General features: G+C 39.9%; 2 protein-coding genes and 1 pseudogene across 2 annotated transcripts; all 3 read right to left on the minus strand.

Moving 5' to 3' along the window:
- Positions 1-11,211: 11,211 nt before the first annotated feature.
- On the minus strand, positions 11,212-19,080 carry LOC122411368 (uncharacterized). Its single transcript, XM_043420116.1, has 2 exons — positions 19,005-19,080; positions 11,212-12,689 (listed from the first exon to the last, which is right to left on the minus strand). The coding sequence occupies exon 2, from the start codon at positions 12,682-12,684 to the stop codon at positions 11,212-11,214; it is 1,473 nt and encodes a 490-aa protein (XP_043276051.1). The 5' UTR covers positions 12,685-12,689; positions 19,005-19,080.
- A 20,751-nt stretch (positions 19,081-39,831) lies between these two features.
- Positions 39,832-40,590, minus strand: LOC122411369 (uncharacterized). Its single transcript, XM_043420117.1, has one exon. It carries the CDS (start codon positions 40,588-40,590, stop codon positions 39,832-39,834), a length of 759 nt encoding a protein of 252 aa, XP_043276052.1.
- A 28,061-nt stretch (positions 40,591-68,651) lies between these two features.
- LOC122411370 (protein ALP1-like) lies at positions 68,652-69,766 on the minus strand (annotated as a pseudogene).
- Between the last annotated feature and the right edge of the window lie 2,323 nt (positions 69,767-72,089).

The following is a 72,089-nucleotide window of genomic DNA, read 5'->3' on the forward strand; positions in this document are numbered from 1 at the left end:
CATCGAAGTACCATCGAGTGTCATTTATCTACCAATCACAAATCGGCGAATTGACAATATACAACTTCGTATTGTTGATCAGGACGGAGATTTAATAAATTTTCGAGGCGAAGTAATTACCATACGACTTCATATAAAATCTCGATGGGGATAATTTACAATCACCGTATTGGCAATATTAATAAGCCAACATGGGATTACGAAACCACCAGTCGTCGAACGACGCTGAAAGCGTTAACACCTCAAAACCGTCTACTATTAAAGAGTTTGGGTCTCAAAATTCGTGGAGTTGCCGTGTGAGAAATTATATGTTGTGCATTTGCTGCTTGCGATGGAGGAAGAAATCATAAACATCCAAACACCCGTCATGTTTGACGAATCCATCATACATTATGAGGTTCATGCTCATCAACCATACGCATCGTCAACATACAACAATAGTGATGAAATACGTATTTCAATCCAACATCAAGATTTTTATCAATTTTACCGAGCAAAAGTTCAATTCACATTTGCGGTAAACTGACAAAGGCGGATGGTACAGCGTTAGCTGCAACGAGCCTCGTCAACAATGCCATTTGTCATTTATTCGAGGAGGTGCGTTATGAACTTAACGCAGTTGAAATCGATCGTAATAAAAATGTGGGAATCCTATCTCTCATCAAAGGATATACATCTCATTCGTCGGCGAGAAGTGCAATGCTTGAGAACACCGGTTGGCTCGATGTTGAGGAGACTCAACAAATTGTAGACGTAGCAGGCAACTTTGACGTATGCATACCACTGAGCATGGTGCTGGGATTTGCTGAAGATTATCGAAAAGTGGTGGTGAATGCAAAACACGAATTCATCTTGACTAGATCACGTTCCGATGATAATGCAATAGTTCAAGCAGCCGCTGAAGATTATAAAATTACACTACGAAAAATTGAATGGCTCGTTCCATACGTCACCGTGGCAGATTAACGGAAAATTCAACTATTGAAATTCATCGCCAAAGATACTCCAATTCCAATGAGTTTTCGTACGTGGGAATTGTATGAATATCCAATGTTACCAGCGACATCGAAACACGTGTGGTCTGTCAAGACATCCACACAGCTGGAAAAACCTCGATATGTGATCCTGGCGTTCCAAACAGGACGAAAGAGCGTTAAAAGGCAAAATGCGAGCAATTTTGATCATTGCAATGTTACCGATGTAAAATTATACTTAAATTCAAAATGTTATCCCTATGGTAACATGAATTTGAATATACCGCAAAATCAGTATGCAGTACTATACGATATGTATACAAACTTTCAACCGATGTACTACAATAAGGAGGCCGAACCGTGGCTTACAAAAACGGATTTTCTCAAATATGCTCCTCTCATTGTGGATGACTGCTCGAAGCAGAACGATTCTCTCAAGTCTGGGCCTGTTGATGTACGCCTTGAATTTGAAACAAGCACAAATATTGCTGCTCAAACATGCGCATACTGTCTCATTCTACACGATCGCATCGTTGAATACAATCCTGTGAGTGGTGGGGTGAAAAAATTGGTATAAAGTCATGGTGATGATTTTACTAATCGTCAGTCGAGATGGACTTTATCGTTGATCTCCAGGGTTTTAAGGGCTCACGCAATGAATTTATCCCGAAAGAAATATCAATTATTCGAGCCAACGACAAAATTTATAAACCTCTAACGCTGTTCTTCAAATCACCATGTACTTGGGACGCGCTACCCGGTCGATATAAAATAACAAACAAATGGTTGGAACGAAATGTTCACGGGATTTCATGGGACTATGAGGGTCTACCATACAAAACAGCGAAAATAATCATTCAAACAATCTTACAACGAGCTCGTGCTATATACGTGAAAGGGAGCGAAAAGTCTTTGTGGCTGAAGAATTTCTTGGATCTGTCATCGGAAATTATCGATATGGAGACTCTGGACTGCCCATCGTTGCAGAAGTTGCCGAAAAGTCGCCTCGATTGTCCTCACCATCACCATAACAATCCAAAATACAATTGTGCGAATGCGAATGTGAAATCGCTCAGAAGTTGGTTATATGTATATCTAGCATTGTGTGAACGAGGGATTTTCAAATAAACAAAACATTTCTACGATGAGACTTTTTCCATATTTTTATTGCAAGCCCTCCTCCTCCTCCTCCTCCTCCTCCTCCTCCAATTAGTCTACAATATTTCATATTATTATTACTATTATTAGTATGATTTTTCAATGATGATCACAAATATACATTTTTTTCTCTTCACGAAGATTTTGGAATATGTTTGAACAAAATTTTACTCTACTTGTCGGCAAACGTTTCCATGTAGAGTTCTCTCGCTTGAGCCGCCTCCAACAGCTTTTTGAATTCATCCTCGTCTTGGTCGAAAGCCTCGGAAAGTCTCCCCGGTAGAAAAACCATGAATTGACCTCCGATGTTGGCGATGTATCGTTTTCCAAATTTCGTTTTCACCGATCAAATATGATGAATTGGATGATCAGTCCCGACCTCAAGTTCAATCAGCTTCTTCGTTGGTATGTTGTTTTCCAGCGTGGCAACTTTGTTCAAAGATGTAAACTCCATTTTTGAAGAGTGATTTTTTTTCTCGTCTGCTCTCGAACTAATGCAGCAGCTGACTGACGACGACGTTGCTCTCGATTTCTCTTGAATTTTTAGGGTTATTCCCCCTCTACCTCATGCATGTCCTCCCTCTCCCGACATTTTCTACAATTTTTCCGTAGAGGGGCCGGAGCATCAATGTGATCTTCCATCGAAGACGTATTCCAATGATCATGGCATCGACGCAACGATTGAACTTCAACGTCGGATTTGTAGTAATATGGAAAACGCTCCCACAAAACATCCGTAAAGTCACTGAAATATTTCTTGAACGTTGATGGTGATATAATGAGGAGTTCTTCCGCCGTCATTTCACGAGGGCTCCGTATACAATAAATTGCATAAATATTCACTAGTTGTTCCATGATCCAACATTTTTCACACTCTCGACGTATTGGTCCTAGAGCATCAATATGAGTCGACATCCACGGTGGATTAAAATGATCGTGACAATATTGATAAGACTGAACTTCACTATCACTCTTCAAATGTTCAGGTAATCGATCCCATAGCGATGGAATGAATTTACCATAATATTTTATGAGCAGAATCTTAGGAATTGATTCGAGTTCATTTTTAGTCAGCATCCAATGTTCTTTCAACGGATGGATCGCATACATACTCGCACATCTATCCATCTTGAGATTACTTTTCAAACTGAAGTCAGGAAAAACAATTTCACCAATGTTGAAAAAGCGGATAGTTTTCTTATAGAATTATTGTAGAATATTTGGTAAAGTTCATTTTGCTCTCCAACTGCAGACCCTTCTCCCTTCCTTATCTACGTCCGGCCGTGCATTCTTCAGGCGGTGATGAACCAATGTTTTCGTCTCGACACACTTCCAGAGTTCAAAATCTAGAGCGGACAGACCACTTATATTTTTTCTTGTAGAATATATGGTAAAGTTCATCCCGTCCTTCTCATGCTCTCTCCTAGACTTATGATTTTTTCTTACGTTCATTCCATCTCTCTCACCTCTCTCTCTCTCGAGCTGCATACCCTTCCCCCTTTTTTATCGAAATCCGGCCGTGCACGACGACAAATCCGAGAATCACTGGTATTCCAAATAAACTAAACGTCACACACATTTTCTTACGTTTATTCAATCTCTCTCATACTCACCATCGGCTCTATCTCTCCTTCTTTTTTCAAAGGACACAATAATTCCATCACTCTCATCAATTGCTCTCTCTCCCTCTTCTGACCCTTCGCTGCCCCCTCCCTCCCGCACACCCGGCCCTTCCACGCTCCCCCCTCACCGCGGTAGTAGGCCCTAAAACATAGCGAGCGGCTCCCTCGCACACCGCTCCCCCTGAGAGCCCGCGTGGCTTCCCCGCACACCGCTCCCCCCTGAGAGCCCCGTGGGTTAGAACTGTATCAAAAGACTCGGTAGAGTCTCGGGACAAGTACATTGACAGCCCTGTCGTCTGCTGGCCTGAGGCTCTCGCCGAGACTATACTTTCTCTTAATAAAACGATTCGCGGTGGTGGGGGTAAAATTCCCTTGTGATTTTCTTAAATTACGAAACTCATGATTTACGTATGGCTTTGAAAATTGAACTTTTAGCTAATTAAGAAGTTCTCTGTCGAATGAGCCCAAAATCAGCATGATCAGTGTCGTAATTTCTGAGAAAAAACTTTGCACGTGCTTAAGATTATGCAAAAAGTTACTAACACAATCAGGATTTGACGCATCTGTATACGCCTACTCCAACCGCTACAAACATAGGCCCCTTGGCCCCCATGATCACCAATCCCTGGTGAAAGAAATTTTGCTGCAACCAATGAAGGGTGAAAGAATTTTTTGTCCAATGACATTCAATAAAAAGAGCAAGGAAGTTTGGCGGAAAGCTGAGGAGCTCGAGAGCCGAGAGCTCGAAATCACTCGAAAGTCACCAGCCGAAGTTTCATGCCGTGTTGATGTTTGTCGTTATGATGTTAGGAAGTGCGTGCGGGAAAATAAAAATAATTTTCGCGTCATCTAAGAAAGTGTATACTAATATTTATTTTGTTAAAACTTGTGGTATACTAAACCGGTATAAAAGCGGCCGCGTAAATGTAGACTGTGATTTGTGTGTGAAAATGAAAAATATAAAAAAATGCGCGATGCTTATGTCAACGAAACTTTTCAATATTTCATTATTTTGTTCGAATGGAAATAAGTGTCAACTGAGATAATCTTTCAATTAAACCAGAGTGCGCGGAATATTTTCAAGTGTAAATGTATCGTCGGTTGCGTGATTATACATCTTGTGTAATAATGTAGGTTATATATGCGAGTTCCCTTTGATAACTGTGTCGTAACGAACCGGCCGGGGTTTGACGTTACGAAGTGCGGGACAAATGTAACAAACGTTCGCACAGTTAGTGAATAATAATATAAATAAGGCAAATCAGTTTATCAAAAATAGGTCTGGAAGTTGTAAGGACAAATGTTCGTCAATCTATAATGTGTCAAGATTTCTTTTTGCGATCTGAAATATTATGGTTGATAATTAATAAAACAAGAACACACGGAACTGTTAGTATATATAATGTGAGAAACTCCAACCGAATAAATGTTTTCTAATTTATTTCTTGTGTCATCATTATTTTTAACCCCTAGGAAAAAAAAGGTTGGGACAAGTACATAGATGGTCCCTCGTTTGCTGATAATTCCATCCATAAAAAAAATTAAAATTTTTTTTTTTTTAATTGTAAAAAAAATTATTTTATAAAAAAAATACAGAACAATCGAAAAAAATTTCACAAATCTTGAAAAAACATTATATTAAAACAAAAACTAATCTGTATCTATTTTTTAAAGTATCAAAAGAATCAAATAACAAGTAAAAAATAAAAAACCGAAAAATCGGTCTTGAAATCATTTTGGAAACCGATGCCTCATTCTTCTTATTAGATTCGAACAGCTAAATCAACTGGAAAAAAATTCCATCTAATTTACGTGCGGCATTAAAATTTATTATATTAATTCAAGGCCAAGTATTTTCTAATGAATTGAAAAAAGTTACCACTTGAATTACGTACAGCATTAAAATTTATGATATCAATCGAAGGACAAGTCATTTATGAGTAACTCCATATTTCAACATTATGGAATTGTTCTTAGAAGCTTTTAAATAAAAAAAAATCACATGCAAACTAGCCATTTCTTACTCTATGGTGGCAGAGACTTATAAGAAAATCGATTCTCTTCAGGCTTTAAGGCGCTTCTGATATTATTCACAATATTCGACGTCGATTGGATCGATACAAATTATGTTTAAATATGAGTTAAAAGTACTTGTCCGGCCCATCACTTTCCATTAAAATTTTTTATTTAAATAAAAATCAGGGCTTGCCTAGAACTGATGGAGCACAAATATTCATGCAGAGGGAATTTAGAGACTTATCGTCAAGTAATTTTCCCTCAAGAGGATGGATCAGTCGGTATATCGCAACCGTGAGTGCGAGAGAGATAGCTGCAAATTTCGAAATCGAAATTCTCTGAGACAGTTTGACCGATTAAAAAAAGGCTCTGTCAGTAGATTTTTGCCATCGTTCTGCGTAGGCTGACAGAGCCTTTTTTTAATCGATCAAATTGTGTCAAAGAATTTCGATTTCGAAAATTTCAAGTGAGTTTCGTCGACTGATCCATGCTCTTAATGGCACTAATTTAATAAGAATGGAAACGAATTGTCCTGCCATATATAAGGGATGTTTATGTGCATCGATAAATAAAAAACATTTTGCCCATTAAATATGTTCAAGCTTCCAAAATAACTCCTCAGTTTGTACTCCAATGACGGCAATTTTTATTTCTCACTTCTTCCAGCGAACGAATTTCATTCAACATAACTAACCTATACTATTATTAAGAACATTAAACTAATACTAAGTCGCATATCAATAAATTTTTAACCGGTTTCGGCCGTTCAATTTCGTTATTTTATGATTGATTTTTATATGTATGAATAGTGATGGGCCGGACAAGTACTTTTAACTCATATTTAAACATAATTTGTATCGATCCAATCGACGTCGAATATTGTGAATAATATCAGAAGCTCCTGAAGGCCTGAAGAGAATCGATTTTCTTATAAGTCTCTGCCACCATAGAGTAAGAAATGGCTAGCTTGCATGCGATTTTTTTTTTTATTTAAAAGCTTCTAAAAACAATTCCATAATGTTGAAATTTGGAGTTACTAATAAAATACTTGTCCACCGATTGATATCACAAATTTTAGTGCTGCATGTAATTCAAGTGGTAACTTTATTCAATTCATTAGAAAATACTTGCCCTCGAATTGATATGATAAATTTTAATGCTGCACGTAAATTAGATGGAATTTTTTTCAATTGATTTAGCTGTTCGAATCAAATAAGAAGAAAGAGGCATCGGTTTCTAAGTTTTTTTTATGGATGGAATTATTAGCAAACACGACACCATCAATGTACTTGTCCCAACCTTTCTTTCCCTAGGGGAAGTTTATGGTTTGATATCACGTCTTTTTTCTCGAAAGTTCCTTATTTATGTTTTGACGACTATATAATTTTAATTTTAATTTCTATGAATTATTTACGATTTAATGCTTATAACATTGGTTTCCACGAAAAAAGACCTATTTTTCGTCAAAATTGTACTGGAAATATTTCGTCACAGGTCTATCCTTGGACTTTGGCGATTTTTTTCCTTGTACTCTATTATGTTTTATCAATTAGGAACCCAAGAGCATAGTGGAAAGCAGATTGGAGGCCGAAATATGATTTTGGCTTGTAACATCTGATTCGTCGAAAAAAGACTGATACCGCACAATCAGTATACTAGTGAAGAGTATTATACACGCATGCTGTAGAATTGTAATATATTTGATATTTTCTTACGGTTCGAAATCATTTTCGTTGTGTGACTTAAGAAGTTTTGTTTACATTTTTTGTGGTGTAATAAGAAAACGGGCGATCATCAATGTAATTGTCCAAATTTTTTTTCTCCGAGTGAGGATTTTTACGGCTTGATATCAAATATTTTTTCTATGGCAGTTCTAAACGACAAAAAATATTCTTAAATAAGATTTTCTAAAGTTCTCCAATGTTTCTATTGTGATATTTAAAAATAAGTTCTCCAATGATTTTCTTTAAGTTTTGTACAATTTATAATAGTTTGATATTCTTCGAATGTTTGAAGTGATACCCTCAATTTTGCAACCATTTCGAACGTGTCCATAATTTTGTCGGATTAAAATCATATTCCGTAAGGTTTTTCAATATTTTGTATCATTGTGGAATTTTCCCTCGTCATTTATAAATTTTATTTCCAATAGTTTTGATGAAATCATTGTGAATAAAGAAAATATGAATATTTTTCAATGAACCGAATTTTTTGATTGATTTTCCTTAAAATTTGACAGAAGGAGAAAGAAAGAAATATATACAATGTTCACCAAGTCCACCAGAATTCGCAATTTTCACATATGTTTATTGAATTCTAATGCTAGCAATTTTCATTTCATTAAAAAACGTGCTTCCAAGGACTTTTTGAAGCAATCTTTTTCATTTGTATTATCATACCCAGAGGTAAAAGTTGACACACCCACGTCGATGCATAAAATTTTTAAACTCTGCATGTAGCCACCAAGGTTCAACCGGACAAAAGATAAACTATGAAGTGTGTCAAGACCAACAGAATTGCTTATTTATTAATATGTCCATTGCATTTTGAAAACATAACTTCTTATGTAATTCATAAATAGGCCATCGCTGACTTCTTGTATCATTTATCATTATTTTGAGTTATTTATTACTAGTAATCCATATCATCATTCATAATAGTAATCCATATTGTATCATTTATCATTATTTTGAGTTATTTATTACTAGTAATCCATATCGTAATTCTATAATTCTTCTACAATTTTTATTAATTGTAAGTATCCATATTTCATAATGAAAAATAGGAAGTGCTTATACCTAGCGTGCATGTCAATACACAGAATTTTCAAAGTCTGCAAGTATCCGCTGCGATTTATTCATCTACATTTTGATACAGAAAGAAAAAATTACCACCGATTCATAAAATTCATTATGCCAAAACTAAAAGAAAAAAAGACAGCGCACTTCAAAGTGAACAGAACTCAAAATTGTTTCATGTATCTTCGTTTATATATTGCAGTCGGAACCAAAAAGTGAAAAGATTGGCACACCTACGCTTCACAGAAATATCAAAGTTCATAGGTATTCGCTGCATGCCAGTAATACAAACTTTGGTGCTATGGGGCAAACCACTTCAAAATTCCATGAACCAGATTCTTGAAACTTATTATGTCACATTCAAGAAAAAAAGTGACAGATACGCTGCATGTTCAAGCAAGCGAAATGCTGTATTTTTGTATGTCTCCATGGTTATCCGCAGACAAAATATTTGATCACATCCAAAAATGATCAGGTGTAGACTTACAGACATGAATTTTTCAACCCACAATGCCAATCGCAAACATGGTCTGGAAATATTCAATATACATGTCGCTTCATTACTTTGTCGAACTTTAGAGGTGTTCATTGCATTTCGAAGATACAAATTTTGATATCATGAAAATTAAGCACCCAATGACTTATTGAAATAAATTTCCAAATTTATCATGTAACAACTCAAGTGAATATATCTGTGCATTTACATGGCCCAAAGATTTTTCTAAAACTCGGGTGTATAAACAAGGAATCATGAAAACTTTTTGTTATGAATTTTCCAATTTATTGAAATCAATATGAGGAAATAGATACGGAAGTCACTCGAATTGTCTAGAGAATGAATAGAAATTGGTATGGATATACTGTAAGCTAAGGAGGTGGGAAAAAGGGCCCGGTGAACACAGCCAAACGAAATGAAAGAAAATATGACAACAATACATTGAATTAGACACTTTTACTTGACCAAAGTTTTTCAAAATTTATTAGCATTCATTTACATACAACCACGCATATTTTTTCTATAATGTAATAACACAACATAAAATTTATGTTTGGAAAGAACATTTGAGAGGTTATAATGAGCGAAAGTTTTTTTTTCTCACATAACTGCTGTTGAAAATTTGTAATGAACCAGAACCACGATTGCAACAAAATTATGTCATGAATAAACGTAAAATCAAAGAATTTGTACAAGGAGAAATTTCCCAATACTAATATATGTCCTATATAACAAATACTCGCGAACCGATTGCGATGAGGGTAAACTAACCCCATGGTTTTCACAAAACTTACATAACATTTTTTTTTATAGTCATATAAGAATTTTGAATCGAATTCATACAGCTCGCACTGTTTCTTCAAAATTTTATCATTTTGATCGCTGTTACTATTAATTTGATCATGCCATCAAAAACTGACAGATGGTTGAACAATATATCACGCCAAAGTCACTATATATTGAGACGGGTCTTTCTCCTCTCGTTTTATTTGACGAATTTACCCTCACCTGACGCGGCCTGGGTCAAGGGCTGTCAGGGCTCTAGTTTAAATAATATTACTTTTACAATATGTTGGGCGCCAGCTAATTCCGTCAGGAGTTAGCAATCAATAAATAATTAATTTCAATAATTTGACTCTATTCTCAAGGTGGGAGGTTGAGGACCCGAAATGAGAAAATAGGAGAAAGGACAGACCTCAAAGAGAGAAAAGAAGAAACTTAGACAAGTACTTACAATATCTCCGTATAATATATGAGATCTCCAGTTATTTCTCTTTGACAAAATATATAACGTAGACGATACAATACTTCGACGTATACTTCGCAAATACAATTTAATAAATTTAATTGACAGATTTGGGCCGGTACGTTCGCCGTTTGAACTAGAAGAAGTTCCCAAATTTGACAATGATAATTTCTCTATTTCAATGAATTCTAAAATGTTTCCTTTCGGACTGCCGATCGTACAGTGTCCTGTGTGTCGCTTTTCGGGAATATTCGGGCCAACATCCCCTCCAATAATCGATTCGTTCGACCACTGATCGACGCGCAGGCGCTCGTGAGATTGACGAAATATGTACTGTTCTAGGGCGACATCTTTTAGGCCCTTGCAAGTAATTTACGCTTTGTAGCGCAACCGCGTAGTTTGAAACGACCGTGCAGGGATACACTGGTCGAACGACGGAGGACGGAGAAGGTTCAACTCTAGCTTCCTGTCACAATCTCCCCCTTCGAACTCGACGTCATCCAGGAGACCATTGTCCCACTGAATCCGGGAGCCTGTACTAGTAAAGTCCGTTCTGCTCTCTCACCTGAAATCAGTCCTTGAAACATCCCACTTTCTCGTTTCGGGAGTAGGAGAGGGTCAAAACGTAACTTCCACTGGAACACACAGGGTTTCGTGTTATAAATGGATATAATTCGTAAACTTCATGAAAGTATGAACAAAACTAACATCTCAAAACAGTGTACTAGAATAGACAACATAAATTTTACATGGGTTTCGTAAATAAGTGATTAACCAAGACGCGAGTAGACATAATACGTGTAAGTAAAACAAAAATGAAAAATAAAAAGAACGGAAAGTATTTTGTCAAAGTTATGTAGAGGAGTTGTTCCCTCGTTGTTCGTGTAGTCGGCGTACTTCATTACTGCTTACGGGAGTCTCGCTGCTGCTTATATTTCGAGGGGATAATGACCTTGATTTCCTCTCCATCCGATAGTTCGGGCCGTTCTTCCATTATTTCGTCAAGAGATTTCATGACGAACGGTTTTTGCAACGCTTGGATGGCCAACAACCTCTTTGTTTTTGACAATTCCTCGGCGGTTGCGGCTGCGGGATTTGCCAATTTCTTTGCTCCGACGAGGGCCTTCTCTCTGATCAGGAAAGACCGAATTTGGTTAGCGGTATCTCCCGGGTCAGAGAATCGAACCATGTGCCTTTTAAGCGTTCCTTTAGCTTCATTGACGATGTAACGGTGGTCTTCTGGGATCCGTTCAGTTGGCCAGGTTGCATAGTTCAGTCTGAGCCAATCAACCAATCCGGCATAACGAATGTTACAATCTGGACATTCCGGACAGTAAAGACTTAAATCCCTTGAGCATCCCAGGCACCTCCCCAGGGCCATTTCATGTTCGATCCCATGAGGATAAATGCAGTCCTGAGCCTCGAAGCCATCCGCTCCACATACTTGACAAAAGCCTGGGCGATACGGAAGCTCGCAGTTCTTGAAGTGGTGTCCCCGGGAACGACAATTTACGCAACCAGCCACATGTTGTTTGCCGACTTGTGTGATGAAGGTTTGGGTGCCACGATCGACCCGTTTTGACTCCATGCGGCTTACCAGGTGTTCAGCGCGTTTATTAATCAATTTTTTGAGTAAATCCTGACTCAAAATGCGACAATCGGCTACGTACAGTGGTGGGCGGTGTCCCTGCGCTATGAGTAATTCCGGGATTCCCAATTCCCTTACGACTTCGTCGAAAGACGGGAGTTTGCCTAACGGCAATGGTTCCACCATCACGGACGGGGCAACTACCGCGTTTCGTATGTCGGTTGATCTTTTTGGTTCTCCTGAGGCATTGGTGCTTAACGGATGCGGTTTCGTCTCGATCCTTTTCCTCTTCAGGTTTTCGGCCTGGATATCTGCCGGTGTGGCCTTTTGATATCGTGCCAGTTTCAGTTTCGGTGGCGGGAGGTTTTTAATTTTCTGGAGCAATTCCTCGACCTCTGCGGAAATCCGTGTAGACGAGGTCGTTGGGAACGGTCCCGCGGCACCAGGGTCTTCATCCGAAGACTCATCATCGGGAGATTCCTCGGACAACTCAGCCTCGGGATCTACGTTTTGAGTGGACGTGACAGTTTTTTTCTGGTTAACCTTTCTTGATTTGGCAACCTCCTCGTCAGATGATGGAGAGAGACCCAGATTTTCTTGTCTGCGTCGAATTTCCTTCCTGAGGGCCAAGGATCTCGCTTCCACCTCTACTTGCTCTCGATATAACTGGCACAAGAGGGCCCCTTCCTCATTGATTGACTTCATATAGCTGGAGACCCCGTCGTTTTTTCCCTCGTTGTCCAGCGGAGGTTGTCCAGGGTTCTTCGCTTCCGCTTCATCAGCCATTTTGTCTAAATACAGATTTACAAATTTCGTAAACTCCGCCTCGGTATTTTGAGATCCGTAACGTAATATTTACCTACGCTTTTATCATTTTTATCCGCTAATTCGACTACCATCGGTCCAACTACTCGCTTTATTATAGCTGGCCCAACGTATCTATGGCCTAATTTGGCAGCGTAGCCTTCACTTTTGTTACTGAGCTTTTTATTCGGGTAGTAGACTTCCATACCCTCTCTTAATTTAACTGTTTGGACATGACTTGAATTTGCTTTGTCAAGGCGTTTCTCTTTATAGGATTTCATTTGTTGTTCTATTTTGTGACGAAATTCATCAAAAATTTTCATTTTCTGTACCCATCCCAAGATCGACTCGCTCGTTATCGACTGGGGATTCTCGACTACTTGTTCCCTGAGATTTAGTTGAGCTTCGCGAGCATGATTAAGGTAGAACGGAGTGATTCTACTACCGGCATGTGGTACTGTGTTGTAGGCGAGTTGAAGTTTAGACAAAGCTTCATCCCATTCATTCTGTTTATTTTTCAAACACGCTACAATCATCGGTTTTATCGTCCTATTCACACGCTCTACTGGATTTGCTTGAGGATGAGCAATTGGAGTTGTTAGGTGTTTTATTCGTTTCGCCACAAGTAAAGCCTCTACGTCTTTATTTATATATTCAGTTCCATTGTCGGTTATTATGGACTCAGGAATCGCCCCCCAACGATCAAAAACTACCTCCAAAACCTTGACGACAGTTTTTCCGGTTTGTTTCCTTACCGGGAATAATTCAATATATTTTGTATACAAATCTTGTATAACAATTATATATGAATTACCCTTTTTTGATCGTGTCAATGGGCCTACTGTATCTACCGATAATTGAGCCCAAGGTTTTAGCAGAGGTCTTGTAGTTAAGGGACCTTTCAACGGATTCTGATTAAATTTTACTTTCAGGCACGTTTCACAATCTTCCACAAATGCTTTTACGTCTTGTGACATCCCGGGCCAATAATAGTTTTGTCGAACTCTTTGATACGTACAGTCCCTGCCTAGATGACCGGCGTGCGGACTCTCATGATTGTCTTGCAAAATTTTCGGAACGTCAGAGGGTTTGACGACTAATTTCCAAGGATTTTCGTCGTCTATGAGCATTTTGTCAAAATCCGGTCGGTAATAATATAATTCGTTGTTTTCAATCTTCCATTCGTGGAAACGGTTGGGGCTTTTCTCAACGAGTTCCCACTTTGAATTATACCAATCCGCATCACAGATTGTCGATAAGAGAATTTTATCTTTGACTTGTCCGATTACTTTCTCCCATCCACAAGGGTCAACATCTAAATCGAACATACGCGACAACGCGTCCGGCGCTTCGTTAGTCGTATCCCTTCTATATTCGACGGTCATTGAATGTTGAAGAAGGTAAATAGCCCATCTTGCTAACCGGCCTACGGGATTTTTCAAACCATAAAGCCATTGCAAGGCCTGATGATCTGTGACTACTTTAAAAGGCATTCCTTCGAGGTAGCATCTTAATTTTTTAACAGACCAAACCACTGCCAGAAACTCTTTCTCTGTGGTGGTGTAATGCATTTCTGCTCCTCTTAGCGGTCGACTAAGGGCCTCTGTTAAGTTCTCTTTTTCGCTGTTCGGATCTTTTTGAACTAATATTGCTCCTAACCCGAAATCGCTGGAGTCTGTATAGAGGACGAACGGTTGACCAGGTGTTGGTGTATATAATCTCGGTGCATTAATCAGGGCGGCTTTTACTTCGTCAAATGCCTTTTGTTCAATTTCGGTCCACTGCCATTGAACTCTGGGACTAGTCAATTTGTTGAGCGGTCCCTGGATTCTAGCAATGCCCTTTAAATGACGGTGGTACCAATTTACGAGGCCATTAAATTGTCGAAGTTGCGTTCTATCTTTGGGGACTGGAAAATCTATTATTGGTTGAATTTTCTCCGGATTAGGACGCACACCGTATTTGTCAACAATATAACCTAGGAATTTCACTTCTTTACATGCGAAGCTGCTTTTCTCACGGTTTATTATTAACTTAGCCTCTCGGAGAACTTCAAAAACTAACGCTAAGAGCCGAAGATGTTCATCAAACTCTTGACTAACGATAATCCAGTCGTCTAAATACGCGAAAACCTGTTCTGACCATTTATTTGGGAGTTTTCTTTCTGTAATCAACTCCTGAATTCTTCGTTTTAACTTGTCCATTAGGCTTTGGAAAGTGGACGGAGCTCCTGTCAAACCATACGGCATTCTAACCCATTCGAGGAGTCCTTTACCCTCGACAACAAATGCGGTGTATTTGCGACTCGCTTCATCCATTGGAATCTGGTGAAAAGCTTCACTCATATCCAGTGTCGAAATAACTTTAGCTTGCCGAAGTTGTGACAAAATTGATTTCATATTTTGTAGAGGGTAGGCAGGTTTAAGCGTTTGCCGATTTACTGGACGATAATCAATGCAAAATCTCAATCCTCCATTTGCTTTTGGGGCAACGACCGGTGAACAAGCCCAATCGCTGTTACTCCAAACTACGTAACCCTTTTCCAATAGCCTATCTACTTCCTTGTCAATAAAGTCGCGGATTGCTTCGCTACGGGGATATGGTTTCTGCCTGTGAGGCGTGTGGTCTTTTAATTCAATTACGTGTTTTGTTAACGTCGTCATTCCTGTTGATTCGACTTCTAATTTTGAAAATTCGGCATCTAAGACTTTAGTTAACTGGTCCTTTTGTTCTACGGTTAAAGTCTTCATTTCAGTAGGTGTTACTACGCGATGCGATAACGGGTATTCGTAACGACTTCCTTCTAAAGTCCACGTTTCCGCACGAGGATTTACTTTGACGCGAAACGTTAGCCAAAAATCCATTCCGAGTATTACCTCGTTCGATAAATTTGGAAGGATACTGAACCATTGTGGACCAAAAATATCACCCACGTCTATTACAAAACACGTACCCCCTTTAGTTCGAGTAATCGATCTATCCCCGAGGCGAACTCCATTAGACGATGTTGTGTCTGCTTGCATTTCTTTTACTTGGAAATTTTTGACAATTTCATAAGCTGATTGACTAAGGTAAGACCTTTCACTCCCGCTATCTAAAATACCGTGAATTTTTATCCCGAAAATTGAAACTTTCACCGGTATTCTTGTAACATTCCTTGGTTCAGTTAAACCGTTTTCTGCACGAAATATTCGTCTTTTTGACAAAGTTTGTATTTCGTCCGATGTCAATCCGGGAGGAACCCAATTTTCTAAATTTCGTGTTTCATTCACGTTACGGTTATATGCTGTAAGGTTTACCTGATTTTCTATACCCACGGTCGCGAGCTGTAAGGTATTTTCAACTGACTCATCCGGGAATGAGAGTTCCTTTAAGTCAAATTCGCTATCTATTTTTTCCTCGTTGTTTGACAAATCTTCAGTTAATTCTAACTCTGTGAGTGAAAGATGATCTTCGACTTCTTCGTGTAAGCGCAGGCAACTAGTTTCTGCCTCGTTACTACCTTTATCGAATGATTTTACTTGTTCAATATTATCTTTTCTCACACGATTTGTTTCGTTTTCCTCGCTTTCGCCCCTTGTGACAGCGGCCTGAGGCTCGACTACTGCGGGGCTTCTGCGTTTCCCGAAACTGTGCTACAATTTTTATTTTCATGGCCTATCTTTTTGCAAAGGATGCATACAACCTGTCGTTCGGCAGTACAAAAGCGTGCTGTATGCCCCATTTGCCCACAGTTGTAACAAAACATTTTACTCGGGTCCGGTATGAATTTTCCGCGAGGCTCTTTCGCTTGTTGTTCCATAGCTTTATTTTCTTTTTCAAAACGAGTTAAATTATTCCCCAGTCGTTGTTTTGTCAACGTTTTTGACTTAGCTTGTGAGGTGTTTTGACCGCGCGGTGTTCTATTTGAATTTTGTCGAAATTGCAATAACTGAATAGGTTCTTCATCTGTATCGCTTTCTTGAGGCGTTTCTGTTCCCTCTTCGCCCCCTAGTTCCTCTTGCAAGTATCTTAATTCGCTTTTCGTTGTTTTACTTCGCGGTTCTCTCGATACGTCTAACGATCGACGATATAAATAATTTCTTTCGTTAATATAGTGGAGAAACTCGTCGTAATCGTAGATTGGCAAATTTAGGATCTCGAATATCAAGCGCGGATTGAACTTAACTAAGATTTGCTTTAATTGGTCGCGAAATGGCGGAGGACGTTGCATACGTTCGAAAATCAATCGTGCACGACACGTAAATTCGGCTAACGATTCACCCTTTTCTGATTTTAAATCTCGAACTTCAAGAAAAAGGTCACCGTCCTGTTTTTTAACACCCCACTGGAATCTAAATGCACGCGCAAATTCTTTCCAGTTTCTCCAACGCCCTTTATTAAGCAAATACCACGCTCTATAGGGTCCTTCAAAAACGCTAGACAAGCACGGGATAAACTGGTCCCTATCTATTCCGCTCGAACTGAATTGATCCTTCAGGATTAATAAAAATTGCTCGGGATCTTTTTCGGTACCGGGAAATGTTATTTTCCAGTTACTGACTATTCGGCCTATTTTCATAGCAGAATCAAGGTCGCGATTGTACATTGTTGACAGTCCGGTTGCTCCTCTTTCGCATCGTTCGGAATGAGGAGAATAGCGATTTGATCGTGCTTCGCGACGTCGTTGACGATCGTCGTCAGTATCACTCGAGTCACTCGTTTGCCAAGAGAGTGCTCCTCTTCTTGGTTCACTAGACGAGTTTTGACGGAAATGTCGGGAATCGGGTGTGCGATCCCCGTCACGATTCGAATGTTCGCCCGTATACATTATTTCTCGCAACTGATCTTGTGTCACGAAATTTTCCGCAGTAATTGTTTCACCCCGTGGACCTTGACGAGATACCGTTAATCTAACCATTCCGTCCAAACAATTTTTTATAAGTTGTGAGCTATTGACAAAATCTGAATTTCTATTTTGTGTGGCGTGGTCTGTTTGACGAGATCTTTCACCACAGCACACATTTACAGAGTCTACTAATTCATTCGCGTGATTATTTTCTCTGAATCTAATTCTTCGCGAATTTAGTACGGGATTGTCAACGTTGTTGTTTACGTTGCCCATTTGATATGTTGGTTTGGGCCTCTCTACGGGCCCGGTAGACGATTGGGTTTCTCTTCTTTCGAGAAAATGCACTGGTTTGTGTTTAGGTCTAGCCCCTAACGTTCTATACGGATCACTAATATTTTTTTCGTCGCGTGTTTGTACGTCCACATGCGGCTCGTACGGCGCATCTAACAAATTAAAACATTTTTCCCCATATGCGTATGAGCTTTTTGGGTCAAATAAATTATTCCGATTTCCACGGGTGTCTACAGACGGACAACTCGTAATATTTTGACTTCCGCGGGTGTCTACAGACGGAGCACTCGCGGCATTATCACTTTCCGACAACAATTGAGCGATCTCTTCATCCTCGTTCGGAGAAGGATTTCTCTTTTTCTCTTTTTCTCCCCCCCTCTCGAATCTCAATGACGATTGGAGGGAATCTACATAATTACTTTTTTCTTTTAATTCTATTAAAACCTCTAACTCTTTGTCAAATTTACTTTCGAGGTTTTCTACCTTTTGCAAGCGCGATTCAACATTATCAAGTTTTTTCTTTATTTCTTGATTTAAATTCTCGACACTACTAGCACTTCGTAGCGTTTCAAATGGGATTGGGGTGGTACCTCTCGAACCTCTCCCCCTTCCTACTGCAATGCCTGTCCAAACAGACGTGGACAGCGCGTCGCTTACTTGATTATCTAAAATTATTGTCGAATTCGTAGCTGCAGGTAGGGACGTTCCCCCTCCGACCGCTCCTTCAGTACTATCTCGCTGTAAGGGCTCAGTCGGAAACGCGAAATTCTGTGAACCCCCCCCTTCAGACTGGGGTAAGAGTACATCGTTTCTCGATGTCCCTGCACCACGAACTTTCCACATGGCCTTTTGTTTATTAACAATAACTTTTTCACCCGAACGAGTTGTTCTTTTAGGTGGAGAATAAAACATGGATGTCATTTTAATTCATTTTCAACTCCCAAAATCCTTCAAAGAGAAACAAATCTTTTGACAAATACTTGTTTATAGCCCATTCGCTATTTAGATACAAAATTTTATTTTTCAATATTTCAAGGGGTGCTCTTCATTTGTCTATTTAAAAAAAACTCAGTAACATTATGTTAGGATTCGCGTTCGATATCCGCACATATTCTTTTCGATTTAAATTCACATTATTGCTCGAGACCAGCTATAATAATTACAAAATTCAATTACTCACCGAAATTCGTCGTTAGCCTTCAATATTCAACTATGTTGACAAAGTCTTGTTGACGTCCTCAGACGTAAAATTTTTTCACCGTGACTCTGACGCGATACAAAGACGTCACGCACAACAATCAGGTTACAGTCCAGCAATCTGTATTTCGATGTGATATATAAAATTCGAATTAAATTCTGTAGAATATCTAATACTTATCGACTAGAAAGAGTCAGTAAGCAGAAAAGATGTAGCAAAGGTTTTGTAGAGGCACGAAGTGTTGTAAACACACGCGCTCGGGCTCGAGAGCCGTGGCTCGCGCGAACAAAGACGGCTGTTTACAAATTGGTTCGGCCAGGCGTATGTTTACGTCGTCTAAGCGACGAGTGTTTCGTGGCTCTATGTAGAAAAAGAAATATTCAAATTATTAACTCGGACTTTTCAACTTTTACACTTTCACCGAATATCGGGAATATTTTACGTTGCTTGAAATAAATTAACAACGAACGTTACAAAATAAATTAACAGAAAATTTCATAAATAGGACTTTGACGAATTTCGTACTTTCACGTATATAACATTTTCTATTCAAAATTCAACCCGGCCCCACGTTGGGCGCCAAATGAGACGGGTCTTTCTCCTCTCGTTTTATTTGACGAATTTACCCTCACCTAACGCGGCCTGGGTCAAGGGCTGTCAGGGCTCTAGTTTAAATAATATTACTTTTACAATATGTTGGGCGCCAGCTAATTCCGTCAGGAGTTAGCAATCAATAAATAATTAATTTCAATAATTTGACTCTATTCTCAAGGTGGGAGGTTGAGGACCCGAAATGAGAAAATAGGAGAAAGGACAGACCTCAAAGAGAGAAAAGAAGAAACTTAGACAAGTACTTACAATATCTCCGTATAATATATGAGATCTCCAGTTATTTCTCTTTGACAAAATATATAACGTAGACGATACAATACTTCGACGTATACTTCGCAAATACAATTTAATAAATTTAATTGACAGATTTGGGCCGGTACGTTCGCCGTTTGAACTAGAAGAAGTTCCCAAATTTGACAATGATAATTTCTCTATTTCAATGAATTCTAAAATGTTTCCTTTCGGACTGCCGATCGTACAGTGTCCTGTGTGTCGCTTTTCGGGAATATTCGGGCCAACATCCCCTCCAATAATCGATTCGTTCGACCACTGATCGACGCGCAGGCGCTCGTGAGATTGACGAAATATGTACTGTTCTAGGGCGACATCTTTTAGGCCCTTGCAAGTAATTTACGCTTTGTAGCGCAACCGCGTAGTTTGAAACGACCGTGCAGGGATACACTGGTCGAACGACGGAGGACGGAGAAGGTTCAACTCTAGCTTCCTGTCACAATATCTGGTTTTCGTAATATACACTGCATGTATCACACCACATACCACTATTTTGAATAAAATAAATACATATTGAACACTTGATTAGATAAAAAATATTTTTTTTTTCACCCCGCACTTCGTAATGTCGGAAATCCGATTATTATAACATCAAAAGCTGACAGCTGACTGATGGGATTGTATATATAGGTATATATTCATAAACTTTATTCCGCTGGAACGGTACAGCGAGTATCCTGACCAATCACAACTCATTATTTCTGTAGCCGGGATCCCGGGACTCGAGCTTCCATAGAAATGGGTTATAGCTGGCATCAAGAGGCCTTTGATGGTGTTCTGTACAGACACGGCAAATCCATAAATGTGTTAGTAACTTTTGCATAATCTTGAGCCTGTGCAAAGTTTTTTCTCAGCATTCACGCTACTGATCGTGTTGGTTTCGTGCTCATTCGAAAGGAATTTTGAAAATTAGTCTCCAAACCAATTTTTGATTTATAAAAAATCTCCTGAGCTCTGCAATTTTAGAAAATTACATGCCAGTTTTACCCCCACCACCGCGAATCGTTTTATTCAGAGAAAGTATACTCGGCGAGCCTCGGGCCAGCAGACGACAGGGCTGTCAATGTACTTGTCCCGAGACTCTACCGAGTCTCTTGATCTTAGACTACTGCTGCCTCGTTTACAACGATCTGTCAAACGAAAAAAATGATAAACTTCAAAAACTTGTGAACTCTTCTATCCGTTTCATTTTTAATCTCCGTCGTGATGTACATATTACCCCCTATCGCAGATGTTTGGGGTGGCTGTCGGTCAGATCTAGGAGGCTCTATTTTTTGGGCATCACTGTCTTCAACATCATACGCAACAATGCACCTGAATATCTATGTGCACTTTTCCCGCGCTCAGTCCCTGGAACTCGACCTCCTCGAAATCGTCTTCCGGAACTCTTTGCTATTCCTAACCATCGTACCTCCACCTACCACAACTCCTTTCCTCTTGCTTCTATGTATTTTTGGCACTCCCTTCCTTTTCACATCACTTCCCTTACATCTTTCTCCGCTTTTAAAGCTTCTCTCTACGCCTACTTGTTTGAGCTTGAGTCCGGCTAGTTAGTTAGTTGTTATACTGCTCTCACTCTATCTCTTGTCTTTTGATCTCCTCCCTGATGCTGCCTCTTTTTCGTTTTTCGTTTTTCGCTTTTCTTTTCGTGTCTCTTATGTTACTCTCATCTAACCTTAATATCTTTCTCTTTTATTTTTATTACTTGACAATGTATCTTCTTAAACCTGAAAAATTGTTTTCACCTCAACTCTTTTTATATTCATTTTATTCTCACTTTCTCTCTCTACTCCAGCCTAATAATTTTTAGTTTTAGTTTTTAGTTCTAGTTTTAGTTTAGCTTTGTGGCCTACTATACTATACTATATTAATCTTCGACATTTATTTTGATTATTTTGATTTTAATTTTATTCTGCACCTACTCTTAGTGTACACCTCCTTCGTTTGTTTGTTCTTCATGCTGTGTATCAATTTCATTATTATATTTTGTTTTATATTATATTTTATTTTTATTTTACCTTATATTTATTGTTATTATATAGCTTTAAATGTCTCTGCTTGTATTATTTTCTTATCTTTTGCCCTTTGGAGTATACTCCGCGGCATAATAAAATGCAATCAATCAATCAATCATACTTTCGACGACCGATCTTGCACTCGTCAATTTCAACGATTTCGCCAACCCCTCCCAAAAGACCTTCTGCCTCGAAAGCATTATCCAAAGCGACCATGCACACTTCCCGGCAAAAAGCAAATCGGTCGGCAACAGTTTCTTTCGAGACTTGTTTGTTCTAAATAAGAGAGCTTTCGCGTATGGTTTGCTCGAAGGTCATTCTGGTGCCGAAACAATATGTTATGACCATGCTCGGCTGAAATGTGGGACCGCTCGAACCAGGTGTTCTCGGCAACGGTGGCAACATGGTCATGTTAATTTTTTTTTGCATCTAAATTCGCCAACCACGGAATTGTCCTCATATAGAGTCATATTTTTTTTATGCTTGGAGCAAAATCGGGCTGACGGTATCAAACCGATTTCACGAAGCCAATGCAAAGTCCTATGATGATCGGGTAAGATTGAAAACAATTTAAAAACATTGAATCCGTCATCCATATTGAAAAGCTCCTATAAGAACAAAGACAACGGAAAAAAAGTAAAACTGGGATAATGAAAGCAAGGAAAAAGAAAAAAAACAAATATAGATATAGGGGGAAACAGTCAACAAAGATATATTGAACCGAAAGTGTAGTAAGAAAGATGTATGACGATGAAAAAGCGAAAAAAGTCAGAAATGAAAATCAGTTCAAGTATCAACAATACGACAGCAGCGTTTAGAAATTACCTCGATTGGCGCGATGGAATAATAGAGTGTTTGGGATATTAATAAGCTTGGAAAGTCCAAATCCCCTCTTTATAATATATATATATATATATAGATAAAGAGTCAACCTGAATAAAGAATATCGATGTGTGTGCGGAATCGTTGAGTGGGTCAGAAGCACCTTCGATGTGTGGGCGGAATAGTTAGGTGGGTCTGAAGTACCTTCGATGTGTGGGCGGAATCGTTGGGTGGGTCTGGAGCACCTTCGATGTGTGGGCGGAATCATTGGGTGGGTCTGAAGCACCTTCGATGTGTGGGCGGAATCGTTGGGTGTGTCTGGAGCACCTTCGATGTGTGGGCGGAATCGATGGGTGGGTCTGAAGCACCTTCGATGTGTGGGCGGAATCGGTGAGTGGGTCTGGAGCACCTCCGATGTGTGCGCGAAATCGTTGGGTGGGTCTGGAGCACCTTCGATGTGTGGGCGGAATCGTTGGATGGGTCTGAAGCACCTTCAGCACCGTTTGTTTGAGTTTGTTTGGGCTTGGTTGGGCTTGGTTAGGCTTGGTTTGTTTGGGTTTGGTTAAGCTTGGTTTGTTTGGGCTTAGTTGGGTTTGGTTGGGCTTGGTTTGTTTGGGTTTGGTTATACCAAAACTTTCCAATACGAATACAATTTCATCCTCGTACGCTCAATAATGGTGATTGCAGTACTATTGTAATATGCCTCCGATACAAATTGTAAACCATTCGTACATGCAAAATATATTCTCGCTGACATTGTGAAACGTACAGTACTCACTCTTGTAAACATTTCCTCATCCGAATCATTAGTCTCCTAGATACATTCACACTTCCCTAAATAGTTGCATTCAGGTAGTCACTTGCTATTAGCAATATACGAACGGAATAATTGCAACGATGTCAGCCAAACATCTAAACCTTCACCCAAAACTGAAAAATTTTTCAATATTCCACTCTTTTGAGCCTCTCATAGGAAACCCTGCCGCAGCTCAACTTCTTTTAGAAGAGATGAAGTGTATTCCATCGAGGACTAGCACACCTCCGAAATGCTGCACTGTACATATGCGAATAGAGGACGTAAAAAGTGCAAAGCTTGGTTGGGTATGGCGATGCGCTTCTAATGCTTTTAAAAATAAATTGAAGAAAGGTCAAACAGCGTGTCGAAAATGGATTAATCCGAGTATAAACACTTTTTATGATGGGACAGCCTGTCGGATCCCTCTCAACGACACTATCGCAATAATTATTTGTTTCGTAATGCAAATGAAGGTGACCGACCATATCAATCATCTTACAAATTGGCCACAAAGCAAAGATGATGCAAAAGTGAGCAATAGTAGGGTTTCTGATTATTTTTCGTATTGCCGCGAGATTGCTGAAGTCATCAGCAGCAAAATTCCGAGATAAAGCTCGGTGGCGCTGAAAAAACGATACAAATCGACGAAACTTTTCTCACAAAAAGAAAATACCATCGTGGTCGCATTACGGAACAGATGACGATAGTGGTTCTAGGGATTTACTGTAAAGAAGATATGACAGGTCTGTTCTTCCAGGTCAATGGCAAAAGTAAAGCAGAAATGTGGCCTTTAATGAAGAGGCACGTGGATCCCGATACCATGACAATCTGCACAGATTGCGCAAAACAATACCACGGTATTGAAAAGATGTTCACCGACGGATGCGTACATTTGAGTACGAATCACAGCAAGGGCGAATACGTCGACAAGGCGAACCCCCAGAACACGATAAATGACCTAGAAAACCAAAACAAGTTGTTGAAAACAGCCATTATATGCCGTCGATCGCAAAAACTATTGCACCAATACATGACTCTATATTTCTACAGGAAAAATATCTTTGAGAAAAAGTATGCTCATGATCTAGGGTCACAGATCATGACCTTCCTCGAAGATATTACCAAAGTGTACCCTGGCTATGTAAATAGCGAATTAAAGGAAGGTCTATTTCTCAAGAAGATCAAATCTCCTACAACAGAATCCGAGAAAATCGATCATCTCGTACCAGCAAAAAGATCACGTGCAGCAACTATTGAGGAGTTGATCGATAACGCAACCGATGAAGAAAGCGACATAGAGGCCAACAAAGATGAAGATTTCCTGTAAAAACGCGTGCGCCCACACACACGCACGCACGCACGCGCACGCGCGCACACACACACACACGCACACACACACACGCGCGCGCGCACGCACACACACACAAAACAGCCCTTTTCAGGGCTAAGGAATACCGATGCAGATAACCTCCACGTGGTGAATTCTGGATAACGCTAATAATCTGCAGCCACTTTACATAAATCATCGACGTACTACGATGAAATAATGCAAAGCACGCGGAAATTCGATTCACATCGAAAAATCGGGGAAATAAATGTTTTACTCTTCAAAGCGCTGTAACGCTGAAACTAAGGCTCACGGGAGATCCGAGCGGCCGGAGAGACCCGCGCGCTCGGAGAGATCGGAGCGTTCGGGCCGCCCTGAGCGCTCGGATCGCTCGGAGAGTCCGAGACCGTCGGGCATCCTCAAACGCCAGGACGAGGGCCCGCGCCCTCGCTCCCAGTCGCCTCGGAGGGGGTGTTCGAACAGATATTGTTGCATGCGCGGGTCGGGTTGTGGTTGCTGTCCCTGGTCCAGCACACCGGATTATTAACGTAAGGGTGGGGGGGTGTAACTTGCGTTACTGCTGCGCGTACGCGTACGGTTGTATGTGTTGCCCGTGGTCGGCCCCCGTGGTACAGTATAGTCGTGAATCCTCGCGCGCGTCGTCCCCCGATGCTCGCACCACTAACCGTTCGTCTTCATCGGCATCTGAGTCTTTAAACTCTCAGGGGGCTCGTCGGCGGGAGCTGGCGAGCCCACCCCCGTCGCCGGCAATAAACGACCGACGGTCCGTGAAGTTTCAGGACGAAAGGCGGCAGAGGGGAAACCCCCTCCCAAATTGATTTCCGAGCTTAAAATCGCTCTATCGGAAGTCGAGGCGGAAGTCGAAACTCCGGTGGTAAAATTAAAGGCTCCGGAGCTTGTCAACGGATCAGACGAATTTTTCTGCGATTCCGGTTCGGGTCTAAACTTCATCAAAGTCAAGGCGCTTCACGCCGACGTCCCGTTCGACGCGTCTCAATCGTGCGAATTTACCGGCCCATCGGGTGAGAAATCGATATCCTTGGGAACTGTCACTCTAACGATCAATGACCGCCCCCATACTTTCCATATGGTAAAGGAATTTGTCACAAAAAGTAATGGGCTGCTCGGTAGATCGTTTTTGTGGAAGGAAAGGGCAGAACTGTCCTACCATCATCGTTCCCTCGCGCTGGAGAGTGATCCAGTGCGTCCTCGCCCCTTTTTAACGGGTGATACTCAGCCGTGGCTTTCGCGATCAAACAAAAATGTCTGTTTGATCAGAGCTCGTACGCGTCGTCCGATAGCTTTTGCGGTTACGAACCCAGAGATGAAAGAGGGCTACTTGCCGCGAATCGCGACCGAACCCGGATTGTACATCGGCGATGCATTGGTGTCGCAGGATAACGGAATAAGTCATGTGCTCGCGATTAACACTCTGGATCGCGACGTAGAAATCGAAGTCTCGCCTCAGGAACTATTGCCGTTTGAACTGTACCGGGGGGATGTAATCTCGGGTAGTGAGTCGTCTGACGATGATGCCCCTCCCCCGGTTGATCGCGTCCCTGCGATTATGAAAGCCTTGCGTCTGGATGCTCTGAACGAAGTAGAGCAGAAGTGCGTTCAGCGTATCATCGAGGAAAATCCGATGCGATTCAAACTCCCCGGCGATAAGCTGCCCTGCACGAGCCTCGTGTCTCACAGGATCCCGACGGAAAGCGATCTGCCGGTTAACACTCGTCAATACCGGTTTCCCTCCATTCATCGAGATGAAGTACAGTCACAGGTTGACAAGAAACTTGATAATGGAATAATTGTGCCTTCCCAGTCCCCGTACAATTCTCCGGTATGGATCGTACCGAAGAAACCCGACTCACAGGGTAGACCGAGAATGCGGATGGTCATAGATTTCAGGAAACTGAATGAGAAGACCATCTCGGACGCCTACCCCCTGCCCAATATCCTAGATATATTGGACCAGTTGGGAGAGGCACAATACTTCTCGACCTTCGACCTGGTGAGTGGATTTCAGCAGATCCCGATGGATCCAAGTGACAGCGCGAAGACCGCTTTCTCTACGATAAATGGCCATTACGAATACGTTCGTATGCCGGAGGGTTTGAAAAATGCCCCGGCCACCTTTCAACGATTGATGGATACAGTGCTGCGAGGCCTTCAAGGTGTCGAACTGTTCGTATACCTTGACGACATCGTTGTATTTGCTAAATCGTTGGAAGAACACGAAACGAAGGTTCGACGGTTAATGAATCGTTTGGAGATGGCGAATCTCGTGCTGGAGCCGGATAAATGCGAATTCCTGACGAAGGAAGTGTGTTATCTCGGCCATATTATCGGCCGAGACGGGTTGCGCCCCGATCCCCGAAAAATCGAAGCGGTTCGACATTTTTCGCAACCCACTACCGCCAAAAATATCAGGCAGTTCTTAGGGCTCGCGGGGTATTATCGGAGGTTCATCAGAAACTTCTCCGGTGTTGCCAAGCCGCTTTCTGACCTCCTAAAAAAGGGGGCAAAATTCGATTGGGGATTGGCGCAGCGGCGGAGCTTTAGAAAATTGCGGAAAGCTCTATACTGCGAACCCATTCTACAGTATCCTGACTTTGATCGTGCTTTCGCGCTCACCACGGATGCGTCGGATTACGCGGTTGGGGCCATGTTAAGTCAAAACCATGATGGTTTCGACCTACCAGTAGCCTACTTCCCCCGCATACTCCTCCCGGCCGAGGTGAACTATGGCACGACCGAGAAGGAGTGCTCGAAGTTCCGGCTCGTGTCGGATCATGAGCCTCTTAAATGGATCGGTTCTATGAACGACCCAGGTAAGAGACTCGTCCGGTGGAGACTGGCTCTCCAAAATTACGATTACACGTTTGAATATAAACCGGGAAAGCTGAATGTGAACGCAGACGCCCTTTCTCGTAACCCCGTAAGCCTGATATCGTCATCGACTGACTCGGACTCGAACGAGTCGGAGGCGGGGAGCAAGCCGACAATGGTACTCCCTATAGATAGCGGGAAACGTCGACCGCTCCCCGCTCCTCCGTCGGCTCGCTCCGCGCCTCGAAACTCTAAGACGCCCCGACCCGGTGGTCAGGAGCCCGATAGCCTCTCGTACCCGACGTCAAACCGCCGGTGGTGGGGCGACGGCCGCTCCGAACTACGCCGAGTCGTCCGAGGCTAGCTCGGGAGAGGAGAAACGGCCCATACAACGATTGAGTCGTAGTATGCTTCCGACCCCTCTCCTTTCCCGAAACGCATCTTAAAGAGGCCAACGAAGCCATCAGCTGTGCAGGCAGCGGTCGGTTCGGCTAATAACAATAATAATGATGCCTCGGGGGCATCGAATACCCCGAGCCCCGGACGCCCCGCTCCTGAGGCCCTGGTGTTGCTGGATGCGCCGCCGAGCGATTCCGAGGATAGCACAGTCGTTGAGGAATTACTCCCGAATGAGAAATTACGTGAGCCCCTTCGAGTAACGTTCGAGCGATTCGATGAATCCCTGCGGGCTCTCGAAGAAAAGTTCAACGGTTCTGGAACGGGACCGGACTGTGTCGAGATCGACCTACTCGATCATGTATCGGATGGAGCTGAAGTTGACGAGGAGACCCGCGAGGCTCTCTCGGAAATGGATCCTATCCAAGGTAGGGACGATCGAGTATTAACGCAACGATTGCAGAAATTAACGCAGCGCTTTCGGGAAATCCCGGAAAGCGAGCTGCTACGTAGGGTCAGCCTGACGGGGCCTAATGTGTCCCGTACGAGCGAGCGAGACAGCGAGGCGGACGACGAGGGCGATGCCTTGGAAAACCCTGTGGCGGCCTCAACGCTCTTGCACGAGTCCGTTATAGAGAGAGATAGTCGGCGCTCCGACTCTTTCCCGCGTCCCTCGCTCGGCCCACAGGCCTCTCGTGACGCGGTGGCTCCCGAGCTTCGTCCCTCGCCCCCGCGCGCTCCACTCACTGAGTCTCCTCAGCTGGCCTCGCCCCCTCCCCGAGCCCCTCCGCTGGCACACCGACGGTCAACGAGACTGTCGCCTGTTGCGGAGAAGGAGGAGGTAGCAAACCAAAATGCTTCCCAAGCGTCGGGTTCTCCACGTGGTCGGACGTTGCTAGGCAACGTTGGCCTCACGAATAATATGGGGACTCCCGCGGTGACGTATGAACCGTACCTTGATGTATGGGACGTTCCAACTCCAAGAGCCGCCGCTCCTCCCGAAGTAGAGACTCGCTCCAATATAGTGGGAGATCGCGAGAGTCTCACGTATAAAATGGATAATTACGTACATTTTATCTCCTCCGACGGCGAGGTGGTCACCCCGATCGGCAGGCTTCTGCTCGACTTGGGATTAATTGACCCAGTCGCTTTGAAGGATAAAAATCTGGCGATCGGCCAGATTGCTCTAACGCGATCCGGTCGGCGCAGGATTTTCAGTGTCGTATTTAAATCCAAATATTATGATCGTACCAATCCTGAAAAAATATGGTGCGGGCTCAGGAGTTTGGAGCGAGAATTCGATCGTTTAAAACTGTCGTCCTTCCGAATTTCTAGGCACGGCGATTTTACAGACGAATTGGCCCCCGAAAAATTGGTCTCGATGATTCAGTCCTTATTTGGAAATAAGGGAATGAACATCGCGATTTGCTACGGGAAGGCCCAGATACCTGCTCCGGAGTTAAGGGAGGGAATAATAAGAGAAGCTCATACGAGCCTTATAGGCGGACACAAAGGTGTGACCAAGACCTATAGGCGCATCCGAGAGCGCTTTTACTGGCCCACCCTTAAAAACGAGGTGCAGAATTTCATTCGTAGCTGTAAAGGGTGCCAAGAGCAAAAACTCGTGCGGGTGAAAACTTGTGAACCGATGCTGATTACCGACACTCCCGTAGATACCTTCGACAAAGTCTCCCTCGACACCGTAGGCCCACTGCCTGTCACTCCTCACGGAAATAGACATATTTTAACAATGCAGTGCGGCCTGTCGAAGTATATAATGGTAGAAGCAATCCCCGACTTAAAAGCGACAACTATCGCCGAAGCGCTAGTCCATCGGATATACAATGTCCATGCGGCCCCTCTCGCCATTCTCACGGATCGAGGTGCATCGTTCATGAGCGGTTTATTGCACGAGGTTTCCCGGTTGTACAAGATATAGCCCATGTAATTACTTCGGGCTATCGTTCTCAAACCAATGGGTCGCTAGAACGTAGTCACATCGTCTTGACGGAGTACATTAAGCACTACGCCAACAGCTACGACGATTGGGACCGATTCCTGGGGTACGCTGAATTTTCCTACAACACCAGCGTACACGAGGCGACGAATTTTACGCCGTACGAAGTGGTGCACGGGAAGGTTGCCAGGCAACCGAGTGAATTTCCGTCCGGGGAAAAATTAGCAACGTACAGCGCGTTCGTGTCCAGCCTAATAAAACGATTAAGCGAAATCCACGAAATTGTGGGGAAAAACCTGAACCAGACGAAAGAACGCGCTAAGGGCTACTACGATCGTAAAAGCCATCCGTTCACAGGCAGAATCGGTGACCAAGTATACGTTCTAAAAGAACCGAAAAAGGGAAAGTTCAATAGACAATACCACGGCCCATACACCATTAAATCCATTACGGACAAACACAATGTTATCCTCGAGACATCCACCGGCGAGCGGTTCGCAAAACATGTGGACAAAATTAAAATCGCATATATTTAACCGCTGGTCGATGTGCCGGGGAACCAATGTAGGAACTAGGGCAGCACAACAGCTCTATGTTTCATTTCTTTATTTTCAATCAACTCTATCGGTAATTAGTCTATTGGAATAATCTCTACCTAGGAAAAAAAAGGTTGGGACAAGTACATTGATGGTCCCTCGTTTGCTGATAATTCCATCCATAAAAAAAACTTAAACCAAATTTTTTTAAAAATTGTAAAAAGAATTATTTTATAAAAAAAAATACAGAACAATTCGAAAAAAACTTCATAAATCTTGAAAAAACATTACATTAAAACAAAAACTAATCTGTATCTATTTTTTAAAGTGTCAAAAGAATCAAATAACAAGAAAAAAATAAAAAACCGAAAAATCGGTCTTGAAATCATTTTGGAAACCGATGCCTCATTCTTCTTATTAGATTCGAACAGCTAAATCAACTGAAAAAAATTCCATCTAATTTACGTGCGGCATTAAAATTTATTATATCAATTCGAGGCCAAGTATTTTCTAATGAATTGAAAAAAGTTACCACTTGAATTACGTGCAGCATTAAAATTTATGATATCAATCGGTGGACAAGTATTTTATTAGTAACTCCAAATTTTGACATTATTCAATTCTTCTAAGATGCTTTTAAATCTAAAAAAATCACATGAAAGCTAGTCATATGTTACTCTATGGTGGCAGAGACTTATAAGAAAATCAATTCTTCTCAGACTTTCAGGATCCTCTGGTATTATTCACAAAATTCGACGTCGATTGGATCGATACAAATTATGTTTAAATATGTGTTAAAAGTACTTGTCCGGCCCATCACTTTCCGTTTAAATTGTTCATCCCAATACTAATCAGTGCTTGTCTAGAACTGATGGATCACAATCGCATCCAAAACTGAGCAACTGTAGACTTATCGTAATGAATGTTTTCACCAATAATTCCACATTTGCAGTTGGCAGAATAGGAATACTCAACATACACGTTATTTCATAAGTATTGTTGTCAAAATTTATGTTTGCCTACAGCATTCCGAAGATTTAACTTTTCATATTGTCAGCAAAAAAAGCATCCAAAGACTTTTTGGAACAAGTTTCAAAATTTATTACTCGACAGGCCAGGTGGAAAATGTATAACTACACTTATATCAACACCAGAAACTGTTTTGAGAATCTGATATACAAAATGTGCGAATAATGATCATAGTCGGAAACCACTTGAATCAGGTTACCACAACCAGCATGAAGAAATGGTAGAAAATTAAAGGACACATATTAGGCAACCAATTAATAATATGTATCGATCCGCTCAATAGGAAGCAAAATATGGGAATATTCAAAAATAATGATGACACAAAAAATAAATTAGAAAACATTTATTCGATTGGAGTTTCTCACATTATATATACTAACAGTTCCGTGTGTTCTTGTTTTATTAATTATCAACCATAATATTTCAGATCGCAAACAGAAAATTTGACGTTATAAGTTGACAAGCATTTTTTCTTACAACTTCCAGACATATTTTTGATAAACTGATTTGCCTTATTTATATTAATCACTAACTATGCGAACGTATGTTACATATGTCCCGCACTTCGTAACGTCAAACCCCGGCCGGTTCGTTACCACACAGCTATCAAAGGGAACTCGTATATATAACCTACATAATTACACATGATATATAATCACGTAACTGACGATATATTTACACTGAACAATATTCCGCGCACTCTGGTTTAATTGAAAGATTATCTCAGTTGACACTTATCTCCAATCGAATGAAATAATGAAATCTTGAAAAGTTTCGTTCACATATGCATCGCGCATTTTTTATATTTTTTATTTGCACACACAGATCACAGTCTACATTTACGCGGCCGCTTTTATACCGGTTTAGTATACCACAAGTTTTAACAAAATTAACCACTTTTCACTAACCATTTTCATTTATTAATTAGAGTCCGCACACAACAGCACTTTGGGGATCATAACCTCACCTGTCAAAATGACGTTCACTATGAAAACAAGTCTCGGGTGGTTTCGGATGTGCGTATCGATGTATTGATATCATATAACCTATTTACAAATGATATAAATGATAAACTTATTTTCAGTCAAACGAATTAATGAAATCTTAAAAAGTTTCGTCGACATGCACCGCGTATTTTTTTATTTTATTCTTTTTTACACACGTCGGATCACAGACTACATTCACGCAACTGCTTTTATACCGGTTTAGTTTAGCATTCCACAGGTTTTCGACAGGCAACCTGTGGAATGCTAAACTATCTCATCTAACGAAGTGGTACTATGCACTTCGTTAGATGACCAAAGTTTTCTTTATTTATCCCACACGCATTCCATAATGTCAAAACTCCGTTTGTTTATACGATAATCGAAAACTGACACATGGTTTATATATATATATATATATAATATTCACGGCGTCTGAGCGCGGTCGGGGTAAGACTCAAAAGTTAGAAGGCCTAAAATGGCGAACAGGCATTCTGTATAACGCATATATAGATATACAGAATGCCTGTTCGCTATTTTAGGCCTTCTAACTCTTGAGCCCCACCCGCGGTCGGCCTAGCAGCTGGAGGAGCCGACATCGTTGAGCCAATCAGAATGCGTAGAGGCACAACTCTACTACCACTAACTACGTCAAAACGCGTATACGTATACGTCGAACTCGTGATGTGTCAGAAACTTTTGCATAATCTTGAGCCCGTGCAAAGTTTTTTCTCAGCAAATACGCCACCGAGAATGCTGATTTTGGGCTCATTCGACAGAGAACTTCTTAATTAGCTTAAAGTTCAATTTTCAAAGGCGTACATAACTCATGAGCTTCGCTATTAAAGAAAATCACATGCCAATTTTACCCCCACCACCGCGAATCGTTTTATTCAGAGAAAGTATAGTCTCGGCGAGAGCCTCGGGCCAGCAGACGACAGGGCTGTCAATGTACTTGTCCCGAGACTCTACCGAGTCTCTTGATATAAATATCTCCCCTGGGAATAACTGTATGACTAATTAAACTGATTTGGGAAATAACTCTATCTTGAATATTTCTATGTTAGATCATCTTTTTTAAATTATCTTTATGTTGAGTCATTTCTATTCGTATACAAATCTCTGCTTAATTATTTGCAAAAAAAAATCTCTATTCTGATAAAACTATGTTTTTTCATCGCTACTCCTGTACAACTTCATTTTGTTAAAATTTTACTCACATTAAATAATCGACAATCACGTCGCGCTGCTATATTCAACGAATACATTATCTTTTGCCGATATAGTAGAGGGAATAAAATTTTGTATACTGGTAACCCGAATGATTACATCGTCTCGATCACGGCATCGTGTCTAAATATTATTCTGCTGAAACTTTTTCTTTATTTATAGGAATAAAATATGTAAGTTTTTGTTTGATAGAAAGAAATATTAGAAATACTAACTGACTTTTTAAAACTTAAACGCTGCAGGGAGCCTTCAGACACAGCCCCGAGTATCGTGGTTGTGTCCGAATACATTTTCAAAGGGGATTCGTTTCGAAACACTCGTTTATAAATGCTTTTGATAAATTTTGAAACCATGGTGTAATTCAACACATTCGAAAAACGAATGTGGCAAATTCATGTATGTTTCAGGCTCGTGCAATTTTTTTTCAGGAATGACTGATTTATTAAAAAAAAAAAAACAAAACATTATATACAAGGGAAATAATCGCAATCGACATATTTTTGCTGATTCAACAGGTTGGTTCATTTTATTTTATTATTACCAGTAATAGAAATCAACACATAGTACCGATAGTGAATTACCTTTGGACACATTTTTTGTTAATTGTGGAAAAAAACTTCCCATCCTCTTACAAGAATATAAATTGGACCGTGAAACATCCCTCGATTAAGTTCTAATAGTTACGAAGCAAAACACAGATCGTAATAGTTTATAAGCAATACAGGTATTGGTAATACTAGCGAATGAAAATAATCTTGAGCTGGTAAGAATGAAGAATGAAAAAAAAAACTTCACTGTTTCTCTTTCAAGAAGAACCATGTTACTTGTTTATATTTCGTGATTGGAGGCGCATTCTTTCAGGGCTGCAATTACCGGTTCACGGATATTTATGGTTGACTTTTATGTGAATCCATTTACATTTAATCTGTGTTTTCCTTAACCAAAATCGTCACAGGAAATTTGTGTTTCCCACTATGCGGAGCACATACATATGTAGATGGTGTAGATCTTCATGGTATGTGTATTTATTGTATACGTATCCCAAGAATTCGCCCTCTGACTAGGAATTCCATTCATATTTCTTTAAGCTCGGAAAATTTCATAACACTTTTTAGCGGGAGTGATTTCTTATGTCCGAATTGTTTATATGCCGAAACAATGTCAATTTTTCGAGTCAGTCCAAGATCAATGTTTCAGAGACATTCAAAGAGTATCTGAAAATAGCCAAATGCTTACGTGACATTTCTCAATTCTCGATGCACGGGGAAAAAATCATAAACGATCATGATATTTTTAGTAGAATCAATTTTTTCCCCTGTATATTGGAAATCAAGAAAAAACAGCCGCGCATCTAATTGGCTATTTTCAGATACTCTTCAAATGTGTCTGAAACATTGATCTCGTGTCGACTCAAAAAATTGACACATTTTCGTAATATAAAGAAGTCAAAAATAAAAAATCACTTCGGCTAAAAGAAGAAAAATGATTAGAATTCCTGGTCAAAGATCAAATTCTTCGCGGTATACGTACAATGGATATACATACCATGAAGATTCACACTATCCATCAAGACGATATGTATGTGCTTCGCATAGTAGTAAACACAAATGTCCCGTATCGATTTTGGTTGGGGAAAATGGTGATTTAAGTGTTAATGGAATTCACGTGCATCCAAAGCCAACCATAAATGTCCGAGAGCCGATAAATGCAATTCTGAAAGAACACGTCTTGAACCACGAAATACAAGCAAGTGACATTGTGGAGGTAGTCTTCGACGAGTGAGTTTCAAAATGATATATTTGAAATTCTTTTTTTTTGAAAACTATGGAGTCTTTTGCAACTTTTTGCAATTATCTTTTGCAACTTTTTTCCTCCTTGATAATTTCAGTTGTATTTCGAAATTCTCAAGTTTTGAGGTTTTTTTCTAGAAATGCTTTTTTTTTTAAAGTTCTTATAAAAAAATTTAGAGGGGAAAATTTCGTCAAGTTGTATGTTATTACGAATCGAGATTAGGAGATATACTCTCGTTCAAAAATTTGGGTTCACCCATCGAAATTTCTACCCACGCTAAAAGTTCGATAATTCGGTCAAAAATCAACAGAATAGAATTTAATAAATGTCATTTCAAGGAGAACAAATTGAGCTTCCATTTTCCGCTTCTTGAATTTTTTCACGAATTATTTTTAACTGGCATGCACTTTAGAACAGCGCCGTTTTTTAACAAATTTTTGGCCTTTGTAAACGGGCTGCCAATGTAGTAGAAATTTTTATCTCTATTTTTCTCAATGACAGCTTAGAAGGGGATGGAAAAATCTTCATTTTTGTTTTTTTTTTTAAATATCGTATGATTTTTTTTCGCTCGGTTATCCTAATTTTAGCTGAAAGCGAGGAGTTGTAAAAATTGTGGCACATTTCGAAAACTTTGGGAGTTCCGAGGAAATGTCAAGAGGATGTAAAGTCGTGTCGCATATAATAAACTTGCTCTAATTATTTTAGATTTTTTTTGAAAATTTTTTTTCGATCTTTTTGGTCAGGTTTTGACTGACAGTAACTCGAGAATTATGGAGGTTGGGATAAATCTTCGAGAAGGAAAAAATGTTCATTCTATAATTTTGAACTCCCTGACATTTAAAAAAAAATTTTGTCGATTTTTTCCAACGTCATTTTTTGTCACGTCATGGTAGCAAAACAATCAACAATTGTTTTTGGATGGAAGCTCAAGATTAATTCCCACAGATAATAGTGTAGCATTTAACAAAATAATTATAGATTTCCGGAAATTATTGAAGTGATGAGTCGGAAAGCAGCGCATCAAATTATAAATCGACAAAGATTAATCATTCGGCCGCCCATTCTCGATTCAATGAGGGATCTCGGAACTATGCTCCAAGATTGGACTGTTTCTAGAAATATATATAAGGGCCATTTTACAGCTGATGATGGCTCCATTGGCATTGTGTTTTATGATGATGATATGCTTCAGCACTTTAATCTTGCCACGGAACTCCATATAGATGGAACTTTTAAGGCAATTTAAAAATGGACAATCTGTGAGAAATACATTTAATTTATATTGATTACAAAATGTAATTCATCACTTGAAATTTTAATATTTTCAGTGTGTTCCAAGGTCACCAAGAGCCTGTCAATTACTTTTAATACATATAAGACGAGCTGATATTGTAAGCGAATGATTGTAATGAATATGCATAAATATTCTATAGGAAATTAGCAACTAATCATCGGTTGATGATTTTTAAAGGGTTTCCCAGTGATATTCGTGCTATGTGAGAGGAGGACGGCGAGTTTTTATAAAGCGATGTGGGATTTTATAAAAATCAAGGCACCTGGGCTGGTTGATCACTTAAATGTCATAAATTCAGACTATGAACGGGCAATCCTTTCAGCTAGTCGCTCGGCTTTTGGTGAAAGAATTCACATAAGAGGCTGCTGGTTTCATTTTATCCGAGTAACAATTTGAATAAAAAAACTATGAGAGATTTAGAATATTGATATTTGGAAATTGTGAAATGATAATTATTAAAATCTCATTACATCGTTCTGAAGGCAGTAACGAAGAAATGGAAAAAGTTGCGCCTACCAAGGAACCAAGACGGGAACAAAGTGTTCTCCAAAAAGCATGGGCAATCGCTTTATTGCCCGCTGAGAATTTTGCAGAAGCAATCCAAATTATTTCAGACAGTGTAAGGCAACTCCAACTGGATCGCGCAAAAATAAATTCTTTTATTGCTTACTTGAAAGGGTTTTGGTTACGCCAAGCAAATATCGTTTCTGTCTACGGTTCGGCTGTTCGCACTAACAATATAAGCGAAGCGTGCCATCGTCACCTAGTAAGAAGATTGGGTGGCATCCATCCACCGCTCTCAACTTTTATACTGAAACGTTTCGATTTCTTTTGTTTCAAGAGAAAAGGAAAAGGTTTTGTATGTTACTCTAGATTGAGAAGTTGGTTCGTGTGCTGGACTCTATTTTGTCTCAGACGGGGGAAAACACGAGATAATTATTTCTGGGGTTTAGATTGATTATAGATTCCTTTTTTTTTTGTTTGCCTCAGATTATGATCCTTTGATGGGTGACAATGACCCGGATCATTTCATCATTGGCTTTTTTTTTTGAAATTACAAAGAAGAATCTCTAAATTATCAGAAGAAGAAAAAAGTAAAATAAAGAAAAGGGATTGAATTCTTAATTTGACAGATGAAACGTGAGACCGTAAGTTTTAACTGAATTGATTCTAGTATTATTGGTTTAGAGGAAAAAATGTTCTCTTTCCCCTGTTGTTTTTATATGCTTGACGGATTATCACCGATCTGTCACGGCCAAATTCTCTTTCGAGAAACCAAAAAGAAATGAATTAGAAAATTTCGTTTGGGGGACACAAATCGAGTCGTTTCATTTATTAGTACGACTATGCCGAGGTCTTCTCAGAGACGAGGTGCTCAGGCTCGCCAATTCGAATCCTCTAGGCGCATTTATACTTAAGTTATGTTGAAATATTTTACAAATGCGCTGGACGCTGTGCCAGTACAAGAGGGAAATATTTCAACGTGCCTGTGGATTTCATAAAGTGGAAACCTCAATCCGGAGAAACAGAGAGTGATCTCTGTTTCGTTAGGAATCTTCTTACGCGCCAACGCAATGTTGGTACGATAAGGAGGGGGCCTAAACAGGAGAGGACTTCGCTTGGCGATCGTGCAATACGGTCACCGAGCACTCTAGAGGAATTCGGAGGCCCTTGGGTGTCGAGCTTCAGACGCGATGCTGAAACTCTGACAAGGCAGAGAGGAGAACTGGATAGTTCGGAATGGTTTGTAAGAATGGATAGATTTGGGTGATTTCGTCCGCCTTTTATACACCTCTGATTCAAGCCTAATAATCCAGATTTATCTGGTTTTGTTTTTCCTCTCGCTCGCGTACGTGCGATGGATGGGCGCTTCGACGCGAAGCGTCGATCACTCGCCGAAATCCGGTTTTACCCGGGTTTCAGGATGCTGTTTCTCTCTCTCCCGCACGCGTGCTCCACTGGATCGGGCGTATGGATAAGTGTGTACGTTACAACTGCCCTCCCAAATTAATAATCGAAAGAGCTGTATCGCATATCGGTTATTTCGTGTTTATTAATTTGTAATTAGTCGTACAATCGAATTAAATTGTGTAGTTGTGTACTGTAATCGTGTAATGAATTTTTTTTTTTTTTTTTTTTTTTTTATGAAGTCTGAGCGATGTGTTCGTCCAACTCCTTCAACAGTTGACTAATCGATTCGTCCTGCGGTGATTGGATGGTTTTCGGTGTGCGCGGTCGACCCGTTGGCACACGCGTCCGTGAATATTTCCTCGTGACCATCTCCTCGACGCTCGGCTCCGGGGTTCGGTGGCCGCCCACGATCTTTGTTCGCTTTGCGTTGTTGTTGCAATCCTTGGCTATTCGTTGTTGGATGATCGGAGGTATGGATTTTTGTGGCGTTTTGTGCGTTGGTACTCGAGGCTTGCCTGGAATGTACGGCATCGGTGTGCACTTCGTGGGTCTTTCGGTTGCACATGTGCCCGCTGCCTCGCTGATCACGCGCTGTACTTCCTCTTCCTTTTCCAGCCATTCGAAGTAGCGTCGGTCTACCTGACTTTGTTTTGATTTGCGCGTTTTTTTTATGGTGGTCGGTTCGGATTGTTAATTGCCTCCTTCACGTACGGCCGGGGAGTTATGGTGTGGTTCCCTTCTGTATACTCGAGCTCGTCCCATTCCCAGACTTGAGTCTCCTGGTCTTTGGTGGTCGTCATCGTGATAGATTTCGATTGATACTGACGCGAAATTTGGTTCGTTCGGCTTTGCAAGGCTGTTGTGCCTTCCCCTCTTTCTTGTACTTTTATTCTATTTAGGCGTCGTTATGCTGGTTGTTGCTAATCCGCGTCCCTCGTTTGTTGTTTGGGTTTGTTTGGGTTTGTTCTTTTAGTGGTAGTATGGGCGTAGGTTTTGAGCGTGGAACATACCCCTCTCCTTCTCGCTTTCAAGGATTTTCAGGATGTATGAAGTGTTGTTTATTTTCCGTTTGACTTCGTATGGCCCTTCATATAAAGGTAGGAATTTCGCCAACGTTCGTGTAGCGGGGTTTGAGACGTTCAATGCCTTGACCAAAACAAGATCTCCCACCCTGAATTCTGTGATTTTGTGCTGACTGTTCACTTTCTCAGCGTGTTTCTTCCGTCTGTTTCTTGTGTTGTTGCGGGCTGTTAATATAAGGTCTTTTGCTGTTTGTATTTGGTCGGCTGGTTTTTTCAAAACATTTGTCCATGGTTTCTGAGGTTTCTCTGTGAAGTGTAGCTGCCGTGGTATTACTCCCGTCGTCTCGTGATATGCCTCATTGATGCAGCCTTCAATCGGCTTTAGCCATTCGATCCACCTGTGGTGTTGTTGTGGCAAGAATGTTCTAAAAAAACGTGATAGCTCGCGGTTCGTTTTTGCCGTGAATTGCGTTCCTTGGTCCGAGAGTATTGCCTGAGGCTCTCCGTTTTTGGGAATGTAATCTTCGAATATGCACTTTACTGTTGCATTCGTTGTTGCTTTTTGTAGGGCATATAGAGTGGTAAGTTTTGAAAATACGTCTATAGCCACGAACAAGAATTTCTTTCCGTATTTCGCCGTGGGCAGTGGTCCGTAAAAGTCTATCGATAATAGTTCATTTGGATTCTGGGGTAGGATGCATTTCATTTCTGCGAATATACCCGGGGTGTATATTTTATTCTTCTGACATATTGTGCACTTTTTGAGCGTTTGCCTCGTTATTTTGTGAAGGTGTTTGCAGGTGAAATCGTCTCGAAGTAAGAGGTAGCATTTGCGAGCACCGATGTGTCCATAGATCTCATGGCATTCTTGTACAAATTTCGACGCTGTTTTTTTTTGGGATTACCGCACGGTACTGGCCATTTTTTAGCTGATATAGTGTCTCTTGCTTCAGACAGTATCCTGGTGGTTTCTTTTGGGTCTTGCATTCGCTCTTAATTTCCTTGATTACACTGTCTTCGTCCTGCAGTTTATGCAGCTATGTCAGTAGTTCTACGAACTCCGGTGACATTTCTCGTGCTAGTTCTCCGATGATGATGTTCGTATTGTTTGTGGTTGTTTCTGCTCGACTCAGTGCATCCGCGACTACGTTTTGTTTCCCTGCGCAGTGTTGTATTTCCACATCATAGTCCTGTATTGCGAGTGACCAGCGTGTCAGTCGGGCGTGGGATAGCTTGCATTCCCGCAGAAAAGTGAGAGCCGCGTGATCGGTGATGATGTATGTTTTTGACCCGAAAAGGTACGACCTGAATTTTTGTAACGCCCAGATGATGGCCAACAACTCTTTTTCTGTTGTTCCGTATCCCAATTCCGCGCCTCTCAGGGTCCGGCTCGCGAATTGCAGGACTTCTTGTTCTCCTTGTGCGTTCTTTTGGTACAAGATTGCTCCAAGGGCATGGTCGCTTGCATCCGTCTGAAGGTAGAATGGTTTCCTTTGATCGGGATATTTCAAGATTACGCTCTCTAAGAATTTTGATTTGGTATTTTCGAATGCCTCTTTCTCTACCTCGCCCCACTTCCATTTTTGGTTTTTTCGTGTGAGGGCTAGTAGAGGAATTGTGGCTTCACTATGTTCTTTTGTAAATTTCGTATAGTAGGTGATCAGTCCTAAAAATCCTCGTAGCTGCTTGATGTTCTTGGGCGTGGGGAAGCTGTGGATGGCTGCGACCTTTTCCGGATCTGGTTGAATGCCCTCCTTTGATAAAATGTGTCCTAGGAACTTAATTTTTTCCTTGAAGAAAACAGATTTTTCTAAACTCATGGTGAGTCCGTGTTGTTTAAATCGGATGAAGATTTCTTCTAGGTGTTTGATGTGTTCGTTAAACGTTTCTGACATGCATAGGAGATCGTCCACGAAATTTATGGTATGCGCCAATCCCCGGAGCACCGGTTCCAATCCTCTTACCAGGCTGGCGGTGCTGGTTTTTAGGCCGAACGGTGTTACGCAGAATTCGTAGCTGTGGCCTCTGTACGTAAATGCGGTGTACTTTCTTGAGTCTGGTGTTAACGGGACCTGCCAAAAGCTAGATCTTAAGTCCAGTGACGACATATGTTTCACACTTATGCATTCTTGAAAGAGGGTTTCCGTTGTTTCCATTTTTTCGTGGTCGGGCTGTAGAATCGTATTGATCTTGCGGGCGTCTAACAAGGAAACATAGGGAGGTCGACCCCTCCGATTTTGATCTAATTTATATATGTTGTAGTACATGGAAAACTAAGAGACACGTATTTTTTCTTATCGGCCCTTAAACGGTTTAACGGGGTGAAAACAACCCCCGAAGATGGGCACCTCACGGGGTGGTTTCTCAGTTTTGCATATAAGCGCTTTATGTATTCGAATGAAACCAACGCTAAAATATTTATATTGATAAATCATCGAAAACGCGCCCAAGACTTTTTAGGGGAAAGGGTTTTTAAGGGGTGAACAACCTCTAATTCGAAAATTTTATTCTGTACCATAAAAACTATTCTTCCGATTCGAACGGTACCAACTGCATTTTGTAGAGGTCGAAAAATTAGTCGATAGGTGTTTCGGGGTTTTTCGGAAAAATTTGCTCTAAAGGGGGTAAATCACCCCTTTCGTCGTAATACCTTATATCATTATAAAAACATTTTTATTCTCAATTATATTGTTGTACGGTAGCACAACCACTTATCAAGAGACTCGGTGGAGTCTCGGGACAAGTACATTGACAGCCCTGTCGTCTGCTGGCCCGAGGCTCTCGCCGAGACTATACTTTCTCTGAATAAAACGATTCGCGGTGGTGGGGGTAAAATTGGCATGTGATTTTCTTTAATAGCGAAGCTCATGAGTTATGTACGGCTTTGAAAATTGAACTTTAAGCTAATTAAGAAGTTCTCTGTCGAATGAGCCCAAAATCAGCATTCTCGATGGCGTATTTGCTGAGAAAAAACTTTGCACGGGCTCAAGATTATGCAAAAGTTACTGACACATCACGAGTTCGACGTATACGTATACGCGTTTTGACGTAGTTAGTGGTAGTAGAGTTGTGCCTCTACGCATTCTGATTGGCTCAACGATGTCGGCTCCTCCAGCTGCTAGGCCGACCGCGAGTGGGGCTCAAGAATTAGAAGGCCTAAAATAGCGAACAGGCATTCTGTATATCTATATATGCGTTATACAGAATGCCAGTTCGCCATTTTAGGCCTTCTAACTTTTGAGTTTTACCCCGACCGCGCTCAGACTCCGTGATTTATATATATAAACCATGTGTCTGTTTTCGATCATCGTATAAACAAACGGAGTTTTGACATTATGGAATACGTGTGGGATAAATAAAGAAAACTTTGGTCATCTAACGAAGTGCATAGTACTAAAACCTGTGGAATGCTAAACTAAACCGGTATAAAAGCAGTCGCGTAAATGTAGTCTGTGATCCGACGTGTGTAAAAAAGAATAAAATAAAAAAATACGCGGTGCATGTCGACGAAACTTTTTAAGATTTCATTAATTCGTTTGACTGAAAATAAGTTTATCATTTATATCATTGTAAATAGGTTATATGATATCAATACATCGATACGCACATCTGAAACCACCCGAGACTTGTTTTCATACTGAACGTCATTTTGACAGGTGAGGTTATGATCCCCAAAGTGCTGTTGTGTGCGGACTCTAATTAATAAATGAAAATGGTTAGTGAAAAGTGGTTAATATTTATTTAGTTAAAACTTGTGGTATACTAAACCGGTATAAAAGCGGCCGCGTAAATGTAGACTGTGATCTGTGTGTGCAAATAAAAAATATAAAAAATGCGCGATGCATATGTCAACGAAACTTTTCAAGATTTCAATATTTCATTCGATTGGAGATAAGTGTCAACTGAGATAATCTTTCAATTAAACCAGAGTGCGCGGAATATTGTTCAGTGTAAATATATCGTCAGTTGCGTGATTATATATCATGTGTAATTATGTAGGTTATATATACGAGTTCCCTTTGATAGCTGTGTGGTAACGAACCGGCTGGGGTTTGACGTTACGAAGTGCGGGACATATGTAACAAACGTTCGCATAGTTAGTGAATAATATAAATAAGGCAAATCAGTTTATCAAAAATAGGTCTGGAAGTTGTAAGAAAAAATGTTCGTCAACTTATAACGTCAAATTTTCTTTTTGCGATCTGAAATATTATGGTTGATATAAAACAAGAACACACGGAACTGTTAGTATATATAATGTGAGAAACTCCTATCGAATAAATGTTTTCTAATTTATTTTTTGTGTCATCATTATTTTTGAATATTCCCATATTTTGCTTCCTATTGAGTCTGGCTCTGCTCTTTCCGATCCTTGTTTTGACTCCATCGGTTTGCAGCGGATCGATACATATTATTAATTGGTTGCCTAGTATGTGTCCTTTAATTTTCTACCATTTCTTCATGCTGATTGTGGTAACCTGATTCAAGTGGTTTCCGACTATGATCATTATTCGCACATTTTCTATATTAGATTCTCAAAACAGTTTCTGGTGTTGATATAAGTGTAGTTATACTTATTCCACCTGGCCTGTCGAGTAATAAATTCTGAAACTTGTTCCAAAAAGTCTTTGGATGCTTTTTTTGCTGATAATATGAAAAGTTAAATCTTCGGAACGCAGTAGGCAAACACAAATTTTGACAACAATACTTATGAAATAACGTGTATGTTGAGTATTCCTATTCTGCAAACTGCATCATGGAAACCTATAGAATTTCTGAATGTTATGTGCGCTATGTCATATTAATGTAACATCATGACTTCTAACACCCTTTCACTATAATATTATATATTTGGATCACTGACATACAGCAAAAATCTGCAAACTATAAAATTTATATACTGTGCCATTCATTTTACTTTTTGACTCTCACCGTAACATAAATATGAAGTGAAAAATTCATTGGAAAAGTCTTTAGTTGCTCATTTATGGATGGATTTGAAATTGCTGTGTTCCAAACTAATTGCGCAGATACATTGAATCGCAGCAGATACCTGCGAACTGTGAAATTTCTGTGGATAAGTATATGTGCTAGTATCATCCCCTATCTTTGATTATAGTAATATGGAATGGAACTTTGTTCAGCAAGTTTTAAAGTGTTTCTTTTCAAATAGTATTGAAGTTTGTATTACTGCGGTATAGAGCGAATAACTTCAAACTTTGATATTTTTGTGTCGCAGCATGTGTGCCAATCATTTTAATTTTTTACTCCAACCGTAACATGTAATTTCAAAAATTCATCACAATAGTTTTCAGCTTTACTATTTAACTTAATTATCCTTTTTCTAAATTCCATGCTAAATTTCTGAATTTCTAAATTTATTTCTAAATTATCCTGAAATGAAATTGTTTTCCTCCACAACCAATGCAGGTACCATAAACGTCTTTGATTTCCATTGCTCTGTTGAATTAAGTACGCTCAGTTTTTTTTGCTTCTTTGAGTTCTGACATAATAAATGTTTCCGGGTGCCTTTTTTCTGCAACTATCAACCTGTAGATAATTGGATCTCAGCGGTCACTTGCAAACTTTGGAAATATATTTCATGGGGGGCATGTTTTGGATGACATGAAAATGTCTAGATTCAGAATGCACAAACGACATTTAAAAATGGCCAATTCTGTTGTATTTGTTGTGTCTCGAATTTGATCTATCTTTCCTCTGTTCCTTTCTTTTTTCTAACGTTATAAGCCGGAAATCATATCTCAGCTCGCAATACGCATTGCTACATTCTCTTGAGTTCCCAATGGACAAAACATATTAGAAGACAAGGAGAAAAATCGCCAAAGCCGAAGAACAGATCTGTGACGAAATATTTTCAGTACAATTTTAACGGAATTTAGGTCTTTTTTCGTGGAAACCAACGTGATAAGCCGAAAATCATATCCCGGCCTCCAACCCGCTTTCGACCGTGCTCATTAGTTCTTAATTGACAAAACATATTAAAGTACGAAGAAAAAAATTGCCAAAGTCCAAGGACAGACCTGTGACGAAATATTTGCAGTACAATTTGGACGAAAAATAGGTCTTTTTTCGTAGAAACCAACGTTATAAGCCGAAAATCATATCTCGTCCTCCAACCCGCTTTTCACCGTGCTCTTTGGTTCCTAATTGACAAAATATATTAGGGTACAAGGAAAAAAAGCGCCAAAGTCCAAGAACAGACCTGTTACGAAATATTTCCAGTAAAATTTTGACGCAAAATAGGTCCTTTTTCGTGTAAAGCAGCGTTATAAGCCGAAAATCATAAATAATCCATAGAAATTCAAACTAAAATCCTATAGTCAACTGAACATAAATAAGGAACTTTTGAGAAAAAAGACGTGATATCAAACCATAAACTTCCCCTAGGAAAAAAAAAGTTGGGACAAGTACATTGATGGTCCTCGTTTGCTGATAATTCCATCCATAAAAAAAACTTTAAAAAAATACAGAACAATTCGAACAAAATTTCACAAATCTTGAAAAAACATTATGTTTAAAAAAAAACTATTCTGTATCTAATTTTTTAAGTGTCATAAGTATCAAATAACAAGTAAAAAATAAAAAACCGAAAAATCGCGCTTGAAATCATTTTAGAAACCGATGCCTCATTCTTCTTATTTGATATTCGAACAGCTAAATCAATTTAAAAAAATTCCATCTAATTTTCGTGCAGCATTAAAATTTATGATATCAATCGAAGGACAATTAATTTCTAATCAATTGAAAAAAGTTACCATTTGAGTTACGTGCAGCACTAAAATTTATGATATCAATCGAAGGACAAGTAATTTATGAGTAACTCCAAATTTTGACATTATTAAATTGATCTAAGAAGCTTTTAAATACAAAAAAATCACATGCAAGGTAGTCATTTCTTACTCTATGGAGGCAGAGGCTTATAAGACAATCGATTCTTTTCAGACTTTCAGGAGCTGCTGATATTATTCACAATATACAACGTCGATTGGATTGATACAAATTATGTTTAAATATGAGTTAAAAGTACTTGTCCGGCCCATCACTTTCCATTTAAATTGTTTATTCAAATGAAAATCAGGGCTTTTTTAGAACTGATAGAGCACAAATATTCATGCAGAGGGAATTTAGAGAGTTATCTTCAAGTAATTTTCCCTTAATTGCACTAATTTAATAAGAATAGAAACGAATTGTCCTGTAATATACAAGGGATGTTATTGTGCACCGATAAATAAAAAACATTTTGCATATTAAATATGTTCAAACTTCCAAAATAAGTCCCCAATTTGTATTGGAATGACGGCATTTTTTACTTCTCACTTCTTCCAGCGAACGAATTTCATTCGGTATAACTAACCTATACTATTATTAAGAACATTAAACTAATAATAAATCACATTTCAATAAATTTTTAAGCGGATTCTGCCGTACAATTTCGTTTTTTTATGATTGATTTTTATTTCAATAAATAGTGTTGGGACGGACAAGTACTTTTAACTCATATTTAAACATAATTTGTATCAATCCAATCGACGTCGTATATTGTGAATAATATCAGCAGCTCCCGAAAGTCTGAAAAGAATCGATTTTCTTATAAGCCTCTGCCTCCATAGAGTAAGAAATGGCTACCTTGCATGTGATTTTTTTGTATTTAAAAGCTTCTTAGATCAATTTAATAATGTCAAAATTTGGAGTTACTCATAAATTACTTGTCCTTCGATTGATATCATAAATTTTAGTGCTGCACGTAACTCAAATGGTAACTTTTTTCAATTGATTAGAAATTAATTGTCCTTCGATTGATATCATAAATTTTAATGCTGCACGAAAATTAGATGGAATTTTTTTAAATTGATTTAGCTGTTCGAATATCAAATAAGAAGAATGAGGCATCGGTTTCTAAAATAATTTCAAGCGCGATTTTTCGGTTTTTTATTTTTTACTTGTTATTTGATACTTTTGACACTTAAAAAATTAGATACAGAATAGTTTTTTTTAAACATAATGTTTTTTCAAGATTTGTGAAATTTTGTTCGAATTGTTCTGTATTTTTTTAAAGTTTTTTTTATAGATGGAATTATCAGCAAACGAGGACCATCAATGTACTTGTCCCAACCTTTTTTTTCCTAGGGGAAGTTTATGGTTTACAGCCTTCTCGGTGTGAATCATTGTTGTTGTCTTTAGAGTTCTTAGCACCACATTTTCCACAAGTGAGGCTGATGAAGCGATTATTTTATACCGTATCGGCATTGCTCCAAAGAGTGGTGGAAATTGATATTGCTTTGAGTGTGACGGATGTCGGAAAATTGCATAAATTCGCAGAAGCAGCAAAAGAAAATGCAACACATTTCCAATATACCGATGAAATACTATTAGACGAAGATGCCATACTTTACAAGTATGCAGATGCATTCAAATCTTTTCAGAAAAAAGCTTTTAAACTGCCACGTTTTCCTTGCCTTTCGTGTCAAAAGCTTTGTTGCTTGACCGTTGTCAGGAAACTTGACAACTTACGCGTCGTTCCAGTTGGAAAGATTTGGGAAGATTTGAAGCACTTTATTGCCAGTCATAAAGACTGTGAATCTGATTATATTTGTGAGTATTGTTTAACCAAGTTCGGTGCTGGTGTTGTACCTCCCACATGCGTTCTCAATAATTTATACGTTCGACCTACACCTGGACCACTTAAAGATTTAAATGAATTTGAAAAAATTTTGATACAGAGGGCAAAAGTATTTCAAACAGTACTGAAGATGGGTACTGTACATAAAAAAAATATACCACACCGAAAAATGTTAGTTAAAGCTCAGGGGCGAGCTTTCCACTTGCCTTTACCGTTAGAAAGAACATTGGAAAAGATTTGTCCTCTGACCAAAGCAATTAATTCAGATCATGAACTATACATATTAGTACGTGGCGTTCCAACTAAAAGTAAAAAAGTTTGGGAATCGATTGTGAACAAGCAAAAAGTATTTCGTTCCCTTTTGACTCTGAAAAAACGCAGTATCCTATACAGTGAAATAAAGTTACCAGAGCGATATTCGGATTTGCTGTACACGGATTTACATGAAATTGAATTCCAAATATCTCAAGAATGTGATAGTGACGAAGACGTTGATGACCTAGATATCAAGCTTGCTGGACGAGAAAAACCCAAAACGAGACCCAAACAAAACGAACAAGGGGATGGCGTTCAAAAAGTAGGTGTAAACAAGCAGATTGATGGCCGCGCAGTAGCTTTGTTGACGCAAATGACACCATCTGATTGTTATTATGAGCAGTGCACTATTCAGAGAATGCACGCTCCGAAAGAGAATAAAACTGCCACAGAACTTTATCAGATGTTGAAGGTTCACGCTGAACCATTAGATAACCGATATAAGTTGTTAGATTTATTATGTTTTCCGTGTGAATATCCTGATGGTGTTAATGGGGAATATGAAGACAGGCCTGTCCATCTTTCCTCATTTGAATATGCTAAAGTCCGAATTTTATCACGAAACAATCAATTTCGGTTGAATCAACAATACTTGTTTTTCCTTTTGAATGCTCAAACTATTCGACAATTATCGAGTGGTATATATCATAAACTTAACGTTAGCGATGGACGCGTGCGATATACTACTGCTTCTTATTTGGATCAATTGAAAAAAGGAGAGTTAGAAGGAAATTTGTCAACAATATTTTCTAAACTTCCAAATACCGAACAGTATTGGAAAAAACCGCGTAGTGATTTGTATTGCATGCTATTTCATTATGGACCTCCAACATGGTTTTTCACATTGAGCCCGAGTGAATGGCAATGGGATAGACTTTCCGAATTTTTACGAGAAAGAAACCCCTCAGTCGGAAGCGGAAAATCAGTGAGCGAACTCATAGCTGCCGATCCCATAACAGCTGCAATATTCATTAATAACGAATTCGAGGCAATGATAGAATTCCTGATGTCAGACGACCATCCCATCGGAGAAATGGAAAATTTTGTTATAAGAAGAGAATATCAGGGAAGAGGTATTCCACATTTACATGGATTTGGGTGGTTAAAGGGTGCCCCTGTTCTCGGAATAAACTCGAAAGAAGAAGTCATTGACTTCATCAGAAAGTATGTAACTTGCAAAATACCGAATCCTAAGGTTTCACCCACGTTGTATCGTAGAGTTACTACCCATCAACATCATCATCGCAATTCTTACTGTATGCGTAGCAAACAAATAGGAGTGAAAGGTAAGGGTGGTACTTGTAAGGTTTGCCGTTTTGCGTTTCCAAAACCGGTTACTAACGAATGGATCATCAGAGATGTTCAAACCTCTATCGCCGGCCGACGAAAATTAAAATCAAATTGCCAATTATATGATAATCCTCGTAGTCTTGACGAAGTGAACATAAATAATTATAATCCTGTTGTATTGACAGCGTGGGAGGGTAATATGGACATCTCGTTCGTTGGAGAAAAGTCGTCGTCTTTGGCTGCGTACCTTACCAAGTATGTATCGAAATCAGAAAAAACGCATGTCGGGGAAACCTTTGAACAAATTAATAGTACGAAATCTGTGGCCAGTAGGCTATGGAATATTGGACTACGTGCATTGAATCATCGAGAATGTGGTGCACTCGAAGCAGCAGATAGATTGTTGGGGTATCCATTGTTCATGACAGATCGAAAAACCGTAATCAGGTGGGTTGACATTAACATTGTTAGAAGTAGGCGGGTGAAACCCCGCAAAGTAATAGAGACCATGGACGCAGAATCTACGGATATTTTCTATGACGGCTTGATCGAAATTTATCCAAAGAGACCAGCTGAATTGAATGATGTATGTCTTTACGATTATGCAAAGTGGTATGACGTTGTAAAAGCCATGCCTCAACGGAAAGACGTTGTATTTTATAAACTTAAACCAGGCTCGTATTTGCGAAAACGCGAAAGCGGATATTTAATTAATCATTATCGCTATGATCCCTTAACAAAGCCTGAAAATTACTTTTACTCGTTGTTGGTATTATTCCAGCCATGGCGATGTGTGACCGAGCTTAAGAATGGTGAAGAAACATATACTGCGTCGTATTGTTCGGTACATGGTTCATTGCCAATGGCCGCAGAATATCATAAACGTTTAACGGAAATTGTCAAAGCCACGAAAGAAATGAAAGAATTAATTGAGCAAAAAATGGATGAACTGGAAAAAGACCAAGAAAATCATCCCGTTTCGGATAATATTCCACGAGGGTGTGATCCCATTGAAGCGGATCAAGCGATGAAAGATTTCGTCGATTTAGGCGCGAATAAAGCTCATCAAAATCTCAATATTACAGATATGATTGCAGAATTGAATGAAGACCAGAAACGTGTGTTTGATTTGGTTACCAGCACGATGGATTCTGATGAAATATTACGTTTGTACGTGAGCGGAGAGGGCGGAACGGGCAAAAGTTTCTTAATAAAAACCATAACCTGTTGGCTCAAGCAAATAAAAGGTAAGGATTCGGCTGCTACCGCTCCCACTGGGATTTCTGCTTTTAACATAGAAGGAATGACTTTTCATAAGCTGTTGTAATTGCCCGTTGAATATAATAAAACACCAAAATATAAAGAGCTGTCTGATGCTGCTTTAAAGGTCATTAGAGACAATTTAAAAAACGTTGATCTTATAATCATTGATGAAATATCCATGGTCTCAAATATCACGTTGATGTACCTTCATCTTAGACTAACAAACATTTTTGACACCGCTGACGATGAAGATGGTTATTTTGGAAAAAAACACATTATAGTTTTTTGGTGATCTTTTACAATTACCACCCGTTCGAGAAGAACCAGTATTCATGAAACTTTCGAGAGATAAGATTGAAACATTGATTGGTTCATTGTGCAGCACAGTTTTGTGGGGCAATTTATTTAAGTATGACGAACTAACTATCAACATGCGTCAGAAAAATGATTCATCGTATCGAGAAATGCTTTCGAAAATACGATTGGGTTGCATAGATACCGAAAGTGTTCAAATGTTGGAGTCTAGGAAAATTGAATTGATATCTTCGAATATTCCTGATAGAGTTAGGAAATTGTGCGATTATATAAATACATTATCCACGGACGTAGTTTGCTTGATACCTACAAATCGAATGTGTGATATATTAAATGAGGCAATGTTAGATCGGATCTCGTCAACAGAAATTCACTTAATAGCTGAAGATTTAATCGATAAACCATCAGTCAGGACTAGAGTGACAAAGATTTTACAACGGTGGGAGGATGATATAAGTCAAACTGCAGGACTTGCTAGGGTCATTCCCGTAAAAATCGGTGCCAAAGTTATGCTTCGAAGGAATATCGATGTCACAGCAGGACTTGTAAATGGAACGATCGGCGAGGTAGTTTCAGTCTCTGAATCTTTGGATAAGAGTTCAATTGAAAGAGTCACAATAAAACTCGCGAATGGTGCGCAATACGATATAGAGCGTGTGAGCGTTAAATTCGAAGTGATCGATAGTGTTTACGTAACTAGGAGACAATTTCCTTTGTGTCTCAGTTACGCTATTTCGTTCCACAAAAGTCAAGGATTGAGTTTAAAATGTGTTGTCATGGATTGCGGGAACACCATATTCAACTGTGGCCAAATTTATGTTGGTTTGTCGCGAGTTACGTCTCTCGATGGCTTACATTTAATAAATTTCGACCCATGTTCGGTTAATGCTAATCGTTTATGTATTGATGAGTACAATAGGTTAAGAAATTTGTATCGACCCGATCTTGGCGACCTAAAAATTCCAGACACTCGGGGACCTAAAACACGCGATGTCATTTGGGTGGTGCCTAAAGGAATGACCGATGTGCAAATACAAGACAGCGAAACATGTCATCGGCAGGAAAATTCTTTTATTACCGGATTTTTGAACTCTGATGGCATATCTTGTTATGCTAATGTTGTCATTCAATGTATTTTTAGCTGTGACCCCATTGTGAAATTGATTCAGAAAGCAAATGATAGTCGACCTCTGTCGATTGCATTGGAGATCAATAAAAGGAAGAATAGTCCCCCATTTGCTTTAAATGAAGTTCGAAGATTCATTGGCGATAAATTCGTTCAACCCATTCAACAAAATGCATCAGATTTCTTTGATGTCAAATTGTGCCATCGATCAAAAACCTTGTACAATGTAAACTTTTAAAAAAAATTCTTTGCAAAGCCTGTGGATATACGACAACTTTGACGGAGGAATTAAAAAAATTTTTAACCATAGATGTGTTTAACTCGAAAACAACTTCAACTCTCCAGGAAGTAATTGATCGAAATTTAGCAGAATGGAAATCAGCTGATATTCCTTGCGATAATTGTTCGGCAATGACAAGGAATGTACGATACTCTTTGAGCTTAGTCTGCAAAGATATTGGTAATCGTATTAGCATTACCGTAGTTAATGAAAAAACGGGTAAAATAACAAAAAAACTGTGCAAAATCAAGGCTGTGCCTAGCTCTAAGATAAAATTATGCGGACATACATTTAAACTTATAAGCGCGATATTTCATCATGGTGAACATGTCACCACAGGCCATTATACCTGCATGGTCCGACATGGCCATTCATCTTGGATGAACATTGATGATGCAATCATTGAAAAGAGAACATGGCCCGTTAATGCCAAAGATTCTTATATATTTTTCTTGTTGAGAGAGTAAATTGAAGATATTGTTCGGAAAATACTAGTACGTTTTATATTTTATTTTTATGCTACGTACAAATATAAGTTCTATATTTTCATTGTATATCGCATAACCACATCGAACTGTGCAGGTTCTCGTTTTTTTACATTTTCAGTTCACTATAACACTTATCAGATATAGTGTCTGGTACAGAGATAAGGAAAAAAGACACCAACCAATTTAGCCTTGAATTGCAAAATCACGTTTCTCGTTGGATGATAAATTGTGCTTAAAGATCACCATCTCACTCATATGATGAAAAAAAACTACAGCTGTGGTAGCTAGGTAAATACGACTTTTAAAACCGCTAATACTCTAGCCACTATCAAGATTCATTTTTGGTTTTCATTGTTTTTTGTAGCATGTCGACTCGAATCTTTTCAACAATTCTAGTCGTTGCTAGTATCAATTTGCAGAGATGGTCCAACTACGCTAGAACAAGCAATGAGTTTACACGCGATGAGATGTGGATTGGGCCTCTTGGGAAAACCACGTTAAAAAAAACGCGCCTGGAACTCTACCCCTGTGGTGGTGCGGAAAAGAGTTCGCAGAATAAAATGTTAACGCTGCTCATGTTTGTATAAGCATAGAATCTCTAAAAATGTACTAAGAAAATAATTCATAGAAATTTGAACTAAAATTCTATAGCCATCAGAACATAAATGAGGAACTTTTGAGAAAAAAGACGTGATATCAAACCATAAACTTCCCCTAGGGAAAAAAAGGTTGGGACAAGTACATTGATGATTCCTTGTTTGCGAATGATTCCACCGTAAAAAAAATTATCTTACAAAAAAACTATTAAAAAAATTATAAAAATACTTATTATTCCACAAATTAATTTAAACCATAAACTTCCCCTAGGAAAAAAAAGGTTGGGACAAGTACATTGATGGTCCCTCGTTTGCTGATAATTCCATCCATAAAAAAAACTTTAAAAATATTTTCTTTTTAAATTGTCAAAAAAATGATTTTATAAAAAAAAATACAGAACAATTCGAAAAAATTTGCACAAATCTTGAAAAAACAGTATCTGTAAAAAAAACTAATCTGTATCTATTTTTTAAAGTGTCAAAAGAATCAAATAACAAGTAAAAAATAAAAAACCGAAAAATCGCGCTTGAAATCATTTTGGAAACCGATGCCTCATTCTTCTTATTTGATTCGAACAGCTAAATCAATTGAAAAAAATTCCATCTATTTTACGTGCAGCATTAAAATTTATTATATCAATTCGAGGCCAAGTATTTTCTAATGAATTGAAAAAAGTTACCACTTGAGTTACATGCAGCACTAAAATTTATGATATCAATCGAAGGACAAGTAATTTATGAGTAACTCCAAATTTCAACATTATGGAATTGTTCTAAGAAGCTTTTAAATCCAAAAAAATCACATGCAAGCTAGTCATTTCTTACTCTATGGTGGCAAAGACTTATAAGAAAATCGATTCTTTTCAGACTTTCAGGAGCTTCTGATATTATTCACAATATTCGACGTCGATTGGATCGATACAAATTATGTTTAAATATGAGTTAAAAGTACTTGTCCGGCCCATCACTATTCATTCAAATAAAAATCAATCATAAAAAAACGAAATTGTACGGCAGAATCCGGTTAAAAATTTATTGACATGCGATTTATTATTAGTTTAATGTTCTTAATAATAGTATAGGTTAGTTATACCGAATGAAATTCGTTCGCTGGATAAAGTGAGAAGTAAAAATTGCCGTCATTCCAATACCAACTGGGGAGTTATTTTTGGAAGCTTGAACATATTTAATGTGCAAAATGTTTTTTATTTATCGATGCACAATAACATCCCTTGTATAGTACAGGACAATTCGTTTCCACTCTTATTCAATTAGTGCAATTAAGGGAATATTACTTGAAGATAACTCTCTAAATTCGCTCTGCATGAATATTTGTGCTCGATCAGTTCTAGAGAAGCCCTGATTTTTATTTGAATAAACAATTTTAATGGAATGTGATGGGCCGGACAAGTACTTTTAACTCATATTTAAACATAATTTGTATCGATCCAATCGACGTCGAATATTGTGAATAATATCAGAAGCTCCTGAAAGTCTGAAAAGAATCGATTTTCTTATAAGTCTTTGCCACCATAGAGTAAGAAATGACTAGCTTGCATGTGATTTTTTTGGATTTAAAAGCTTCTTAGAACAATTCCATAATGTTGAAATTTGGAGTTACTCATAAATTACTTGTCCTTCGATTGATATCATAAATTTTAGTGCTGCATGTAACTCAAGTGGTAACTTTTTTCAATTCATTAGAAAATACTTGGCCTCGAATTGATATAATAAATTTTAATGCTGCACGTAAAATAGATGGAATTTTTTTCAATTGATTTAGCTGTTCGAATCAAATAAGAAGAATGAGGCATCGGTTTCCAAAATGATTTCAAGCGCGATTTTTCGGTTTTTTATTTTTTACTTGTTATTTGATTCTTTTGACACTTTAAAAAATAGATACAGATTAGTTTTTTTTACAGATACTGTTTTTTCAAGATTTGTGCAAATTTTTTCGAATTGTTCTGTATTTTTTTTTATAAAATCATTTTTTTGACAATTTAAAAAGAAAATATTTTTAAAGTTTTTTTTATGGATGGAATTATCAGCAAACGAGGGACCATCAATGTACTTGTCCCAACCTTTTTTTTCCTAGGGGAAGTTTATGGTTTGATATCACATCTTTTTTCTCAAAAGTTCCTTATTTATGTTCAGTTGACTATAGGATTTTAGTTTAAATTTCTATGAATTATTTATGATTTTCGTCTTATAACGTTGGTTTCTACGAAAAAAGACCTAATTTTCGTCCAAATTGTACTGAAAATATTTCGTCACAGGTCTGTCCTTGGACTTTGGCAATTTTTTTCTTCGTACTCTAATATGTTTTGACAATTAGGAACCAAAGAGCACGGTCGAAAGCGGGTTGGAGGCCGGGATATGATTTTCGGTTTATAACGTTGGTTTCCACGAAAAAAGACCTAAATTTCGTCGAAATTGTACTGGAAATATTTCGTCACAGATCTATTCTTGGACTTTGGCGATTTTTCCCCTTGTCTTCTAATATGTTTTGTCCATTGGGAACTCAAGAGCATGTAGCAATGCGTGTTGCGGGCTGAGATATGATTTCCGGCTTATAACGTTAGAAAAAAGAAAGGAAAAGAGGAAAACAGATCAAATTCAAGACACAACAAATCCAACAGAATTGGCCATTTTTAAATGTCGCTTTTGCATTTGGAATCTAGACGTTTTCGTGTCATCCAAACATGCCCCTGATGAAATATATTTCCAAAGTTTGCAAGTGGCCGCTGAGATCCAATTATCTACAGTTTGATAGTTGCAGATAAAAGGCACTCGGAAACATTTATTATGTCAGAACTTAAAGAAGCAAAAAAAACTGAGCGCACTTAATTCAACAGAGCAACGGAAATCAAAGACGATTAAGGTACCTGCATTGGTTGTGGAGGAAAACAATTTCATTTCAGGATAATTTAGAAATAAATTTAGAAAATCAGAAATTTAGCATGGAATTTAGGAAAAGGAAAATTAAGTTAAATAATAAAGATGAAAACTTTTGTGATGAATTTTTGAAATTACATGTTACGTTGGAGTAAAAAATTAAAATGATTGGCACACATGCTGCGACACAAAAATATCAAAATTTGAAGGTATTCGCTCCATACCGCAGTAATACAAACTTCAATACTATTTGAAAAGAAACACTTTAAAACTTGCTGAATCAAGTTCCATTACATATTACCATAATTAAAGATAGGAAGTGATAATTAGCACATATATTTATCCACAGAAATTTTAAAGTTCGCAGCTATCTGCTGCAATTCAATGTATCTGCGCAATGAGTTTCGAAAACAGCAATTTCAAATCATTTTCATTCAATTTCAAATCAAATTTCAAAGCATTAATGAGCAACTGAAGACTTTTCTAATGAATTTTTCACTTCATATTTATGTTGCAGTGAGAGTCAAAAAGTAAAATGAATGGCAAAGTATATAAATTTTATAGTTTGCAGATTTTTGCTGTATTTCAATGGTCCAAATCTATATAGTATTATAGTGAAAAGTTGTTCAAAGTCATGATGTTACATTAAAATGACATAGCGCACATAACATTCAGAAATTCTGTAGGTTTCCATAATGTTGGCAGGCATTATACTCAATCGCATCCAAAACTGAGCAACTGTAGACATATCGTAATGAATGTTTTCACCAATAATTCCACATTTGCAGTTTGCGGAATAGGAATACTCAACATACACGTTATTTCATAAGTATTGTTGTCAAAATTTGTGTTTGCCTACCGCATTCCGAAGATTCAACTTTTCATACTATCAGCAAAAAAACATCCAAAGACTTTTTGGAACAAGTTTCAAAATTTATTACTCGACAGATCAGGTGTAAAAAGTATAACTACACTTATATCAACACCCGAAACTGTTTTGAGAATCTGATATACAAAATGTGCGATTGGTGATCATAGTCGGAAACCTCTTGAATTACGTTACCACAATCAGCATGAAGAAATATTAGAAAATCATAGGACACATATTAGGAAACCAATTAATAATATGTATCCATCCGCTGCAAACCGATGGAGTCAAAACAAGGATCGGATAGAGCAGAGCCAAACTCAATAGGAAGCAAAATATGGGAATATTCAAAAATAATGATGACACAAGAAATAAATTAGAAAACATTTATTCGATTGGAGTTTCTCACATTATATATACTAACAGTTCTGTATGTTCTTGTTTTATTAAATATCAACCATAATATTTCAGATCGCAAAAAGAAAATTTGACGTTATAGGTTGACGAACATTTTTTCTTACAACTTCCAGACCTATTTTTGATAAACTGATTTGCCTTATTTATATTATTTACTAACTATGCGAACGTTTGTTACATTTGTCCCGCACTTCGTAACGTCAAACCCCGGCCGGTTCGTTACCACACAGCTATCAAAGGGAACTCGTATATATGACCTACATTATTACATATGATATGTTATCACGCAACTGATGATATATTTACACTGGACAATATTCCGCGAACTCTGGTTTAATTGAAAGATTATCTCAGTTGACACTTATTTCCAATCGAACGAAATAATGAAATCTTGAAAAGTTTCGTTGACATATGCATCGCGCATTTTTTTATATTTTTTAGCACACACAGATCATAGTCTACATTTACGCGGCCGCTTTTATACCGGTTTAGTATACCACAAGTTTTAACAAAATAAATATTAACCACTTTTCACTAACCATTTTCATTTATTAATTAGAGTCTGCACAACAGCACTTTGGGGATTATAACCTCACCTGTCAAAATGACGTTCAGTATGAAAACAAGTTTCAGGTGGTTTCGGATGTGCGTATCGATGTATTGATATCATATAACCTATTTACAAATGATATAAATGATAAACTTATTTTCAGTCAAACGAATTAAGGAAATCTTAAAAAGTTTCGTCGACATGCATTTCATTTTTATTTTATTCTTTTTTACACACGACAGATCACAGACTACATTTACGCGACTGCTTTTATACCGGTTTAGTTTAGCATTCCACAGGTTTTAGTACTATGCACTTCGTTAGATGACGAAAGTTTTTTTTATTTATCCCACACGCATTCCATAATGTCAAAACTCCGTTTGTTTATACGATGATCGAAAACTGGCACATGGTTTATATATATATATATATAATATAATATTCACGGAGTCTGAGCGCGGTCGGGGTAAGACTCAAAAGTTAGAAGGCCTAAAATGGCGAACAGGCATTCTGTATAACGCATATATAGATATACAGAATGCCTGTTCGCTATTTTAGGCCTTCTAACACTTGAGCCTCACCCGCGGTCGGCCTAGCAGCTGGAGGAGCCGACATCGTTGAGCCAATCAGAATGCGTAGAGGCAACAACTCTACTACCACTAACTACGTCAAAACGCGTATACGTATACGTCGAACTCGTGATGTGTCAGTAACTTTTGCATAATCTTGAGCCCGTGCAAAGTTTTTTCTCAGCAATTACGCCACCGATCGTGTTGATTTTGGGCGCAATCTAAAGAGAATTTCTTAATTAGCTGAAAGTTCGATTTTCAAAGCCTCAGATGACTCATAACTTCGGTAATTCAAACAAATCACTTGCCAATTTTACCCCCACCACGGCGAATCGTTTTATTCAGAGAAAGTATACTCGGCGAGAGCCTCGGGCCAGCAGACGACAGGGCTGTCAATGTACTTGTCCCGAGACTCTACCGAGTCTCTTGATCAACCTTTCGGGAAATTATTTCAACACAATAATCGAGAAAAAAATTCACAAATCAGGAAAAAACATTTATTACAATAAAAATCCAATCATTAAAAGGTAAAAATAATGCTATCAAAAAAAATATCAACACTTCTGACACAACAATTGAGATATAGAAAAATTCTAATGAAACGTGAGAAAAACTTAAATAAGCGTATCAAAAACATGGTAAATGTAACAAAAAAAAAAAAAATTCTCGCTTGAAAACATTTCAAACACCGATCTCACATTATTCTCATCTTATTCTAACAAAGGAACAACTAAATAAGATGAATAGGTTTCATCTAAGTTACGTGCAGCATTAAAATTTATTATATCAATTCGAGGCCAAGTATTTATGGCAATTCAGAATACTAATTCCAACGGAACACATCAGGAACGTAGGAAAAATTTCGTGAATAAAAAACTTTACCATCTAAGTTACGTACAATTGTAAAATTTATGATATCAATGAGTGGACAAGTATTTTATTAGTAATTCGTAATTTCACGTTATGGTTAATATTCTAATTGTATCTCTAGTAATAAGAATACTCGTCCTGCTCTGCAAAATCCAACCCTACGTCCGAGATCTCTCACGTGCAGGGCGGGCAACGTGTGCTTTTGCACACGGCTAACAGGGCTCTGGTCACACACACACACCCACACTCACACACTACACAAACATTCACACGTACACGCCTTTCGACAAACCGGGGACGTGAATGCTCGGGGACCCTATAAACGGGTCCTACCGAAAAGCGAATGTCCGGGGACTCCTATAAACGGAGTCGCCCGAAAGCGAATGAAGGGGATCCCTATAAACGGGCTCTCCCCGTGAATGGAGCCCGGTTTGTCATCACGGGCACTCACACCCACGCACACTCGACAGGGGGGAACACAGAACACACAGGGAGGGGGGTGGGGACCTCAGGGGCCGTGCGTTGTCCCAGCGCGGTTCGTGGAGTCGCGACCACGAGGGACCCGTAGCACGATGGGACAGACAAAAAATGGACATGCACAAACAAAACAAGGACATACCTCAAGTGGTAACCCCTTCTCAGGGGAAATCCACTCCGGGTTCCGATCGGGTGAAAGCCCCGGTGGCCACGGGCAGCGGCACGGATTTTGAGGGCCGCACCTTGTGCACGGCGACGAGGAGGACGACACGGACTAATAATACGGACAAGACGTTACTGAATATACCGAGACGACAAAGGACGGACAGCGTGTCTTGCGGCAGCAGCGCGGCAAGCTACGCCTCTGCCGTAGACAATGCAGCACTGACGACGAGACAAAAAGCCACGACAGCAAACAACAAACGAGACCTTACCGAACTGCTCCGGCTCATACACGAGACGGCGACGAAAATGGCCGAAGCAGCGAACGTACAAAAGAACATGAACATGACAGTCAAAACGGGAATTAAGACAATCTTCGAGACTGTGGACATCGCGCTGCTCACGCAGATGGACACAGCTTCGGGAGAACGTCTCCCAGACAGCAACAACACAGGAACGGCAACGGACAGCAACGAAGAGACGCCACGAACGAAACGAAAACGTTCGCCGACCGGAACAACGCCGGAGTCCTCCCAAAAGAGACCTCCGACAATGGGACCGCCTAAAGACTGGCAGACTGTGACACGGAAAGACAAGACAAAAAAGAAAACAGACGCAACAACCCGAGCTGAAGGGAGCGGCCCGGCCCCCCGGAAAAGGGGAAAGGCTGTTCTCGTCAAACCGGGAACGGACATGACGTACTCGGACATAGTACGGAAGATACGGTCGACGGTGGATCCGAAGAAGAGTCACGTACAGCTGACGACTCTAAGGAAGACCAAAAACGGTTTGTGCTTGCTGAAGCTACAAGCGGACGCAAGCAAACCGGACAAACGCGACGAATTTGAGCGACAAATACAGGACGCAATAGGGGAAGCGGGCAGCGTCAGGGCTCTGACCTCCAAGGTTCAACTGGAGATCATGGACCTGGACTGCGTTGCGACTCCGGATGACGTGACGGACGCTCTGAGACGAGAGACGGGACGAGACGTGGACTTCCGAGTTCACATTTTCGGTCCGAACCGTGCCGAGCAGTACATGGCGGTCTGCGAACTCGATTCGCGGGAAGCCGATGCGCTGCTTCGGCGCGGCCGGATCGGAATTGGCTGGGTGCATTGCCGCGTTCGGAAACGACTGACGGTGACGAAATGTTACAGGTGCCTGGGCTTCGGCCATGTGAAGGCCGAATGCAAAGGCACAGACAGGACGAAATGCTGCCGCAAGTGCGGCGCATCCGGACACCACGCGACGGACTGCAGAAACAAACCAGTCTGTCCACTGTGCTCCGAGGCCGGGCACAAGGACGTAGCGCACCTTGCCGGAACCGGCAGGTGCGCCATGTTCCGAGCCGCGCTGGAGGAGTGCAGGAAGCAGGCCGGAAGACGGACAGAGTAATTCAGGGAAACCTGAACCGAAGCAGGACCGCAGACATGCTCCTACCACAGATAGCAGACGAACACGACGCGGACATCCTGATCCTGTGTGAACCATACAGGAGAAGGACGACTCAGACGTACATTACGAATGAGACAGAGACCACGGCTATCTGGGTAAGAGGTGCCACCCAATCCCGAGTCTCTAACCGCGGTGTCGGGGACGATTACGTCTGGGCTAGAGTTGGCGCTGTCACTTATGTCAGCGCCTACTTGACACCCAACTGCACCGCGGCCGAGTTCGAGAGGAAGTTGGCACTGCTAGAAGACGGTATCAGGGACCTGCCCGGGGATGTCATCGTCGCGGGGGACTTCAACGCAAGGGCGATCGAGTGGGGAATGACCAGGGTACCGAGTACAGACGACCAGGGTTTGGAGACTCCATCCCGGACGTGACGCTGACGTCGGACGATATCCTGTCACGGCTGAGGGGGTGGCGGGTGATCGAGGACTATACAGCCAGCGATCACCAGTACATCACCTTCGAAGTGGCAGGACGGACAGAAACGAGACGAACGAGAGCCCACCAACCCCCGCGGTGGAACCTTGACAGACTGGACGGACGTAAATTTTCTGAGGAGTTGATGGCAGCACCAGCTCCGATGACGAAAATTCCCTCCGAGCTGACTGGCCGGCAAAGGGCGGAGAGACTGACAGACGAGACGGCCAAACTAATAGACGGTTTATGCAACAGCACAATGCCGAAATTACGACAGACACAGAAAAGACGACCACAATACTGGTGGACGGACGAGATCGCCGAATTGCGCAGGATTTGCCTTGCAAATCGGCGACGAATGACGAGGGCTGGGGGCGGACCCGAAAGGGAAAACCTCCAGGCCATATACAAAACAGCACGGAAGACGCTGACGAAAGCAATACGGGACAGCAAGACGCGATGCTGGAGGAAGCTCTGCGAGGAGGTGAACGAGGACCCCTGGGGACCTGGTTACAAGATTGTGACCGGCAAACTAGGGGCCCGAGTTCCACCAGAACTCAATGACGCCGAAACAGCAGGACGGATTGTTGACGGATTGTTTCCGACGCACCCGATACGGACGAACGTGACGGACCACGGTGACGTGCCGGCGCCCCCCGTCTTTGTTGCTGAGGAGCTCACCAGAGCAACGAAGGCGATGAAGACTGGTAAGGCGCCGGGACCAGACGGAGTACCGGCCGAGATCCTCCGGCTCGTGGCTCGCCTACGGCCGGAGATACTTCTCGACCTGTACAACACGTGCTTGACGACAGGAACGTTCAGCGATCGGTGGAAAGAGGCGAGGCTCGTCCTTATCCCGAAAGGTAAGGGCGACCCTAACACGCCCTCGGCCTACCGACCGTTGAGTTTACTTGACACGACTGGTAAACTCTATTAACAATTACTGAGACCGAGACTGACGGACGCGATGCAGGACGGAGGGGGTCTCTCCGACCTGCAGTTCGGTTTCAGGGGGGGTCGATCGACGATTGGAGCAATCCAAAAGGTGGTCGACTCTTTCCTGGAACTGGACAGACACTGCCACGCAGCCCGACCTATCGTGCTGCTGGCGACACTGGACATCAGGAATGCTTTCAACTCGGCCAGGTGGGTGGATATCTTGGAGGCGCTGAAAAGCAACTTCGGGATCCCACCTTACTTGGCTCGGGTTGTGGAGGATCACCTGAAAAACAGACGTATAACGTACGAAACGATCGAAGGACAGGTAACGAGACAGGTCACCGCTGGGGTTGCCCAGGGGTCGATACTGGGACCTGACTTCTGGAATGGCTTATACGACAGCTTGCTTCGGCTGGAGATGCCGCTCGGAGTGATCCTCGTCGCCTACGCTGATGACGTAGCGGCGGTGATTACAGAGCGATCTCCGGAACTAGCACAGTTGAAGTTGAACCAGACCATGAGACGAGTAGGACGTTGAATGACGGACCACGGACTGCAACTCGCAACGGAAAAGACGGAACTGACGCTTCTTACGAGAAGACGTATACAGACGATACTGCCCATGACAGTGGGGACATACGAGACAGAGACCAAGGGGGAAGTCAAGTCCCTTGGGGTAACCCTTGATACGAAGATGACCTTCTGGCCTCACATACAGAAGACGGCCCAGAGGGCGGCAGAGAGGATAGCGTCCTTGAGCCGCCTGATGGCAAATACGACGGGACCGAGACCGGGGAAATGGCGACTGTTAATGGCGACAGCTCACTCGATCCTCCTGTACGGTGCGGAGATCTGGGCAGACTCCCTGAAGACAAAGAAGTACTGCAAGACGATGACGATGGTACAGCGACAAGGAGCGCTGCGAATCGCTTGCTCCTACCGGACAGTCTCTGCACAAGCTGTTCTGGTGGTGGCGGGCGTAATTCCCGTGGATCTCCTTGCGTTTGAGCGTAAGAGGATCTACGGGAGCAGCGCAGACATAGGACGGAAGAACGCGGCAATTGCCGAGCGCGAAAGGACGATAGACACTTGGCAAGGACGGTGGACAAACGGAAACGATGGTAACTGGACGAGACGACTTATACGGGACCTGAGGCCGTGGCTCGGAAGGAAGTTCGGGGACGTGAATTTTTACGTTACCCAGCTCTTGACGGGGCACGGTTACTTCCGACGGTACCTCCACAGAATGAACAGAGTACGGACACCTGACTGTAAGTACTGTGGACATGAACGAGACGACGCGGAACACACGTTTTTCGTGTGTGACCGCTAGACGAGACAGAGACAAGAACTGGAAATAACAGTTGGCAGTATTACCCCGGAGAATATCGTCGGGGTAATGCTGCACGAACCCGAATGATGGCGCTTAGACGCCACCTACACGGAAACGATACTGCGACGTAAGAACGCGGACGGCTGCTTGACGGATGACTGAGTAGACGGAGTGACGCGACGTTACGATAACGGTGGGACAGAACGGACGAACGAACACAGACAGAACCCCCAGTCAGAAGTAATATCAACATAGTCCCTGGCTGGGGGGAAGGACAACAAGGAGGTGGCGGTTTTAGTGGGTAGGCCTGTTTTTTTTTTTTGGGAGTCCCACATACCCATGTAGTCCGTAAGACTACATGGAATCCGTAAAAAGGATTTCCGCAACTCCTTGGTAAAAAAAAAAAAAAATAAGAATACTCGTCCAGCTCAGGTTGTTTTATGGAAATTAGAAGGGAATGAGGAATTATAAAAAATCTCCAAATCTTGCTTTCTAACAATTAGAACGATGCCAACCCACTTTTTTTATAATCAGAACATATAAAACATCAGAACATTATAAAATTGTGTTTGAATGCGAGTTCAGAATACTTTTCCAGCCCAAGCAACGGTAAAGTCAGAAGTTATTTTCCAACAGCAGAAACTTGAATCTCAAAATCTTGCTTTCTAACAATTAGAACGATGCCAACCCATTTTTTTAATAATCAGAACATATAAAAAATCAGAACATATAAAATTGTGTTTGAATGCGAGTTGAGAATACTCTTCCAGCCCAAGCAACGGTGAAGTTAGAAGTTACTTTCCAACAGCAGAAACTTATAAGGAAACCGGAACCTTCATGCCCATGACTTTTTGGTAAAATGGCTTATCCCAAAAAATCACATCAAAAGTAAAGTTATTTGTTACTCTTTGGCAGTAGAGACTTCTAAGAAAACCGATTCTTTTCTGACTTTCAGGACCCCCTGGTATTATTCACAACATTCGACGTCGATTCGACGGTATAAATTATGTTTAAATACATGTTAAGAGTACTTGTCCAGCCCATCACTTTTCATTCAAATTGCTCATTCAAATAAAAATCAAAGAAAAGCAACAACGCTGGAGCTGCGAGCTCGCTTCAGTTAAGACACATAACAGGTGCTCGGTGGCAACGATTGACGGCAACGGATAGAGGCTTCACATTTCGATGCATTGAAATGTCTTTTCCAAGAAAGGATAGTATGCACTAAAAATTGACTTTTCTCAGTGTTCTAGGGAATCCTTGTGGCGTACTTATCTTTTGACATTGATTTTAACGAGTTAGAATTGTGTTAAGAAAATGAAATCGTATCACCGAATCCGCTCGAAAATGTATTAAAATGCGATTTATTATCAGCGCTTTGTTCTCAGCAATAGTACGAGATAGTTCTTATACTGAATGGAATTCGTTCGCTAAAAGGAAGGAGAAGTAAAAATTGTCGTCATTGCAATATTAAATGGGAGATTATACTAGATGTTCAAAAACTTTTATTGTACAAAACATATGATGAACAATAAATTCCCTCGTATATTACAGGAAATCCGTTTCCTTTTCCTTTTAAATTAATGCTATCAAGTTAAAATTACCTGAAAGTAATCTCATTTCTCTTTGAATGCATACTTGTGATCCATAACTGATAGAAAAGCCCTGATTTTTATTTGAATGAGCAATTTGAATGAAAAGTGATGGGCCGGACAAGTACTTTTAACAAAATTGCAGCTTTGAATACGCACTTTTATGAGAGAATGTTTTTAAAAAATTGATACATCTGAATATGGCGTCATGGAAAATTTATGCAAATTTTTAACAAAAATTCAATGTAAAGGATATCACAGTATAACTACTTTCATTTATAAAAATTACAAATTCTTGCACCATTCTACGAGAAAGTGTGTCTAATTTTCATTAATAAATACTTTGATTTCTACATGGTTTGACCTTGTCAAAAATTACTTACATTTTTTTATACATATCATACTTCCATTCATCTGACGTTGAATTTATTGTATATTGTTCATTAGTCATTTCGCGACAACTTTTTTAAATAAAATAAAACATTTAATAAAATTACAGACTGTTTAACAAATTCATCACTTTTCAGCGCCATCTCTTGCCACCGTTAAAACAGGAAGCGTAGCCAGTCTACTGAAAAAAAGATTAGCGCAAAAAGAAGAAGAAGAGAAAGCTCGCGCCAAACGACATAAGGAACGTATAGAGATGGATGAAAAATTCCTTGCAATTCTATCGAAATTTACCGATCAAAAATAACCTGCATAGATAGAAAAGTAGTAGTACAAAAGTCTTTTCCTTCTCCTTTTTAAAAATGACGAACATTTAATAAGTTTCGTTGGACAAAGACTGTTTTGTAGCATTTTAATAACTGCGTAGCAATAATCTTTGCTTTTTTATTTTTATTTCTATAACTATTACTATTAAGTTTCTATAAAAAAATCTAATGTTTTTCATTAAACATTTGTGGTACTAAAGTCATATGAAATGTTATAGATTTTTAAGTTTTGTTGAGAAGCGATTGCTGCACCTTTCCCATGATTTCATATCTTTTATTTATTTTTCATTTTTATCACTATAACCGTGATGACTAATTGTCTTTTAAAAAAAAGCCTATTATTTTTTATGTATCGTTTGTGATATAAAATGTGATATGTTTCTAATCAAAAATAAATAAATATTATGACTGTTAATGAAATATAAATTCACATTGATTTCCTATTGACTCTTCTCTTTGGTAAGTTTCGTGTATATAGAGTGGATGGAAGGTAGCAATAAAGCGGGTGTTTGAATCGAAAAAAGTATTTGCTTCACTAATACAGATAAAAAAATGGTGATAAAAAAAATGTCACTGGCACGTTTTAAATAATTGTATTTTATTCATATCTAGTAATTCTATTACATATCGAATTATAATTAAAAATTGGAATACCAACAATTATCCAGGTACAAATGAACTGTTCAGAAAAGGGCATGGTTCGCCGTTCTCTCGCGTGGGGCCCTCAGTGCACGGTTGGTCTCTCGCCTGAGCTCGGCGGTGCCGTGCTCTCTGCGCGCGCTCCCCTCCTTCGTGCTATACTTGCCGGTAGCTCACCGGCGTTTTTCTAGGCCCTTCTTCCACGGATCTCGGTACGCGACGGATCGATAGTGATCCTCGCACTTCGGACTAATCATCGGCTCGCTTCATAATTTTTTACTCTTCTACCTTCTCTTTCATCGGGAGTGTTGCGCCTTACAACCGTGGCACTCTGGGACAATATTCGGGAAATTATTATTGAATTCCTTCGGCTAATTTCATTACGAAATCTCTCCTTTTCGGTTCGGTACGTTGTGCAAGACACCACGTGCTTCTTAATTAGCTCTACTTCCTAATCTTCAATCATTCGTTTCCTAATTCAATTGAGTGCGTGTTTTAGTCTTGCGATTTACGCCCGTGGAATTAAACCGTTCACTTCAATTGTTTTCCGGCATTATCTAAAGTTCTCCTTCACTATCGGAACCGAACTCGTAACGGCTCTCTTCGAACACCTCTCCGCCATATTGGCCACCTGTGGACTCTTCGAGATACTTCGATTGTGAACTCTTCGATCTGAATAAAACTGTGATATTTTTGACTGATTTTTACACGGAAATCTACAGCTTCGCCTTCATTCTTTTTTCTTTCACCCGGCCATGCAATTATCCACGATTCCATCCTCACAAACCAGGAAATATTCCTTTAAAAAATAACATGAACAGTCTTAGAAGTATTAAACAAATTTTCAAATGAATGAGAATACAAAATTACCAAATTGTAACAAAATTAAATAAACCGATTTACAAAGTTTAACAAATTGTAATTCACCTAAGATTTTCCATAACCATATTTCTTTTATGGATTGCAGAATTTTGCTTCAGTGGGGGAAAAACATCATCATTTCCGCTGTTTTCGTTCGCATTTTCAGGTATCACGGCAACAAATAGCTCATCTTTGCGTAATATGCAAATGTTATGCACTACACAGCAGGCCACAATGTATTCAGCGATCAAATCGACTCTAGTCATTGGCAGACAATTTAATATGCTCCTCATTCGTCTTTTCAATAATCCAATGCATCTTTCAACTGATACTCTAGCTGCTGATTGTCGGTAGTTGAAGTTTTCCTGTTTCCGCGTGAGGTATCCATTATTTCGAAAGGGTGTTAGAAGATGTTGATGCAATTCATATGCAGCATCTCCCACGAGGTAGCTGTTGGATGGAAATCTCTCGTCATCATTCAAGAACTGCGATACTGCTGATAAATGAAAGATTCGTTGATCATGCACAGAGCCAGGATATCCAGTGTAACAACTTGTTATTATGCATCTGTGATCGCATACCAACTAAATGGAAAAAACGTGAATTACATAGCATATAATGAAACAAAATATAAGTAAGATTTGACAGTTTTGTGAAATTAAAAAATGATTACCTGCAACTGGATTGAATGGTATCCTTTTCGGTTAATATAAGATACCGCATCCTCTTTCGGAGCAATGATATGAATATGGGTACCATCGATTGCTCCGATAACTTTTGGGAACCCACTGCTTTCTTCAAATCCTTGCATGATTGCTTGAGCTTGATCTCCTTCAGGCCATTTTATAAATAATGGAGCACGCTTGAATAATGCATGTGTAACTCTTCGTACAGCTCGAATCGCAGTTGCTCTTCCAACGTTGAAACGATCACAGATAGATCTGTACACATCATATTTGGAAAATATTAATGATTCCATTGGTGAAAATGTTTACACACTATCCGATTCATAAAAACTGTTTTTTTCTGTGGAAGAGAAAAATTGATATAATCTTAACCCTTCGAGTGCACACTTCTTGCGTCATCCATATGCTTATGGGGTCATAATGACACCATATGCACTCGAAGGGTTAAAGTAATTCATTACCTGTATGAATCGGGGGTGGCCATCTTCCAAAGAGCTATCATTAGCTGCGTTTTTGATGGAATAGTAGAGCAACCCTTGATTTTTCTTAATAAATCTTGTTCTTTGATTTGATGGAGGTATTGCAATGTAGCCCTTGACATTCTGCAAACAATTGACTTTTTAATTGAAAGTAGTTAACCTGCGATGAAATTAAGATACATTTTGAAAAATACCAACCTGAAATGACTTTTAAACTCCTGATCCGTATAATTAGTAATTACATCCTCATAACCTATTATACGTGTGCATAAATGCCGTTCTCCTCTCTCCAGTGAAGCTTCCCACATGTCGTCCGAACTTGATGAGCTTTCAGATTCATCAATTATTTTTCGTTTCATTAAAACTGTACTCACGAATTCACTCTTATCCATTTTCTTTCTAATACTCCAATTTTTACCCCAATTTGAGATTTTAATTGTCACTTGAAATTTCGCACAAAACAATATGGCCGGACGTTTGCTACCACATGAGCCACATGGGCGTTCCACATACAATTTTCGCCCGTGGCGCCAGCAGCTAGTGGAACGAGATTTCGATCGTCGCGGGCGAGAGCGTTGTGGGCGATAAGTGGAACGCACCCTAACTATGTCGAACGCGTAAACGTATATGTCAAACCGGTGATGTGTCAGTAACTTTTGCATAATCTTGAGCCCGTGCAAAGTTTTTTTTCAGCAATTACACCACCAATCGTACTGATTTTGGGCGCAATCGAAAGAAAATTTTCCAATTGGCTTAAACTTCGATTTTCATGTTGCTAAATGGCTCCGGTGCTTTGTAATTTAACAAAATCACTTGCCAATTTTACCCCCACCACCGCGAATTGTTTTATTCAGAGAAAATATACTCGGCGAGAGTCTCAGGCCAGCAGACGACAGGGCTGTCAATGTACTTGTCCCGAGACTCTACCGAGTATCTTGATGCATGTTATTTGTCCGGACATGTAGCAGTTTAGCGCTGTTTTGGTAACATAACCTTATTCATACGGTTTCCAGACGACTAGACACGGTCTTTCTCAAAAACTGTGTAGGCAATATCGATTTAAACGTCAAACGTCAAAAAAATCACGTCAAAAGACTATGTCAAACCTTTCGGAATGCAGACAAAAATGTTTACTCCCGCTGAGACAAATGACGCGCGTGCAGTTTTGACAGTGCAGAAATGTTGTACTTTCGGTACTAAAATTGGTGCAAAAACTGCGTACTTTCGACCGAGATGTACAGAAAAAAAAATTTCATCATATAGCTTCCTCTATGAGGAAGCAAAAATCAGGGAAAATCGATCAATCTTAAATAAGGGTCTTCCACAGCCCGTCTTGACTTGCCTTCCCTAGATTTTTTTTCTTAAATTAGTGTCTAGACGCTGCCACGTCTCTCGATAAAATTAAAAAAATTCAACCTTGGTTGCGACGGAGAAAAAGAAGTTTAAAATATAAGTTTTGGCTGAAGTGGACATTGATAAAATATTAGCTAAAGTTGAGATGTGTTGAAACTTACCGAATGATGAGCAATCTGCGGAATGCATCTAAAGTGTTATAACCATCTGGAATAACTTCTTCTTCGGGAGTATTTTTGTCAAACCAGAGTTTCCATGTTTTTTCGGCAGCTTTTATTTGTGCCGGAATGTATTGGAATTGGGCAAGGGTGGATAACGCAACTAAGTTGAGCCATGTAGTGTCCATAATCCATTTGCCTGGCTTCGGTATAACTGCATTGAGATCGAGTGCAGCACCCCCTTTTATGAAGTATTGAAATTCTTCATAGCTTATCGCACCTCTTTGCAAATCAATCTTCAAAGCCATCAATACAATGAACATATACTTGTGCATTTCGTACAGGCCTCTTGATTTATATTTGAATATTTCGAATGTTAAATATTCCATTATCAACCGAATCCTTTTGTGTACAACTGGACTTTTCTCCGATCTGCAATCGTGTTCAGTACTATTTTT

The sequence above is a fragment of the Venturia canescens genome, chromosome 5 (assembly GCF_019457755.1).
Source record: "Venturia canescens isolate UGA chromosome 5, ASM1945775v1, whole genome shotgun sequence".
In the NCBI taxonomy this organism is placed as follows: domain Eukaryota; kingdom Metazoa; phylum Arthropoda; class Insecta; order Hymenoptera; family Ichneumonidae; genus Venturia; species Venturia canescens.

What these genes read in the sequence shown, in the direction of transcription:
- LOC122411369 (XM_043420117.1), bottom strand. Translation starts at nt 40,590, where the DNA reads ATGAAATGCATCCTACCCCAGAATCCAAATGAACTATTATCGATAGAC.
- LOC122411368 (XM_043420116.1), bottom strand. Translation starts at nt 12,684, where the DNA reads ATGGCTGATGAAGCGGAAGCGAAGAACCCTGGACAACCTCCGCTGGAC.